This window comes from Ctenopharyngodon idella, chromosome 5 (assembly GCF_019924925.1).
Source record: "Ctenopharyngodon idella isolate HZGC_01 chromosome 5, HZGC01, whole genome shotgun sequence".
Classification (NCBI taxonomy): Eukaryota; Metazoa; Chordata; class Actinopteri; order Cypriniformes; family Xenocyprididae; genus Ctenopharyngodon; species Ctenopharyngodon idella.
The window spans coordinates 22,570,124-22,631,071 of NC_067224.1; the positions used below are offsets into that span (position 1 = coordinate 22,570,124).

General features: G+C 36.9%; 1 protein-coding gene across 1 annotated transcript; it reads right to left on the reverse strand.

Annotated features, from left to right (window-relative positions):
- Positions 1-8,277: 8,277 nt before the first annotated feature.
- Positions 8,278-47,020, reverse strand: efnb1 (ephrin-B1). The gene is made up of 5 exons (XM_051893958.1): positions 45,971-47,020; positions 30,508-30,785; positions 14,351-14,443; positions 13,888-14,031; positions 8,278-12,175 (listed from the first exon to the last, which is right to left on the reverse strand). Exons 1-5 carry the CDS (start codon positions 46,087-46,089, stop codon positions 11,790-11,792), a joined length of 1,020 nt encoding a protein of 339 aa, XP_051749918.1. The 5' UTR covers positions 46,090-47,020; the 3' UTR covers positions 8,278-11,789.
- Between the last annotated feature and the right edge of the window lie 13,928 nt (positions 47,021-60,948).

Below are 60,948 nucleotides of genomic sequence, written 5' to 3' on the forward strand. Positions count from 1 at the left end.
TCTACATGTTGTCACTTCTTCTTGTGTCTCTCCATCATTGTCCGACTCCGTTTTGAACATAAAAGGCTGAACAGTTTAATTTGCATTTAAATGGACACACACATCCTCATTGCTCATCCTCAAAAAGAGACAAATTTAACATACTGTAAAAAATTATCTGTGGGGTATTTTTGAGCTAAAACTTCACAGACACACTCTGGGGACATCAGAGACTTATTTTACATCTTGTAAAAGTGGCATTATATGACCCCTTTTAGAAAAGTATTGCGTGTTGATTGTGTGTTGGGTTGAAATGCCACGTGTTTCCCGTAGCGTAACTGTAGGGCTGAGCAGCGTGAGTACTGTCTGCTGTCTGAGGATATGGTAAAGATTAAATGTTAACAGTCAGATTAAAGAGGGCGAGCTGTGGTGGAACATGTACCGAGTCTAAATTACATGAAACAAAAGGATAAAAGGCTCAGTTCAGGATTTCTAAATAGATGCTTATAACATGTGAGACAGACAGCATCATCATCGTTCCCATGAGCAGGGGTTGTTTTACATAGCAGTGTATGAGAGCTTGTTCATGACAGCTATGCATTTTCACAACAGAGACTATTGTAAAAAAATAATTTCAATGTAACTGGTGACTGTAGACTGAATTTCCGTCAAACTCATCAGGGAGTCTCATCATGTTTTTTTTTTTTCTTCTTCTTTTTTTCCTTAGGTTAGGCATCTCAATCATTATTGGGGGTAATATTTTTCAAAAATGGTGTTGTGTAATTAAAATGACTTTTTCAAGCAATAAGTAAACTAACACTGTATTTGCTAAATTGACACTAATATCAGAGTTAGTAGTTTATAAATAAATCTGAAAATATTTTTATTAGTCCACTCTGAGATTTGTTTTGATTTTATAATATTATATTATTATATTATATATGATTATTATTATATTATTGTATTGTGTCGTTAATGCATTATGCTGCATTCAAAAGATTTGAACATTTAAAATGCCAAAAGCATTTTTAATTTAAAAAGGGTCAAGCATCAGGCATATTGCTCACACTCTGAAGAAGAATGAATCTCAGTTTGCTTATGGTAAGAAAAGTACTGTAATAACGTAATGTGATACAAAAATAACAAAAATAATGTATTGCTTTCTATACAAATTCACAATGTAATAGTATGTTCTCATTGCTTGCTTAAAGTCGGCATGAAATGAAAATTCACCTTATCTATTTTCTAAATGCATGTTATTGATCTTATAATGATTCATATATACATCGCTTTTTTTCTTACCTTGAAATTTATTTAAAACATAGCTTGATCTTCTGGTGAAACAACAGACTTCTCTCTGGTGACGTATGTCGCACTTCTCCAATCATTTAGTCCAGTTAAATTTGACCTTTTTCTTACAATCACCTGCAAGTTCACTTTTTTTCCTGTTCCATTCAGATTCACAATATGGAAGGATTTGTCTGTACTTCCATTAAATCATGACTTTAATACAATAACATTATTTTTAGGGACACTAGGGATTTTAAGATATTTTATAATATTTTCTTCAGCTCAATGTCTGTTTTGTATGATGATTTCAGGCACAGAGGACAGGACAGATGATTTGTACCTGCGTCAGACACTACAGCAACACATCAGCAAAGTTAGCATTAGCAGCTCTCTGGCTAATTTGCTTTATCCTAAACACAACTTTAATATGCTTGGCACATGCTAATGCTATTTATCTCCACAGATAGGGCTAGCACACATGTACCATTCATCATCTTAATTGTGATTAATATTCAAATATCCTGGAGTGCTAAATGAGCTCCTTGGTGCAGAGTTTTCTCTTAAAATAAATTTCACCAGTTTGCCAATTAATATAATGCATATATGAGGAGAATAAGAATAGAGGAAATGAATGAGGTTCGTAGTCCGCAAGGGACTAAAGTAGAACCTAGAAACAAAAGTAGAATTCACATCACAGATATAAGATATTTGTTTTGTTTTTTGCTTTTTGTTTCGTTTCGTTCATATCACATACCTCGAACATCACCACAGCCAATAGAGTTTGGCATTATTTTATGCATATTTTAATGTATCAAACAGATGTGTGATAATTAAATATGTTACTTTCCATTATGGGAAAACGTATTGACGGTGGTTGTTTTGGCAGAGTTACCAACAAATTCAATTTCATATATCATCATTACTTGTGCATATTCTTGGCAGATGCTTTCTAGACAAAACAACATCAAGAATTTCATCAGCCAGTAGGAACAGATGAAAATGGAAATACTAAACCATGATGTGCTGATGAAAACCAATATGATTATTGTGCTGCATGTGCATTAAGTGTCTGTTTTTTTTTCTTTTTGTCAATTCTTTGAATAGTTTGTTGTGGATAAAATCCCTCAACCAAGAAAGGTAGTGTTTTCCATCCCTCAGTGACATTCAGATATGTGCCTTTGTTATTTGTCGAGTTCAACAATGAAGAAATGACATACTTAACTGTATAAGTCTTGTTGTATATATCAAGTAAATAGTCAAAATTTGTTAGTTTGGCTGATGAGTTGTGTTTTGCCATCAGTTTGTTGTTTTCGCTTTCCTTTGATCTTTTGATGGGTGCGTGGAAAGAGAGAAAACGAGAGTTTGTTTTAGTCAGAGCAGATCCGTGTGACAGTCTTAAGCTCTTCCAGGAAAACAAGAAATGCGATCATCTCGTACACAAACACACAGAAATCAGGCAATGGCAAGCAATGCATATTTTAAGAATATAATATCAGGTTTTTATAAACAAGATCAGCCATTGTCCAAATGAAATCTGCTGAAACGGTGATTTCACTCTGCTGGGTTCACTTTGACACGCCTAGCTTGGCAGTCTGACTGTATCCACAGAGATCTGTGAGTGTGTGTGTGTGTGTGACACATTGACATAATGGCGAGCTGGTTTATACAGTCATATAAATAATCTTATCTAACTTCATACACACACCTCATCAAAACTCTAAACACTCATGGTCTCCCAAGATGATACCACGATGAGCTTATAAGTCTGGCTGTCAGCAGTGCCGCCTGGGTCTCGTATACAGCGAATAACAGCATTAACATAAATGGACTGATGATTGGTGAATTTCAGGGTGTTCTGCTGAGAATTCGGTCCTTTGGTGCAAATTTGTCAAAAGGTTTCCACAGAAAACAGGATGCAGTGGCGGTTCATGAACTCATCTGTTTAAGGGCACTATTTCAAAAATGAAATCTAAATGACTGCAGTTCATCGGCCTTTGTCCACTTCACAACATGACAATCACAATAAAAGGCCTGACCCGTAGAGCACCTCTCTCTGTGTGTGAGAGAGAGTAGAATGATTCATATGGGTCAAGATTCATATGGAACAGGGTTTGGTCGTGTTTCACATCCTGAATAAATCTTTGGTTTTTCCCAATAAGTTGCACAAATCTTGTTGATTTATAAGAACCGTTTTTTTCTTGCATGTTTTTAGGCCTCTCAGAATTTTTCCATTTGCCTAAAAAAATAAACAACTGAATCTTTAGTCCACAAAAAAACCTTCATTTATATATTCTTAATGTTTTGTAAAATCCTGCTGCAGTGCATTTGGAAAGTTTGTTCACCACCATTATGAAATGCAGTGAGCAGAACGTCAAGTCCGGCCAAGACTTTAGCCAGCAAGACTCCGAGAAAATTATAAGTCATTCTGTTTCAGTCTTTTATTTTTGGATTATAAATGATAATATTTATGTATATTTAAGCAGTTGTGCTTTTTAATTCCGCAACAAGTATAAATGCTTTAATTATCAGGCACACCTTATTTTAACCTCAACAAATCCTTTCTGGAATCCACTCAAAATATGAAAGCAGTGCAATCAGTTGCTGTTTGAATAAACAAACATAAACTCTCTCATTAGAGAGATGCTCTGGACTGTTCATGACCTCTCATCTGTTTTATATGCTGTTGGATAAGTTGAATGTGCCGACTGAGGGGCGAGCAGGCAATATGTGCTGTGGACGTGTGTGTGTGTGTGTGTGTGTGTGTGTGAGAGAGAGAGAGAGAGAGACTCAGTGAGCATGTGGTGTGGTATTTAGGTCACATTTCCAGCAGGCTGGTTTTCCAGTGTCAGACAGAATTTAAGAGCGAGGTTCTGCGAGTTCTGGACGAGTGTTTCAGCCTCAGAGTGAGGAAGTAAAGCAGGTTCCTCATCTTTGCTATCATGTCCGTGCGGCTTCATCATAAATACATTAAGATTTAATAGACAGTGGAGCAAGCTGCTCCCAGATGAACGTCTGTGACTACGGCCTCACTGTTCATAAAGTCGCCCTCTTTTAAAACTCAAAAAAGATGTTTCACACAGACACACACAAATATACAACTGCCTTTTTTTCTCTCTCTCTCTCACTGTTGTGCATAAGTGCATTTCAGTTTCTCAGAAACACACCCTTTAGACAATTAAAATGATTTACAGTTTAGGCATTAATGTTGGCGTGATACCAATAACATTTCAGAGACATGTTTATGCACTAGAAAGAAAGAGAAACATTTCGTTTTGTCTGCGTTTATAGGGGCTTTTATGCAGTCTTAAGCCACTTTTAATAAATTAGTTTTTTTATATTTTTCAACTTTGGTCTGTTTATTTATTTATTTATTTATTTTTATATATCCAAGGTACTAAAGGTGGAAAAATATCTTAAACTATAAGATAAAATAATTTAAACTTTTCACACACAAAATAAACCAGTCGAAAGAAAATTGCACTTGGGCCTTTTCTGCTTATACTTCTATAATCTTGGTACAAGTATTTTCACACATAAGTACTGACTTAATTAAAATTACATATACATGAAATATATATGTTAACATTTTTGTGCACTGGATTATATGCGCAGTCCGCAAAAATGACAGGCAAAACCAGGTATTTTGTAAAAAAAGAGAGAGAGATGAAAGAGAGAGAGAGAGCGGCTACTCTACTGACATAGACAAATGAGAGGACATGAATGAAACCACCCTGAAACTTCCCCCCTACAGATCACTGGGAATTAGAGTGAGTTAGGGGGCAGAAAGAGCAGTGAGACAGTGAGAGAAAGAGAATTCTCCTGCTGCTCCTGCTGAGATCCCTGTTAAAAGTGTCCTACACACAGAAGGGAGAAAGGAAGAGTGGAGGAAACAGTGATTTAGAGAAGGAAATTCTTGTTTCTACAGAGCTCGTTAAAAAATAATTAACAATTAAACCAAGTAAAATAGAGGAAGAGAATGAAATAACTGTATAATCCCTCGACCTCCATCTCTGTCTGTCTCTCACTCTCCAGGCATCAATCTCTCCTGCTCTGCTTTGCAAGGTAGCCGACATTATAGTTCAATATTTATGTTATTCCTTGACTGCGGCTCTCAGACACATATGAACCTTTCTCCCGAGTCCTGAGTGTATACAAGTCAACCTAGAGAGACCAACGGCAGATGAAAAACAACTCTGTATGTATGAGTCTGTTTACTTATGAGGGTTTAAGCCATAGATATTGGATATATTTGATAAAACCTCACTTTAGGGAGAGTAGAATTATATTCTCACTAATATATAATATATATACACTATATACACTAATACACACACACACACACACACACACACACACATATGTATTTGTGTGTGTGTGTGTTTCTATTTTAATATGTATTCTTGTGATGGCAAAGCTGCATTTTCAGTAGTATTACTCCAGTCTTTAGTGTCACATGATCCTTCAGAAATCACTCTAATACGCTGATTTGGTGCTCAAGGAACATTTCTTATTGTCATCAATGCTGAAAAAGTTGCACTGCTTCATATTTTTTAAGAAACCGTGATACTTTTTTTTTTTTTTGACGAATAGAAAGTACAACAGAACATGTATTTGAAATAGAAATCATAATAAATGTTTGTCTCAGTTTAATGCATCCTTTCTGAATAAAATTGTTGGTAACACTTCAGTATAGGTAACACATATATAATCTATTAACTACGACTTTTCCCTCAATAAACTCCTAGTTTACTGCTTATTAATAGTTAGTAAGGTAGTTGTTAAGTTTAGGTATTGGGTAGAATTAAGAATGTAGAATAAGGTCAAGCAAAATAAGGCATTAATATGTGCTTAATAAGTACTAATAAATAGCCAGTATTCTAGTAATATGCATGCTAATAAGCAACTAGTTAAAAGACCCTAAAATAAAGTGTTACCAAACTGTTGTACATTAAATAAGAGTTTATATAATACCTAATATAATATAAATATATAATGGGTGTGTGTGGAAAAAAATTGAGGCCTTATTATCCATTCACATTTGGCTAAAAATATTTTGAACATTTCAAATGGTCAACCAACCGAAGTAACCTCTCTTTTTTTAAAAGCCACTGAGCATCTTGAAATGCGAAATTATGATGATGCGGGAACTTGTCTGGAAACAGGAAGACACCATTTCTCAGGATAATAATCAAGTGTGATCTGATGGCAGCTGCAGGGAGCAGTTCAGTGTTCAAGTCTGATTGGATTACTGTCGAGACGAGAGATCTCAGCCTTGATTGTTCTCTTCCATCTAAGGCTGCATCATCCAACAGATGATAAAATAAAATCAATCTTTCACAGATTTACGTATATCTTCCCTTTTCTTTCTTCACTGTTTTCAAATCTTTCCACTGATGTCTAACTTCACCCATTGAACTCCCTCCTCCGGTTCTCTCTGTAGATTCTCTCTCTCCCTCCCTCTGGGGGCTGTAATAGTAGCAGATAGAAGCTTGCAGAGCCCACGGCATTTACCCAGAATGCACTTGGGGTGAGTGGGCAGTAAATCTAATATCAGTCTTGTGCAGATTGATCACCTGTCACATGACTAGTCTAATACTCTCTAAGTCTCTCCTTGTGTCTCTGTCTTACGCGCAAAACTTTAGTGATATATTAGTGAATAAAGTAAATTGTTTGTCATTCCTAAATACAATTATACAGTATCTCTGCTGACTGTTGCTGACCTAGTTTGTCATGTTTATCATTACAGCTGTAATGAACTACTTCACCCCAATAGTCAAAATAGCTGTATGGTGTAGTCTGTAGTTCTCAACCTAGGCTTATTGGAAATAAAGTGCTGCAGGGATGATGTATTTTTGTAGACCAAAACCCAGAAATGAGTTAGCATTTTAGCACTTCCAGTTCCATTGTCCCGAAGTCAAAGGGTTTTGGTTAAAAGCCTGAAATAAAGTCTGTGGTGAACACAATCTCGAGATATTTTCACATTTTATTCTATGACATAAAACACCAGTAATACCCAACTTGTGATTTTTTTTTGAAGCTTTTACATGTTTTGAAAAAGGCAGCTGCTAAATGGGACTACAGACGTTGTTGGAGACATTAAACATCATCACACCAAACAGGTAAACTCATCTACACATTAGTCCGCTTTCACAGCCTTGTTTTGTTTATAATCGCGTTCTTGCAAACTATTCCAACTCACACTTTCAGGGAATTATTTTTTTTTTAACAAAGGCTGAAAGAGTTTGCTGACTGCCGTGATACGTACAACAACCAGCATAATAAAACATGTCCAGATTCATGTTCATCTGTTCCTGAAACTGAATGTGCTTTTAGCGTGGCTAATTGGACATTTCACTTGAAACATGCAAGAAGCAATGTAATCTCAGCATGTCATCACAAGCACGTATTTCCAATGAGCCTAGGTTGGTATTTCTGCTCTTTGAATAAAGTTCACCATTGGCAAAAGTCTTCTGACAATCTCATAACCTTAAAATCCCTTTAAAAAGTCACAATTGTTTTGGTCAAACAAAACTAAATTTGCCTGATAAATCAGAAATATGGTTCAAAAGTTTTTATATAGCATAATGCTAACCTGGATCAAGATGGCAGACAACAGAAGAATCTTCCACAAATACCATTAAACATGAGACAGAATGCTTTCGCACTCCAGCCACTGACTGACTATAGACTCACTGAAACTTTAATGCGCTGAAGTCAAACAAGAGTGTTTGTGTGCGAGTCTTGAGTGGCCGGGGACAGATACCCAGAGGCATTATGAAATATTTGTGACACAGAGAACGTCACTCGCTGAGACAGCTTGTTATGTTTGAAAAAGCAGCACAGTTTGTGTTTGTGTGTATTCAAGATAGAAAAACTGACATATAGCATGAGTACATCGGACAGAAAGTGACTGCTGCAAACACTCATGCAAACACTTGAAATTCATTCATTCTCTCTCATTGTGTCTCTCACACAGACAAGCAGTCAGAAACACAAGAGACAAGCAGCTTCCATAGGAAAAAACTTTATTTATCCTTTTAAAACGCTTTCTGAGGGCTGAGACTTGGCTTTAGTGTCATATATCGGGGAACTCTGAGGACACTGTGTGAATTCTACCCAAAAAAAAAACAAAACAAAAAAACGCTGTTGCCACAGGGGCGTCAGCACTGCCAACACATACATCAAAACTTAAATCAATAATACTGAAATCTGCAACAAAATCTTAGTAAAAGAAAATTATAACAATAATAATGTAGTTCACTGAATAATAATAATAAAAAAATCAGCAACAGCAGGAGGAAACATTGTGCAGCACAAGCTTTTTTGTGAACATTTTTTGTGGGAGTCGCGGTTGGCCTAAGGCCTCAGCACTGCATTGACCCGCTCTATGAACAAGTAAATTTTGTGAAAGAGTGGATGAACTGTGTGTAATGGGGATGGATCTAGGCCAGAGAAAAGGTTTTCTCATTAGATTTGTCTCTCTCATAATATTGTGATAATCCTTACAGGGTTAAAAGTCACCACCAATCTGTCTCTTTGCCGCAGAGGATAGGGGGTTGGGTGTGTATGAGAGTGTGTGCGTATGTTTGCGTGAGTACTTGAGTTTTGAATAAGTTCACCTCAAATAAGTCAACTTCACTGGGAGAAATGTTATTAGCAGATGTCTGAAAGATCCACACAACATCACAGGGGTCTGACTGCAGCATTAGAGAGGAATCAAAGCCTCAAGTCTATTCTGATAAACAAGATGGCTGACTTTTCTTCACTCTATTGTTGTGGTACAGACAAACGTCAAAGGAAGTGTATGCCTTACAGCTGTTAAGAGTGCCGCGAACCAAATGTGTAAGCTAAGCTGCAAAAAGCCTGCAGCTAAAGACAGTCAGTCACTAAATAAGATCCCACTACAGCAGCACTGATCTGTAAAACTACACAAACTATTCACAGCTTTTGCTGTTAAATAATGTACAGAGATGCCAAAATTGGGATAACCTTTTAATTCACTGAAAGAAAAAAAAAAAATCCTTACTGTCTTTTTTTCCAGTAAAAATATTTAAATATTGACGACTGAATTCTTTTTTTTTTTTCTTCTTCTTTTAAGAATGAACCTCACTCAAATCTGTTATATTTCTCTGAAACAAAGAAAATCCATCTCTCTTTTTTTTTTTTAGAGATATTTAGGTATTTGTACTGGGATTTTTTTTTTTTTTTTGCAGTGTGATACTTCGACTAGTACTTTCACAAGCTGACTGGTGCGGTCAGTGCACCCCTGCATTTCAATTGTAAAAATAAAGCCATGAATTTCAAAAAGTGCTCTTCTAATGTCAATTGTATAGAACTGATCTGCCATAAACCACAGACAAACATACATAAATATTCAGTTTAGTTGCACAAGCTGTTGCTGGTTTAGTTTTGTTAATGTAGTTTGCTGGTGCTTGCCCTGTATCTAATGGTGTTTATATATACTGTATGTATATTGTGTGCTATAAGAATGACTGGTTGGTGGGTCAGTCAGTAAGTGTGTGTGTTTAAGCATTTCTTGAGTAATAACTCTCTCTCCTCTTTTCCTCCTCCTTGAACCATGTCATGGAATATTTGACCTGATTCCATCACAACATTTGTAAAATTGAAACAAAATAAAACAAAAATACCATCATTCCCTTGTGTAAAAGGGAGGATAAAGTGTGTGTGTGTGTGTATGTGAAGGGACTTACATGTCTTTTTGCTGCTTTAGGCTGACCTTTAAAAACCCGTTCTACAGGGACCTCTAAGTCTCCTTAATCAAAACCAACCGAAACGAAAAAACAATTTAAAATAAAAGAGAAAACCATGAGACAGGAAACATTTTACTTACAAAATGTCTTTTTTCCAAAAAAGAACTATTTACAAAAGCTTTTGCATTTTCAAAAATCCTAATTATATTTTAATTAACAGGGTCTATAATAAAATGGAACTTTATATTCAACATTTTTTCCCAACATACATTATTTACATAATCTCGGGCCTTAGAAACTAAATTAAGAGGAAACGACAACAAAAAACAACAGCAATAAATCTTAAACGAAATATAATTTCAAAAATCTATTTTACGAGAAAGCTACAGAGAAATATTGGGCTTCCTCTGATTGGCTGCGCTGGAGGCCAGATGCAAATGCTGCTAATTTTAAATTAGCATAGGCGTAAACACACCTGCCGCCACTGTTTACCGTTTATCATTTCACGTGCAGTCCATATAAAAATAGATCTAGCACTAGATTTTCCAGGATTCGTAGATGATTATGTTTTTTTTTTTTTTTCTGTACGTGTTTGTATGCAAACAGGGATAATTTATGTGCATATCTGAGAGGAAGGAGAGGTGAAGGCATAATTTCACATGTTCTGTATGTCGATGGATTTTTGGCTTCTGCATGGGACTCTACATACACACGGTCATACTGGTTAGAGTCCATGTCTACATCCAAACAGCGAGACATGAATTATACACACAAAAAAAGACATGTTAGTGAACTAAATTATGCAAAGATACGCATTAGCATGTTTTGTGACTGAAAGAGGTCATAGGCTCATGGTGTAGAGGCAAATCCCTAAAGATTATTTTTTTTTGACCTACTAACCTTTGGGAAACAGAATAAGAAAAAAAATAATAATGGCAAAATACAAATATTAGCACTTCACGCATCACTGACAACAGATAGCAAATATCTACTTGTGTTCGGCTGAGAGGAGAGAGGATTTCAACTGAAATGTTTCTTAACTGAACAAAGAGCAGACTGGGAGTTCTGGAAGGTCTGACACTGGTGTTTACATATTAAATTCCCTATTTCACTCACTCACTTTTCCACCAAGAGGCTGTTTGTTACTGACCGGTGAACACCAAAGTGTGTGTATGAGTGTGAGTGTGTGTTTTTGTTCAATTGCCTCTACAGCATGTAAAATGAATGAATGTCTGGAGAGACGCTAGGAAATGAGATGAGAGGACATACAGAGTGTGTGAAAAAGAGATCGGCATTCGTAACAGTGCTTAAGACATTTCTTTGAGCGAGACACTGTGAAAGCTGCAAGAATCGGGTTGATACTGATAAAAACAAAACACTGTCATGGAGTGTGAGAGGAAAAAGAGACAAAAACTAAGCGAAGAGATGTAAAGGTACAAAAAACACACACGAATGAGAGCTTCCTGCTTTGTGATGTCACTCTAGTGTCCCTCTGTGATTGGTTGTCGGCTGTTCTTCAGCAGTGAAGTCTGTGCCTGAGTGCCACGCAACTTGGGGTGGTTTTCTACCATTTCACGCACATCGAGAGCGGCCGGCACACACACATACACACAGTGTAGTGTTCGGAAAAGGGACGGAGGGAAGGAAATCTGAGAGGAATATCATCCATGTAGTCTTTTTCATTCCTCCTTTCCACTTCTCCCTCTCCATCCTCTCACACACGGAGCAGACGGGGTTAGGTAATGAAAAAAAGAGTCAGAATACCTTACAAAAACAAGTTCTTATTGCGGTTGCTTCGCTCTCGTTCTCTCAGACTTTGTAGTAGATATTGGCGGGGCTCTGGGGTGGCATTTCCTGCACTATGTAGACGGGGTGCCCATAGTCTCCACTCACTTTTTCATAGTGTGGACAGTAGTTATTCTCTGTTGTCCGCAGGGGGATGATGATGTCACTCGGTTCTGAGCCAGCCTGGGCCGCTCCTTTGGGCGTGGCTAGAGTGCTGAGTGACAGGGCAGTCCCGCCCCTGGGCTGCGAGTGCTTGCGGGTTCTCTTGCGAAGCTTGAGGAGCAAGACGATGAGGATGATGATGATGAGGAGGAAGATGACACAGCCGGCTCCGATTGCAGCAAAAAGAGCCGGTTTAGAGCCAAAAATCCCTTCTACTGAACCGGGACCGTTATCCTGGTTTCTCGTGCCTGAGAGGAAAAAAGAAAGACATTATGAATGGTGCACAGTCGTTTTTATTTTTCATTGTTGAGGATGATGTTAGCAACGCAAGCTCTGATTATCAGTGTTTAGAGTCGCTCTCTGTTGTCTGAGGTAAAGATAACCAACAATGGCTGTAGAAACAAACCTTTGTGTTTGTTAGCATTGGCAAAGAGCTCCTATTAAAGTAAATAAAACTGTTGCTGCGTTTATTGTTGCCCCGGTAGCTGTTCCGATGACTCCTGCAGCTAAATAGGCAGTACGAATACAAATTTTTGCTCGACAATAAAATCCATGTTGTCAAGTATATTTAACAGCAGTATGAAGCTAAACAACACACACCCAGACTGGAATAATCCTTCCAAATGGTAGTCCAGCATGTACAAAATTGTTAGCACTGCAAACTAGCCATAAAGAGTTTTAGCTGTGTATTTCAGTGGCTTACAAACAAAATTTAAGCAGAATACATAGTTTAATAGTAGGGATGGTTCACAATCTAGTCATCCTTATGCTGGGTAAACACCACAAGATAATTGGGCTGATTTTGGGCCGATTTCTTCCCTTCCGACAATCCTAGGTAATGTCCCGATTATCTTGATGGTTCTACAGATTATCTTATCAGATTTTCCTGTGGTGCAGGGAATTATCATGTAAAACGAAACAATATCCAATCAAAAAGCAAGCTGACAGAAGACGGAAGCATAACAAACACAGTCATGGCGCAGCACAAAGTAAAGACCATGTTCCCGCCATCTCCACAACTTTTTTTTTTTCCCGTGAATTCTCTGTCAAAATCATTTCAAACACTATCTCCGCAATTTCTTCCTGCCTATCGTCCGCCATGTTTATTCTGAAGTCTCTAGAGACATCACGGCACACCACACACTATAGGAGCAAAACGGTTAAATCTAAGATATTTTTTTTTTTGTCCTCATGTTTGTGGTCTCTTATAAGATTTTAAAAATCTTTTAGTGTGTACCCAGCATTAGCAAGGTTAAATATCTATACAACCATTCAAAAGTTTGGGGTCAGTATGATTTTTGTTTGTTTTTGAAAGAAGTCCTTTAATGCTTACCAAGGCTGCATTTATTTGTATTAATATACTGCCATGAAACCCTCTGGTTTATTTTGTTTGTCTAGCTGTTTTTGAAAATCTTATGTAAGCATGTCCGAATGGAATCAGGGGATCCTGAACCTAACTTAATTATACCAATTAGTCGACTAGTTGTTCAGATAACCCACAGACTATCCGATTTTGAGAAGATGTAATAGCAGTTAATGTCTGAGTGTCCTCTCAGAGCAGAAGAATCTGACCTCAAGAATCTGTGTGGTGTGTTCACTGCAGAGATGCAGCATGGGTCCCTCTGTTATTTCTTAATGATTCTGTCTCTCTGTTTCTCTCTTTCTTTCTCTCCTAATGAAGTTTAGACCTCCCGTAGGTTAATGGCTGCTAGGACGTGATAAAGACATGCTACATTAACTCCTGTCTCTCTCTCTTGCACACACACAGCTGCCTGAGGGAGGCAGTAGCTCTGCATTGCTGTATTTCATCTGCTGGTTTTCTTGGTAAAATTTACTGTGGTAGATCTTCACTGCTGAACTTAGATCAGTTTGTCTCTGAATATCCAATGTCATTTGTAGGAAAACACCATCATGTTCCCAAACCAGCTGGCGTAAACACAGATGATTTGTGTTTCCTCACCTCTGCCGGGCATTCTGGATCCGTTGCCATCTCCGTCTTGGCCTTGGTCTATCTTGCGGGAAGGGCTGGTTGTGGGGTCATTGATCTCATTGTCCTGGTCCCTGTCTGGGAGGTCTGTTAAATCTGGATCTGGTGCATTTGGATCTGAAACATACAATCACATACAGAACAAATTAAGAACAAAAAAAACATTCAAGGAAATCAATTTCAGTACAACATATGTTTGAATGTATTCCTTTAGATTTTGAAATTTCTGCTGATGAGACGGGTGCCTTAGAGTACAAATCCTAAAGACAGAAACTAACTTGCTTGGATCATGTTCAACTGCAACCTAATTGGCAGTTAATGAGTCAGCTGACTTAATCATTCACCAAATGGGGCTTAAATTACTTTACCTTTGGACATGCTGAAGATAAAGAAGGTGTGTGTGTGACTGTGTGAGTGTCTGTGTAAGTTGACTCACCTTGGCCCACTTTCATGATGATCTTCATGGATCTCGTGCTACAAACCCCACCTTCTCTGTTTTCCAACCCTTCCTGCGTTCCATTAGAAGTTGCTGGAGAGAAAGAGAGACAGAGAGGGGTTTTGTGATTGTTGGGGCGAATTAGGTTTAGATTTATAGGACTTTTGATTGGAGTTCTTGCTGCAAACCAAAGCAGGAAAAGGAAACCCTAATTTACCTCTATAAATCACACGCAAAACACAAGCACATGCAAACACACATATACACACAGTCTTTGGCTAAGGAAATGCTCATTCTGCCCTTAAATCAGACGTTGCAACCTAATATTACCTTAGAAACATCCAAAAACAAACTAACGTTTGTGTGTGTGTCTCAGAATATGGACAAGATGAAAAAAGCTCCAGTGTATTCTCCTGTTACTAGTCCCTATGATAGTAATCTGATCCCATGGGAATGCACAAACACACACACACACACACACACACACACACACACACACACAGCTATGCAGTAAGAAAAGCCATGTGTATGAATTTTCTCTTTTTCTTGCGTAGGCCCAGAAGCCTCAACGATTCCTTGTGAGTTCGAATGATCGAAGCCTAAAATATGCCACAGTGTACTTAAGGGCCCTTTTGCGTCTCTGCTCTGTGTCTGAGAAAGAGATAAGTTTGAGAAAGTGAGTTCGCTTTAAAACGGAGACACACGCATTTATACAAAATGCACAAACACACACTCCCATTATGTAGTTAAATAAACCGATATTGTCACAGCAGGTGATCCACCATCATTCAATTTAACCCCCAATTACACTCACACACAAGTTCACGTGCACACACATACACATTATTAGCTTCCATTAGTTTGTGCTCATTAAGAGGTGTGAGTGAGAAGTGCTGAGAGTGCATGTGTGTATGTGTTAGCACTAATGAGGAACTACAAACCAGGTAAGATAAGAAAATATTCACTAAAATGCACAGCCATCACACAGACTATGATGAGTCCTCACTGGTTTTGTCACTTTCAAATTAGGAATGTTTTTTCCTGAACTGTCAAAAATGTTTTTACAGTTCAAACAAACAAGACAATCATTTTAATTTGGAAGCATTTCCTGTTTTATTGCTAAACTTAATCAAAGAATAATATAAAAAGAAAAGGTTCGTCCCATTTCACACATTCATGCATTTTGTAGTAATAGTGTACTGTATATTCGCACCGAATAACAGAGTAAGGCGTAGTGCACTACGAGTATTTTATGTACTTGTTCAGCTAAACATTCTAAAGCTAACAGCAATATATCATGTGCGTTTAAGTTTTAATTTCCTTTAAATGGAACAGCAAATCAGGTCGAAAATGCAAAAAAGAAAAGAAAGTTGAGATAATTTAAAATATAGTTGCCACTTACGACAGTCAAAAATGACAAAATACATCTGAGCAAACCGTAATATCCGTTTTAAAAAACAAATAACTCTTATGAACCAGTTCGCTTTAATAAGTCTGTCATAAAAGATCTTGCTTGAGTCAGCAGAATGAATCAGAATCACTAGCTCTGAGTGAATCTTTGAGAGTCATTACGGATATTGCAGTGGACTCCCTCACTGAACTGTAAATCATTTTTTCAGTTATGTCTGATTTGAAATGAACCATGAACCATTACTTGTAATTAAAGATACATATTGACAAAAGAGTTTTGTAGATGACATGTTTTTCCAAACAGACATAAATATTCTAACAAAACAGAATGGAACACATACAATCGGGTGACTGCATTACTGACAGATTCTGTGATTTGTCGCTTAAAAAACCCAAAAAACATCAGTCAGTTGGCTCTTTTAATTATGTAATTCCCTAAAAATGTTTGACTCCCTTGTAATTTATTTGTTTTGTTTTTTTAGTCTGGAACCCAAGAATACTGACTTTCTAAAATCCTTTCCATTTCAACACTACCATCACTTTTTTTTTTTCTTCTTAGTAGTATTGGCTTTATGAAAGTTTAGAGCAGCAGTATGGATCCTTGTTAGGAAAGATCTGCGAGAGTCTCCAGTGAGGGAGAAAGGCCAGGGCACCGTGATTGTGAATGGTCCTTTGTGGGCGTGTATGGGGGAGGGGTGATGTGTGTGGTTGCTAGGAGCTGCTATGATGTCATGCAGATTGAGATGTATGGCAGTAGGCAGAGTGCCAGTCTCCTTACGGTAGCGCCATGCCAACCTGTCACCGTGCCAACCACGGAATAGCATCACACGGTGCTGCTCTACACACAAACACACACACCATCCTGACTCCAGCACACTCTCACTCCAGGCTAAAACATAACAGACATTCCAGACAGGCAGGGTAATCCCACCCTGTGTACTGTTAGCAATGGGATGGATTGGCTATGAAGCATTTTTGCGGCCACATTCTGTTGTCACTACATCACTGCTGGATTTTAACTGGTCAGAACATTTTGGTCTTAATAGTTTCCTGCCTCTGTGCACTAAAAAAACGAAATGTCTGCATGGATGGAGTTAGACTCTTCATTTCTAGTCAGACTCATGTCGAACTGAATTCCAAGAAGTGCAAAATTATTACTGAGAACACAGCAGGTAATTCTAAAAAGAATATACCGTAAACACAACACACAAATACACAAATCCCCAATGACCATGCTGGGAGATTAACGTGATTTAGATTTAAAACAAGGTGTAAACACACATTAAAAAAATGTGAAGGGGCTGGGGATTTACCATCTGCCTCTGTGTTTGTGTATATGTGTGTGTGTGTGTGTGTGTGAGAGAGAGAGAGAATGAAATATTCAGTCTTGTCACAATAAATATAGTGTTGGCCCAGTTAGCATCTCTTATTGACTGACATATAGCGTGGGTGTGCTTTCTGTGTGTGTATCAGTGTTTGTTTGTAGCTGTATGCTCATTCTTCTGCCACCATGGAGCCATCTCATGCCTGCCTCATCTTTTCTCAAACACACACACACAATCCCTGAAGTAGAAAAACAGTATTATTAAAGCATTTTCATCTCATAGTTTTGCAGTGAGTTATTAAAAATAGTGATAGACCAATATATCCGCATCCGCCACGCTGTTTAAATGGCTGATATATGGGCCATTTTGAGTGAAATTTTGTGTACATAGTGCAACTGAATGACAGGAAATAATATATATATATATGGGTCAATGATGTGACGCCTACATTTTCTGTCCGGTTGCATTTGTTTCAGTTAAAATTAGGTTTAAATGCATAAAAAGATACCATATATATGTAGTACCTCTCCTGTGCATGTACTTACTTTAACTTTTCAAAAAAACATTAGTTATTTGCAAATTTCTGTTATTTAAAGTGTCGAAATATCATGTGGTGCGAACGTCCGACCATAACTTCTGTTTTGGAAATGTCTTTGAAATTACTCTAAATTTATTCAAATTCATTTTCTGCACTATTTGGCATGATGTCCAACGTGTTTTGTAATACTGTACAAAATTGCAAAGCATTCGTATTTCTATTTCTATCATAATATACAAACAAACTGTCCGATGATGTCCATTTTACGAAATATCATGTGGTGCGACCATAAAAAAACACCACTTTGGGATTTTCATGTTGAAATCCATTCAAAGACAGGAAGTTGCATCATATGCCAATTTGCGAAGGACCCATGGAAGCAGCGAACAGGTGTGTAACTCTGTCTTAAATTTGGAAAAAAATAACCTTTTTAACGGCTGGTATGTAGTTCCCACATTTGGATATCATATGGTATGACCTCAAAAAAACTATTAATATTAAGTTATTTCTGCAAATATATACTTTTATTACAAAGTTCATAGTGACCTTTTGTGGGAAGCTAGCTTGTCTTGTTTAAATTCTGTGCCTGTAAATTTTGACTGAATTTGAAAATATCATGTGGTGCGACCACTGCAGAGTGTTTTCCATGATAGGTATATGTCCTAGATTGCCAGTTTCTCTGCTTTTATATTCAATTGATAATTTATTTACATAAAGTACTTTATTTTAGTATCATTTTGGAATAGATTTTTATGCAATTTGGGTCATTTTTCATTTTATAAAAATATTTCAGACAGTTTATGTTTGTATTGTACAATATGAGAAAAATGTAAAACAAAATTGTTTAGAGCATGTAATTTGGTTTGTAGTTTAGTTTGGTAATAATTATGCATTTATTAGTCATTTATTGTTTATTTATTTATAACTATTTCAATCTATTTTACCAGATGCCACTGCCAAGCGTGTTAATTCTGACACTGCAGCAAGAATGGAGTTACACCTTGCTAGGAGCAGAGTGAAATGTTAGTAATATCTGTTTTCTATGTGAATAAATAGTAAACTGAAATTTACTCCTGTGATCAAAGCTGAATTTTCAGCATCATTACTTCAGTCTTCAGTGTCACATGATTCTTCAGAAATCATTCTAATATGCTGATATGCTGCTCAAGAAACATTTCTGATTATTATCAATGTTCATATTTTTGTGGAAACTGTGATATATTTTATTTGCTAGGATTCTTTGATGAATAGAAAGTTCAAAACAACAGCATTTATTTGAAATAGAATCTTGTGTAAAATTATAAATGTCTTTACTGTCACTTTTGATCAATTTAAGCCTATTGTGTCCTTGATGAATTAAAGAATTAATTAATTTCAACTTAAATGAAAGTCAACTTAAATGAAATGGTGCACCTATGTTTGCGATGTGATTTTTTTTTAATATAAAAAATGTTTATAAAATTTGTGTTCATGAAAATTCTGTGAAATTTTAATAAAATCTGGTTTAAATCAATTTTTTTTTTTATAAAACTGACTGTTTATTGATCTCTTTAAATAGATTTTTAAAGAAATTTAAGGTCTTCATGTCATGTGGTGTGACCAATAATAACAATAACTATTAAATTAAAAATAAAATATCTAATTTCTGTGGCTGTAATATGAATCACTGATACAGTATGCTTAAGTGAATGGTATTTTTAAAACATTTTTATTGGTTTTACGTGATTTACAGGAAAAATAAGTCTGTTAACTACATTAAGAAGGCAACTCTGAAGTTATAGAACAAAAATATAAGGTCATTCTTTACAGAATCTCAAACGAACTGCAAATACTTTGTTTCTAAAGACTTTAATTACTAAGAACTTGTAAAAAAAAATGTTAAGCATGTTAAGGAAATGAATTAATTTTAAGATAAATCACAGTCGCACCATATGACATTTAAGGCTATGGCCAATTCATCTAGATAAAAAAAAAACTAAAATCACTTAATTTAAAATTTTAATATGAATTTATGTGTACACTACATTCTTAATGTTTGAACAATTGCAATAGATATTATTATTTTTTGTATTTTAAAATTGGCTTGTCGAAAATCCTTATACGTCACTGACTCATATATTAAAAATAATGGACAGAACATATATATATAACTATAAATAAAATAGAATAAGATAGATAGCATCAGTAACAAGCAACTAGAGCAAAAATTCAAATGGTAAGAGGAAACGAGAAGGAAGAAATAATAATAATAATAGTTGTTGTTGTAATAATGTTATTATTATTATTATTATTATTATTATTATTATTATTTATTTTTTTATTATCATTAAGACTTTTAAATCATAGTATGGAATTTCATCATTATGATGATTATCATTACTCATAATATTAATAATAAAAAATAATTCCAAACAGTGGCTTACGATATTTGGAAAATCATAGTCAATCTCCCTATTTTCCAAAATATTGAAGTTTCTAAAGAGAGGTCTGAAGAATAGTTCAGTTTCAAAGAAAGCGTTGAATATTCAGCTGCATGTCTCGGGTTTTTGTAGCATATTTTCGAATATGATCATCCAGCTGTTAAATCAACACAACAGCCCCTGATTGAGCTGAACTTCTCCCATCATGTCTCACAGAACGAGAGAGTCCAAACCTCAATGAGCACACTTAAAATGTTCATAACCACTGCTGAGTCAGGCTTTCAAAACGAATATTTTTAAGCTGTAACATTTTACGTTTCAGTCGGCAGAGCCCAGTGCTGTTTCCCTCGAGTCTCTGATTGATGAGTAACTGAAACAAAGAGCAGAAGGAAAAGACGCCTCGCTGAGTGAGTTAGCCGCAGTAGCCAACAGCTCCGGGCTGAACCTTCGGGGAAAAGACCACTGCGCTCAACAGAAAGATCTGAAAAACAGCTTTGTGCGAGGCAGACAGTATATAATGTAGCTGCTAAAGGTTTTCAATCTTTTGGTGGGTGAGCATGTGTGTTTGTCTGTGAGATTTGGGTCAGTGTTCATTCTAATGCAGTCGACATAACACAGAGAGCCAGTGACAGGTCACTCCAACACACACTCACACACACAAACACACACATGTACACAACTCATCAGATCAGACACAGCTAGATTAGATCTTCTTTTGCTTCCAAAAGCTCATCCAATCAGATCGCTGCACTGCTCCAGCAGTCGCATAACGGCCGACCTTTAAATCCGCAGGACGAGCAGCTCATTGGGAGCGTGTGTGTGTGTGTGTGTGTGTTGTGGAAGAAAATTAAAATGCAATAACCATCCAACCTCACCGACTTCCCTGTGCTTCTATATCCACGTACAGACAGAAGTGCTCAATGTGAATACAAAAAAACCCCCCATAAATTTCTCATCTCTGCCAACAGGTTCAGGGAGAGTGTGTTTGTTTGAGTGGGCACATCATAATGGTGTGTGTGTGTGTGTTTTAGGGGTCACTGTTTGTTATCTTCAACAAAGCCTATATTGTTCCAGTAGAAAATCCTTCAAAATGAACCAACACACTCATGAGGTTTGAGGAAGGGAGGAATGAAACAAGAGGAGGCTCGGCCTGCTGTTCCCCCTCTCTCTCTCTCTCTCTCTGCATGGATCACTGGACTGATGGAATTCAACACTTCTATCATGTAACCACTCCTTTCTTTCAGTTTGTTTCTTTTTTCTTTCTTTCTTCCTGCTTGTTTTTTTTTTTTTTGTTTATTTGATCCCTTCTTTCTGTTTATTTCTTTCTTTCTTCACATTTCTGTTTCCTCGTCCTCTTTCTTCATTTTTCCCCTTCCAGTTCTTTATTTCTTTATTTATTCTTTATTCTTCTTTATTTCCTCCCTCTTTGTTTGTTTGTTTCTTTCTGTTAATATATTCCTTTCTTCCTTCATGTTTCTTTCTGTTTCCTTCCTTCTTTCCTGTTTCTTTCCATTTCCTTTCTTCCTGTTTCTTTCTTTGTTTCCTTCCTTCTTTCTTCCTTCATTCCTGCTTCTTTCTTTCTTTGTTTCCTTCCTTTCTTTCCTTCCTTCTTCCTTTCTGTTTCCTTCCATCCTGTTACTTTCTTTGTTTTCTTTCTGTTTCCTTCTTTGTTTCCTTCCTTCCTGTTTCCTTCTTTGTTTCCTTCCTTCTTTCTTTCCTTCCTTCCTTCTTTCCGTTTCCTTTCTTCCTGTTTTCGTCTTTATTTCTTTCCTTCATGTTTCTTTCTTTGTTTCCTTCCTGCTTCTTTCTTTCTTTCTTTCTTTCCTTCTTTCCTTTCTTCCTCATGTTTCTTTGTTTCTTTCCTTCCTGCTCGTTTCTTTCTTTCTGTCCATGACTTCCTCCCTTACTTCCTGTTTCTTTCTTTACATTTCTTTGTTAGTAACTTGCCTCTTTCTTTCTCTTTCTTTCTTTTTCTTTCTTTCTTTCTTTCTTTCTTACGTAAACACTGCCACCCATTCACTCAAATTACCTGTAAGTGAAGAAAATGACCAGCACATTCTGTTACTGATCGAAGATGGCTATCTGTGTTCTTGCAAATTAGACCATTTCAAAACACCAGCACAAACCATTATGCCTATTAAATTCAGACTATATTAAAAGCATTTCTGGGTAAAGCATTTTGTGATTAATGAAGCATAGGGGAAAGCAAGATTGTATGTGTGTGTTCTCAACAGCAGTAATCCAGATCTCCCAGAATTCAACAAGTACAGGAGCACGTTTCATTCAGATCCTGACCTTGAAGACCTGCTTGCCCTTGTCATATTTTAACCTGAGTGTGTTAGAGAGAGAACAGAGGCTGTGCACAATGGGAATGTAATTAAACGTCAATTAGTCTCTGTTCTGATTTGGCTCACACACTCGATCTGTGTCTAACACACACCCAGACAAACACTCATTATGTGCATTAACTCCATGGGTAGTGTGACCCATCATGCATCACTGACCTTCATCGCCCACTGGGACATCCGCATGGGCATCACTACAGCAACAGTGACCATTACTACAGCAACCACATCTATACACGCACTGATCATAAGACAGAGTGATATCACACACACACAGCAGAAATCTTGCTCGGTTTGGTGCACCTGGTGCTCGATGTCCCATAAGACAAAGAAAGATGAACTCCCTGTCTTGTATTGCTTTCTTTCTCAGTATCTTTCCTTTTCGCTCTCATTCGCTTCTGCCTCAAAGGGGAGAAAAAGTTGTTTAGCTGACTATGTCTTTTTGTACTAGTACTTGCCAAAGAGGTCAGATATACCACAAGCACAGAACTGAATATTCAGCCACTGTTTGTCTGCAAGGCACCACAGATTCAGACAGTGTGTTTGTGTGTTACTCTTGTTTATGAAGTATTCAGAATAAATGTTTACAATAAGTGCTCACTGTAATTTAAAAAGCAGTTTATTATTTAGTTGACCTCACATTTGCACATCAACAATGCCTATTTAGAGTTTTGAAACTTGGCCCTCTCAGTCATGGTGAGGTAACACAGAGGAAGCAGGATAGATACTATTATTCCAAACACCAGAATACCTAATGATAAGAGTAAAATGTGGGAAAGTCTGCCAAACCTTGTGCTGTTCCTGGTGGTGTATAGCACCCGCCACTCTGCAGAATAGAAGATCTTTCCTACAGAAGATCCCAACATTAGAAACAGGCACCTGAGGTTAAAGGGTTAGTTCACCCAAAAATGAAAATTCTGTCATTTATTACTCACGCTCATGCCATTCCAGACCCGTAAGACATTCGTTAATCTTCGCATATTGAGATATTTTTGTTTAAATCCGATGGCTCCGTGAGGCCTACATAGGGAGCAATGACATTTCCTCTCTTAAGATCCATTAATGTACTAAAAACATATTTAAATCAGTTCATGTGAGTACAGTGGTTCAATATTAATATTATAAGCGATGAGAATATTTTTGGTGCACCAAAAAAAACAAAATAACAAATTATTTAGTGATGGCCGATTTCAAAACACTGCTTCAGGAAGCTTCGGAGCATAATGAATCAGCGTGTCGAATCCACAGTTCGGAGCGCCAAAGTCACGTGATTTCAGCAGTTTGGCGGTTTGACACGCGATCCGAATCATGATTCGACACACTGATTCATAACGCTCCGAATCTTCCTGAAGCAGTGTTTTGAAATCGGCCATCACTAAATAAGTCGTTATTTTGTTTTTTTTGGCGCACCAAAATATTCTCGTCGCTTTATAATATTAATATTGAACCACTGTACTCACATGAACTGATTTAAATATGTTTTTAGTACCTTTATGGATCTTGAGAGAGGAAATGTCATTGCTCCCTATGTAGGCCTCACGGAGCCATCGGATTTAAACAAAAATATCTTAATTTGCGTTCCGAAGATCAGCGAAGGTCTTATGGGTGTAAAACGGCACGAGGGTGAGTAATTAATGACAGAATTTTCATTTTTGGGTGAACTAACCCTTTAAGTTTGTCAAGATGCCTTTAAAAAATTTAAAGTTATAAATATATATATATATATATATATATATATATATATATATATATATATGCTTTGCAACCCACTCGAGTCTTAATGACACAGCAACAAAAAAAAGACTCCATTTTAAATATTAATACAAATTAAATTTTATTATATTAAAACTTTAAAAACATACAAAAAAAATGTAAGTGGACCTCAGGAGAATAAGTAATAAACACATAAATGTATGATGTGGCCCCAACCATCCAAGGTGTTACTAAAATAAAAATAAAAAAATTGCTTTAAGGCAACACTGCAACAATTGAAGCAAATGAACTAAAGATGTCTTTTTTAATATTTAATATATTTGTTAAATGATATTTGTTAGTATTTTTTGTGAAATTGAGTGAATATCCAATTTGTGCCTGTCAGAATACTAAAAATACACAGCAAAGATCAATCCTTTTAAACTATTTTACTATGGTAAAGTGTAACAATCTAGCATAACTTTATGTTTAACATTAAAACTTACAACATACTTTAGACTTCTGCTTGCAATAGCGGGTTAAACATTTCGGAGAGCAGAATATATCAGGCTGGGTGGATATTGGATTGTTATTCAATAGCCCTTTGCAATAGGAGCCATATTCTTCTCACATTACAAATGCGGCTAAAACCAACCGATTGCTCTTAGTTTTTGTGCATGTTAAAGGGGTAGTTTAAATTAGGCATCTAACACACACATACACATACAGCTCGATGTGATATTTGACCTCTCTCACCCCAGAGCGACCACAGCGAAATGAAGCCACTCATTTTCATACTTCAGCTGTGGCCTGAGAGACGGTTATGGTGAGAGGTTACACAAAGACCCACACACACAACACACACACTCATCATTCTGGTGCAGCGGTTTGGTCAGAATTACTTCAAAGCTGGACTGTCTGAAATCAGAATCATATGTTGCTGACACAGCCTTAACACAAAAATACACACAGAACCGAACACATACTTGCTCTCTCTCACACACACACTCTCGACAGCCACACGAAAGAGAAGCTGACCCTAAACAACCCTTAATTTAGCACTTTTTAACTCCCTTAATCCTGAAAACATTGCATAAACCATTAGAGCCTTTTTAGCAGCCACACATTCCTCCTCATCTGGTCATTACGTGCATTTCATGCAGTGATAATCGCAAAATCTTGTGACTGCTCACCATTTTTTCACTTTCCATCCCTCACTTTTTTCTCTTTCTCTTTCCATCATGTTTAGCGCTCCCATGACTGTATGACGGTACTGTTTCCATTGTCATGCTTTTCGAATCAACTTCTTAAACACATACATACTGTACACACAGACACAGATTTTTTGACAATTTGATATCTTTCAGCAAGATCTGTTTATGGAGGTAAAATTTTGATGAATGAGCAAATGGTTGGTGTGGTTTGGTTTCTAAATCAATAAAAAAAATTTTGCAGGGTCAGAGCTGGTCTCTGTCAAAGTAAATATCATGATCAGAGTTGCTAAAATGCAGACATCCTTTAGAAATGCTTCTAAAGTTAATGTCTGAATCACAAGAGTTCAAATCACTCTCATCCAACAGGTTCGGAATTGAATTCAGGTTCTAAAGCTGCCCTCAAACAATGACCCAGGATCCATTTCAATCCTGGGTGACATGATCAGCCCAGTGTCTTTCTGGAAGACATACTGGAATTAAACTGTACTGGAATAAAATAAAAGACAGTGAATTCTCAGAATCTCTCTTCACAATTAGAAACAGACACAGAATCTGACCAAACACAGACTTACTGACCCCAGCCCAGACATAGAAAAATACCCAAACAATAAAAACTCGCATAGCTTAACGCATGACTGACAGCAGTGTCAAAAGGACTGCATATTTTTGTATTTATGACTAAATGATTTTGATTACAAAAGAACCTAAGAAATAAAAAATATATATTTTATTTAATTGGTTAAAATTTTATCACCCGAATGAGCACGCCACTACAAAAATGTTTTTCATCTGTATTATCTTGTTTTCCAATAAAAATCTAAACAGCCTGAAACCAAAAGTATTTAAATTATACCGGCTTGTTAATATTTGTTGTGAAATTAAGTGACTAACCAACTTGTTCATGTCTCCTAAAATAATTTAAAAAAAGAGCAAAGAACAATGCTAATAAACAGTTTTATTTACTACGGTAAACATTACTCTAACAGACATTACATGACAGAATCTGAAAATAAAAATACTTGAATACTAGAGATTTGAGAAGCAATTTAATCTTGAATTATATTTTTCTTACCCCAATGACTAATTGTTTTTAAATGTTTTAAACATAAACCTCACTTTTCAACCTTAAGCTTAAACAAATTTTGTTAGATTTATTTTAAAAATGCCAATGTGGTAATGGAAAAAAATGAATGTAAAGTCTTATAACTTTACACCCTTTTGCAAACTTTATGTTTTTAAAGGATGTTTAGATAATTTTACTGGAAAACAAGACAAAAATAATGATTAAAAAACATTTTTAGAGAACAACACAAAACTGACTGGAGTGCTTAAGCTAAACGTTGCGGCACAGCCTGACAGGATAAAGTTAACACGTACGACTCGGAGACTGAGACAGAGATACGCGAGCGCAGACCCGGCCTGCTTCAAAGAACCTCTGCAGACAGACTGGAGACGATTTGACAAATAGTTACATGGATAAAGGAAAGGAGCAAGGAGATTTCAAGACGCCGGGTTGGCCTCTGGAGCCAGTGCTCTGAACCTCTGTAGGGACTACACTGTCTACATATCGACTTGAGAATCCTGGACGTGTGTAGCCTTCTAGATGAGACGATCATTCGAAATAAATTAAATCTCTAAATTTAGATTTATACTATAACATGTCCTGAAAGATTTAAATTAAGATGAAATGGAGGGTGCAGCTGAACTATAAAGAGAGAATCAAAGAGCTCGACAGTTCTTCCTAAAATGGATTAAAGGGGCCGTTTTAGGGTACGACGCGGGTGGGATGACGATATGGTGAGTGTTGAGCTCTGCAGGAAAAGGAAACATAGTCAGCATCATAGAAATCAACATACTGAGGGTACAGGAAAGGCACAGAGGCTGAGAGAAAGAAACTCGACACCAAGCCGAAACAGTATAATATAGTGACAGGAGAAACAGCAGATTCTCGTGGATGGATAAAAAGCACCTGGAGTGACGCTGTAGCAACTGAAAAAGCCTGACAGACACGTTCAAGGCGGGTGGGCACAGTGACGCCTAATGATTTGTCAGTATTAATGAGGTCTGCAGCTGCATCTATTTGCTCAGACACTATCACAAGCTAAATGCTAACTATTCTTTATCAAACCAAATAACTTTTCATTAACATAGCACTAACAAAAATATTATAAATGTAATAATTAAACACACCATAAACTTTAACCACAAGTAATGCAAGAAAGACGGGTGGAGATGTCCACAGTAAATTCTTTTTTACTGAGGAATTTTGAGAGCATAATTAGTTCAATATGCTTTTCTTGACTTAGTGTGTATTTTAAAAAGGATTCCAGTTTGAGTGGTCAGTTTAGTTGTCTGAAAACATCTTGCTTACATTTAACGCACAAATGGGGAGTTTTATATTAAACTGCATCTATACTTATGCCAAAATACAATCAGTTCAGGAACTCACTGTATGTAAACAATGTAAATGTGACACACCAATAGCACACATTGTAGAAGAGGCTTTTGCTGAGAATCGAATGGATGCGTGTGAAACTGTCACGCTCTAAAGTCTCTCGCTGAGTTATTAACTCGAATGACCAGTGAAAACAAGATGACCAGACAGCAAAAACCACTGAACCCAGAACACAAACACATTTCAGCAAAATGATTTTAACTAGACTCATCCTGTTTACCAGAGCAAGATAAAGGAGCTGGTTGCTAGGGAGTCTCTGTGTGTGTGTGTGTGTGTGTGTGTGTGTGTGTGTGTGTGTGTGTGTGTGTGTGTGTGTGTGTGTGAGAGAGAGAGAGAGAGAGAATTTTACTGGATCTAATAGCAGCCCTGCTGCTTTCTGGGGGTGTAGTTGTGGTGATGGGTCAGTAGAGGTGAAGTGGATTATGGGACATGTCTGGGCATCATGGCCAAGAGACCAAAAACTCAGTGAGGCAAGACAACCAATGAGACATGCCTGACTGAAAGTGTCTCTCCCTCCCACCATCCTTGGGGAAAGAGTTAAAAAAAGAAAGCGGGGTAAAGAGAAAAGGAGTGTGTTACATTTACCATGCTGTTCCCTGCTGTTTTCATCTTGTATGCTAAGGGTTTAGCATGCATTTATGCTGAACGTGTTAGAAATCTTTAATTCTGAATGAATCATTAATCAGCGCTTCAGTACAACTGTCTCACAAAAGCTTAACTGTGGCATTACAGATTTACACAAACATACTACCATTACTATGGAAGTCTGTTCCTGCCTTTCTGACTTTATTTGTCGTAATTGTGGCTTTATTTCTCATAATTGTGACTTTATTACCCACAATTGCGACTTGTTGTAAACTGTATCCTGTAAAACTGTAAACTGCATTTTAAACTATTTCAAATACCCGTTTTATTTTTTACTCTTAGGCAGAAACTGGCTTCCATATATTATACACACACACACACACACACACACACTTTCCATTGACTTCTACTGTTTTTATATTGCGCTAATGATATTTTCTCTTCCTTAACTCTACCCCAAACCATCACATAGTCTGGTCCACACAATGTGATTTCCAGTTTAACTATTCTTTTGGGGACATTTGGAACCCATAAAGTAGGTAAAAACCTGACCCAAACACACTTTTAGCAAGCTATAGCTATGTTTCCATCCACCTATTTTTAATGCGCATTTTGGGATTTTGCATAAAAAAAATAAAAATTAAAAACACGCTGGATGGAAATGCCAAGATGCGCATTAATTTCAAAGATGTGCATAAAAAAAACGTGTGCTCAATTGGGTCGGATAAATTTTCAGATAAAAAAACATGGGCATCAAAAAAAGTCATGTGACTTTGCGATGGGACGGCATAACTGGACTAACCAGCGGACTAATTGTTGCACAGAATCTGAAATGCCTGAGCAGTCTGTCCTCAAAGTGGTTCAGTATTACCTCTCAGAACTGTCTTACACGACTGTGTTCCCAAATCCGCCTTCGAAACCAAGATAACATTACCGCGTTTATTGTGTTTTGTCCACGCACTCTAAGGCGCAAGTAATTTATTATAGGCAGTGTTGGACGCATTACAAGTAACGCAAGTTACGTAATCAGATTACTTTTTCCAAGTAACTAGTAAAATAACGCATTACTTTTATATTTACAACAAAAGTTACTTTTTCAAATAAGTAACGCAAGTTATTTTGTTTTCCCATTATTTGACACTTCTTCTGTCCCCATGTTGAGAGAAATCAAGGGTAAGCGCTGTGTGCTCTGTGTGTAAACATGATGGTTATTACATATACTCATCTCACTTGCACAAAAACAGATTCAGTATTCCTTAGAATTAATAAAAAACAGTGAAATGCAAACTCAGAATATTTTGCAAACCTGCAATAATTAATGTTAAGTAATAGAAATTTACTAATCTCACTTTATTAAGCAATGTATTTGCTGCTGACCTTTGATGATCCAATTCAACAATACTAAAAATGACTTAAGAAAAACATCTTTTCTTTGTTTTTATTGCTTTAAGTAAAAGTGTTGAACTTTCATCTCCTGCGTCCTATTCTTCTGTGATCCAGAATTGCAGTACAGCTGAGATATTTGTTTGCATTTATTTTTTGCATTTAGTTTATTTGCATTTCCTTCAGCCTAAGGCTTATTCATTTCACTTTTGGTGTGAAAGGGCCTTTACATTTGCCAATAAAAAGAACAAACAAACCGATGAGATGAGAAAAAGTAATGCAACGCATTACTTTCCATAAAAAGTAACCTTCCCCAACACTGATTATAGGCTATATAAAAATTATTATATAAAATGGCTTCTCCTGTTGCAGCAACTTAGCGGCAGTTTATCAGGAAGTGACGATTTTGTTCTCTTCGACTCACTGAATGGAAACGCTGCTTAATTCACAAATGTTTTATACAAAGTTTCAATTTTGAGCACAAGTTAAATTTGCAACTTTGGATGGAAACACAGCTTATAAAATGGGACTTCTCATTAACCTCTATTATATTTCAAATAACCCCTTTTTAATTACAATAGATTAATGCTTGTAAACTTCAAAGATTTTTAGAAGTGAATCAATACTTTCAATATATACGTAAATCAATATGTTTAGGGGTACAACAGCTTTGCCATGGGGCAGTAGCTTTAAGGTTCTAATGTGCAACTTTTAGGGGTATTTCTGTATGAATCATTTTAGCAAAAATATAGGTAGGTTAGACAAATACAGAAAAGCTGGAGTTACTTACAGGTGATGTAATAGTTTGTGAAGCGTTTGAATTCCAGTCCCATGTAGTTTGGACTGAACTCTTGGAACTTGATGGTGAATTTGATGTCTTTCTCTGGTTTGTTGCAGGTCACCAGAACATTGGGGTCCAGTATGGTGCTGCAGGACTCTGCCTGCTCTTTCCTCACCAGGTAGAGTTTATAAAACTCATACGGTCTCCCAATGTCCCCTTTGGGGCAGATAATGTCTAGTTTGTCACCGATCTCAGGGTAGATCACCAAGCCCTTCCCAGACACAAACCTGCAACACAAAGCATACCAAGTTACAATAAAATCACAAACACATTTAAACAATCCTCTCTGAGACTAACTCTCCGTAGAATCTGCATCTCTGTGGACCTTACAATCATGAGAGGAAAAACTTGGGTTCAAATAGCCCTCCAGACTGCCAAGATCCTCCACAAAATGCTCCAGAGGGACTATCACCATTCCTTTTTTTCCTTTTAATAACATATTTCAAAATATCAAACAATTCCAAATATGAAAGAAAGAGAGCAACAGAAAAGCAGAGTCAGAAATGAGCTGGATAGAGATGGAGCTGAATCTGCTGACTATGATTTACTGGACAGGGAAAGAGAAGCATCTCACTTCATTTATTAGAGTTTATAATTTATTGTTCATGTGCTGATTAACACTGCTCACACATTTAGGGAATATATGATTCATTCTCAGTAACGCTGACTTGTGTGTATGTGTGTGTGTGTACAGTCTGTACACCCATCAGTATGTGTCTGTAATGAGAGATGATTGCAACACATTTTACTGCTAACCGCACACAAGAACAAATGCAAACACACACAGACATGCCCTAAAACTCCATACACATACGCACAGACAAAAACACATACACAGAAATCCCCTAAAACTACAAAAGCATATGCAAAAGACACGCAAAAAGACATGCACACATACTAAATAATGGCATTTAAACAGAAAACTTTAAATAAAAACATGAAGAGAACTTGTGTTTCCCTGATATATGGTCCTGATAAAACTCAAATATTGTCTCTGTATAATGTAATTCTGCTGGTTATTTTTGCTCTCATGCTCTCTTCGCTGCAGGCTGTTCGCTGGTTTAACACACATAAGAGCGCACAAAACATCTTCACAGACGGATTAACAACAAAAACCTTTTACTGGGGCACAGACTTCCGTCTATTTCACAAAGCATGCTGTATGTGCGTTCACATGTGTGTGTCTGAGGTGTGTACAGGATTGGGAAATCCAATTATGACCGAGTGATTACAGCCATTGAGAAGCACAATTATGTTCTCAATGAGAAGAAGGGAAACAATGAGAACAGATAGACTTGTATAAACAAGAATATATACACATACGCACTGTAGTTATGATAGCTTACAGTTCTGTCATTGAAAAGAGTAGAGAGGAAATGCATCAATAGCTAAAAAATGTAAATTAAAAACAAATAGTATGTGGCATGGAAATTCAAATTTCAGAATACCAATTAAAATGTCTTCATGTATCGACCATATCAATTATCGACCAATGTTAGAGATTTTTTTAATGTATCGGTAAAGGTTGACATTGGATATATAAACACTACCGTTCAGTCAGTAAGATTAATAATATTTTATATTTCTATTCAGCAAGGATGCATTAAACTGATCAAATGTGACATATTTATACTGTTAGAAAATATTTCTATTTCAAATAAATGCTAGTTTTGAATTTTCTATTCATCAAAAGAACCCTGAAAGAAATGTATCACTGTTTCCACAAAAATATTAAGCAGCACAACTTTTTTCAACATTGATAATAATAAGAAATGTTTCTTGAGCACCAAATCAGCATATTAGTATGATTTCTGAAGGATCATGTGAGTAATGATGCTGAAAGTTCAGCTTTGCCATTACAGGAATAAATTACATTTTAAAATATATTACAATAGAAAACAGTTAAATTGTAATATTTCACAAATTTATTGTTTTTACTGTATTTTTGATCAAATATATGCAGCCTTGGTGACCATAAGAGACTTCTTTCAAAAACATTTCAAATCTCCAAAAAAAAAAAAAAAAAAAAATATAATGATCCCCAAACCTTTGAAAGTATATTGAAAATAAAACAATGAATACGAATTTAAATATATAATATGCAATAACTTAATATAATAATAAATAATGTTTAAGTAATGTAAATGTTTATCTGACATATTAAATAGTGGCATACATATACAATATCATATTTATCATATTGTGAGGAAGTAGGCGAGTAGGCAGTTCATAAAAGTAGATATCTGAGGCGTTGATATGCAGAACTGAGAATATCTGTGTGCACATGAGAGAATAAGAGATTTGCATGACTGAAGGAGTTTTGCAGGGTTAAACTCTTTGTGTGACATTTGCCTCCTCTGTCTGCGGCCTCTTCTCTGTTCCTGTCTATCCCTTTCTTTTATCCCTCTGTTTCTAGATCTCTCTTTTCATCCCTCTCTTTTTTCCCCATCAATGAAGATGTCAAACTCGTGCCCTTCCTCTGACGGCCAGCTATGACTGAACAAATCAGAAACAGAAAGAGAAAGCGAGCGAGGAGGAGGAGGAATCTGACCTCCTCAACTCTGAAGAAAAGACTTCATCACTTCCTGTCAAATCAGCAGCTGCTGCAGACGGAGAATTTCAGAAGCAGGACCTAAGAGGGATTGTTTGCGAATGTATGTGTGTTGGAAGCTCAAAGAAGTTCAATAATAGGCAGTTCACTCCCTAAAACACACAGTGCTGCTTCTGAGAAGATCTCACCAGCAAATTTATAATCATTTAGGTAACCCTTCCTGTTCCTAGAGGAAGTTAAAAAGTTTGTGTCCCTCTGTGTTTGTGAATGCACCATGCATTTGTGTTGTGTGCATCAAATAGGTCAGACAATCAGTGTTTTTTTTTTTTTTTATAATTAATGCTTGTTTACTTTAGTAACACTATTAATCTTTAAAATAAAAATATTATATATTAATATACATAATTAATTATAGTATTAATAATTATTAAACTTACATTGATCTTTTCAGGTTTATATAATGTAATAATTCTCATGAATTATTATACATGAAAGTTACTCATGTATTTTTTTTACTCTGTATAATTAAAATATAAAAACTATAATATATATTAAAAAATATTTAGGAAAAAACCAATAACAAAAATCTAGAAGGACATTAATAATAAACAAATGCCATTTCTTGCTTAAAATTGAATTAAATCAGTAGCACATTAGAGAGTGGGGGAGATGTCTTAATTCAAATTGTAAATGTAATTATCCACACACACACACACACACACACACACACAACACACAACACACACACTTCAGTTTCTGTGCACTGTGTGAAACAGAGTTAGACCCACAAGCTCACACACACACACACACACACACACACACACACACACACTCAATAAGAGGCCTCCTCGCTTTTTAAACAAGTGAACACGGGATTAGACCAGGACTGAATGGCACCAATTAAATACTGAATACAGCAGCCATGCAAATCAGCCTCATTCAAGAGGGAGGGAGAGAGAGAGAGAGAGAGAGAGACATAGACACAGACACCTCTTAACACACAAGCGCCTACATTCTGAGAAGGGGCTATAATCACATGTCTTGGCATTAAGTCTAACCTCCACAATGGACCAACAACGGCAACTTATATATACGCAACACACACACCTCTTATTTTACAATTTAAAGTCTGGAAAGTTCAGTTTTATTTTTGGTGTGTAACATATCCAACGGGAAAATATAGTCACCTATCTCTCATTAAGCAGACACACACACACACACACACACACACTCAATGTGGAGACGCCGGGTGTATGTATAGAGTGTGGTGGTCATGTGATTGTCCATTCTCAAGGCAGAGCTCCTACAAGTGGCTCTTTGTCTGCGAGAGAGAGAAAGAGAGAGAGAGAGAGAGAGCGACAGCTTACACATATCCCACTCACAATAACAACTGCACACAAACTCACACACTCAAAAAACACACAGAGCCTTGGGCATCTTGTTGAGAATGAGAGAAATGAGTGAATGGAGTCTAAGAGAGATGAGGAATCTCCATAGCAGAGCCCCCCCATCCTCATTAATTCTCTCTCTCTTTCTTTCTCTCTCTCACACACACCATACACACACTTTGGATCAACTTTTTGCATTTTGTAGAGTAAAATTGTTTACTTGAATTAAATATTGTTTTTACAAATAAGCACATCTCTGGATGTTTCCAAATTGAGATTGTAAGTTGACCTCTGATGAGAAATAAGCCCTCAAAGTATAGATATGTATACACACATACAAACACACACTATGCGTATCATTCACACATGCATATCATTGACATCTATTGTTTTTAAACATAGCTAAATATAATTACTACAGATTAAGCCAAAACCTACCACCAAAAAAGTTTATTTTAGTTTCTGATTTAATTTAATACAATATTTATATAATTTATGAATCTGTTTCTTACTTTAACGCAGCTAAAAGTTTAAGTGAAGGTTCATATCCTGCATGAAATCCTAATCTAAATATATAGGCTAATCCTTTCATATCCTATCTGATAGAAACACAGAATGCAAGCAATGGGGATTTCTGGGCACTAAGGTTTTTATCAGTCAGCCTTGGAGGAAAATGATGACTCCCCATCACACAATCAGACAGAAGTACATTCTTTCAGTTGATTCGTTTCCTGCTCTCCTCCTCAATGTCTTTAGCTGCTGTTTTTCACCCATATTACTTTCACCAGTTCAAAGAGGCTAGAGGCTAGAGGTCAAGCTAAAGTTCCCAACTGAACCATCAAGATCTGCAAATACATCAAGTGAACAGACAGAATTCACAAGAACTTTTCCACTTTACTGTTCACCAGTGCCATAATATTTCCATTCGCCCTGATCCTTACGTAGGACTGGTGCTGATGGCACAGGTGGAAATCACCAGGCATCCCACAAAAGAATAACAAAACTATTTTTAGTTTGCAATGCAGTACATTCTGCATTTTTTTAGTTGTGATGACAATACACTTACAAAAAAATTGACAGTTCAGATTTTTGTGGACTGCTGTACAAGTTTCTAGTGACATTTGATAGTTTCACATCAAGATTCCAGGAAGACATCTATATGACAGGTCTTCCCGTAGTGCAAGAAGATATCTTACATCTGTTCAGCCCTGAAACAATGACTTTAGCCATTGCAGGATTTTCTTACCTCCAAAAAAACAACAATTTAACCAGCTTTACAGAACCTGTTCATTTTGTTACAAATGCCTAATGATGATGATGATGATAGCAATATTGCAAAACTATACTGTATTACTCAATGGGTAAATAACCACAAGAAACAGCACTACAGATTTTACAATAACATTTTTACAGTTTACATTATATAAAAATTATCACTGTTTCAGGCAGCATCATATAAATGTGGATGTTTTGTGAACATTTGTATTATTTTTATCAATTTTAAGCCATCCTCCTGATTTTCTAAACAAATGATATAGTCTGACATATAATTTAAATATTTTTTCTTCTTTTTTCTCCCTCAAATAACTAGCAAGCTAGCTACTCTTTGTTTGTAGCAAACTTTTTTTCAGAAAGGCAGCTTGACTGCAGTTTAACTAAACTGCATTCTCCAGTTTCAAAGTATCTTCCAATACTGCTATTGCTTTATTTTTAAAATATCGGAATAACAAAATGTTATTTATAAAAGCACAAGCATATTAATTTAATTAATAACAGCATTCATAACCAAATTTAAGAGTCTTTGTCTGAGCTCAAAATGCATTGGCAGGGTGGTATCAGTTGCTATGGCAGACAGTATATATATTTAGTGTGCAAAAAGAAAAAACGCAGAAATGCTCATATTTACTCGGTCTCTCCTCTCTCTGTCAAAGTCTGTCTCACTCTCGTCTCGTCTTCTTTCTCTCTCTCTCTCACACACACACACACACAAATTTTTGCTCTCCCACTCACTGTCAGGAGTATTGTGTTTGTCTGAGTGTGAGATGAAAGGTATGAATTCCTCCAGAGCTCCTCCAGGATACCACCGTTAAACGCACGCGCACACACACACACACACACACACACACACACACACACACACACAGAGTATAATATCTGTACTATTAATGTGTATGTAGGGGTGTGTGTACAAGTCACAGGTCACAGTAATGCAGAAACAGTTTCAGTGTGTATGTGTGTTTTTTTTCTCACAGAATCTCACATTACAGAGCAATTAAAGCAACTGCAAACACACACACACACACACACACACACACAGGTTATACTTGTTCGACAGCTCACTCTAAAATGCCTGGGAGAAAACAGCAAAAGAAATCACACACACACACACAAGGAAAAAATGTCATTTTAGTAATAGCGACGTCAACCCATTTGTAGTCTTCTGTGATCGCTTCACTGATTGATATTTACACGTATGAGAAATATAATAGGAGAGATAGAGAGACTCTTGGGAACCAAAACCAACAAGAGAACAATGATAAGTTGTCATTAGACACTAACAAACTCCATCATCACACTTTAGTGTTTCAGCATGTCTGTCATGGTAATGTGAACTAGAATGAGTGTATGTCTTCAGCTTCACTAAAGTATACACAACACATGTTGGTTTCACTATATTTAACGTTTACCTAATGTAAATTAAGAAAAAAATAATTTAATAACACTGTTCTCTACAATTCTTTAAAAAAATTTCAAAATATTTTCCCATTGGTTGTTAGTGTTTTATTTTCATTCAAGACTTTGGGGTGGGTAAGATTTTTGAAGAAGTCTCTTATGCTTACAATGGCTGCATTTATTTGACCAGATATACAGTAAAAACTGTAATATTGTGAAATATTTTGCCTATGATGGCAAAGCTGGATTTTCAGCAGTCATTACTCCAGTGTTTCTTCAGAAATCATTAGGTGTGTCCCAGTTTGCATACTTATGCACTATTCTATGCCATTTTGTAGTATAAATAGTTTGGGTACTGTGTTCACAATGAAAATTCCCAAAATAAAAAGTACACTTTAAATACCCAGATGATGCACTTAATTAATGGAAAAAATGAAGCGTGGAATGTTGGAAACTTCATGAACTCAACTGTCGCAGCTTTAATTACGTAGTGAAGGGGGAGGGGGGGGATCAGACTCCAGTGTTCAATGACAAAATAACTAAAAATTCGTACATTACAAGGATTGAGTACATAGTGTACAAGTGCATAGTGTGTCATTTGGGACACAACTATGCAAATTTGCTGCTTTGGTCCTCAAGAAAATGTTATTATCATGTTGAATATTTTTGTGGAAACTGTGATACATTTTTTCAGGATTTTTTGATGAATAGAAGGTTCAAAAGAACAGAATTTTTCTTTAACTGTCACTTTTGATCAAATTAATGCATCCTTGCTGAATACAAGTTATTTAATTTCTTAAAAAAAAAAAATCTTACAGACTCAACTTTTAAACAGTAGTATATTTAGACAAAACAGAATAGAATTTTAATATTGTCCATTCATCAATTATCGATCATAACATGAAAATATGTATCAGTTTAGCTCCCTTGACCAAAATTATAATATTGGCACATCCCTTGTGGTGATATTAGCTAAACCCCAAAAATCCAAACATCACACAAACTTGTCGACATCAGCAGATTCAAATTAAAACACAATTTATGAACCTTTCATATAGTGAAGTCCACTTTTCAACAGGTTTCACTGCATTTGTGAGGACATTTTCAAAATTTGGGCTGATTAACAAAGTCCCTTTCTCTCTCTCTCTCATGTTTTATGAATTAGCCGTGTGTGTGTGTATGTGAGTCAAGTGTGTTTTCAGCATTGTTTTATAATTAGATTTTCCATTTGTTCTGTCCAGCTGCAGGCAGAGATCACTGTCTCACCAATAATGGCTCTAAACTCCTTCTCCCCTCCATTTTAAATAATAATGAGCCTTTAAAATGGCTGATTCAGACGTATCCCTAAAAGAAGCTTTCCGCAGCTCCTGGACCAGTAAACAGCTTTCAGCCTGATCTATCTGTGGGCGTCCTGAGCCTGATATTTGGGTGTTTTCAACCAAACCTAAGATGAGTGAGGAGAGTTTGATCCCCCGTGTGCGTTCAGGAGTAAGTCTTCTAATGGCAGGTAACCCTAAGCAGCTTAAAACCGCTGCGTGAGAGATCTGTTCTCAGGTCAGCTGGAGCTAATAAAGGTTATTGTGATTTGAAACTGCATGCAGAGAGCGCTGAGCTCAGATCAGCTGGAGATGAAAGCAGGCTGGAGACTTCAGCTTCTCTGATGCTTTATAGCGGCATTTAGCTGACTGAAAGCGTGACCATTTCTCCGGACACACACGCACACACGCCGGCAAGGAATGATGGGTTTAGTGAGTGTGATGGTCTGAGCTGTCGACTGGAAAGTGGATAAAAAGGATGGAGGAGCTTTGAACTCTAAAAGGGTGTGACTGATGGCCCGCTGTGTGTGTGCGTTGTGTTTGTGTGTACTATACGTAGCAGAATTTAAGCAGGTTTGGAGTTGCTAGACTTGCAATGCCTCTCTTTGTTTACAGTACGAGTATAAATGTGTTAAGGGTAGATATATACCCATAATCCACCAAAGGGTACTGTCTCACATAGTCAAAAGAGAAAGCAAACATGAGAGTGTGAATGTGCACACAGAGAACTGAAGGAACACACAGATCACAAACCTCTCCTTACAGAACGCTAATCGTTTTCCACCTCACGCCCTTGTGTTGTGTGTGTGACAGGCTATGCGAATATCCAGTCACTTTGCAGGAAAGGTTGCAGCTGTTCTACAAAGGGAAGCCTGAGTGTGTTGTTACTGAGAGACACATTATGGTCAGATCTTTCATGAGATGGTTTAATCGTGATGATACAGTGCGCTATTCCCTCTTTAAAAAGAATGACAGAGAAACTGGTGTTTAACGTCTCTGGTTTGTTTGACGTTTATGAGTCTAGGTATTTGCATAATGGGTGATCAGAAGGAGAGAGGAAACAGTTCACTTCAGACGGACAGGAATCTGGCCCAACTGTAATGATATATACGAGCACCCACCCCAAACCACAGCACTGTAGTGACTTTTATTCAGCAGCCTAAATGTGACTCTTGTCACGTTCTCACGGCAGTTCAGAGGTGAGGGTCAAACTTTAGGTATAACATCGAAGTGGGTTTAACTACAATATTAAATATTTTATTATATATTACATAAAAATCTTAAGAGATGGATGAATGTACAGCTACAATAATTGAATCCAAAAATCACCAAAAAAAAAAAAATCACTGCATTTGACTCGCACTATATTCCACGCGACAGCTTTGTGTCGGGAACAAAGACAAATTATTGGCTCTCAAATCTCATTCAAAAAGATACATTCAAACTTGGTGTGTCTTGAGGCAGGAAATTTTGAATGTTTAAATGTGTAAAAGATATTTGAGTGTTTAGGAGGAGGGGAGGTTTTTCAGTGAAAGCCGACTTAAATTTCAGTCTGTTCCTCATACAAAATTATTACATTTTTTCAGAAGGCTTGGAATACAGCAAAAGAGTAAAAAGGACTACTTTTATTATACTTTTGTTGTTCTTTTGCCATTACTGAAGCCTGAGGGTAAAAATCAGTGTCTGCTTTTATTGCAGCTTGGTCATTCTGGAAAAAAAAAAAAAACACTTTGTGTGCCACAGAAGACGAAAAGTTTGGAGGACAAGAAGGTGAGTAAATGATGTCTGAATTCTCATTGTAACCCTAGAAGTTAAGGCCTTGGGTAACGTAATGAAATCCTCTGAAACGAGTTAAAATACACAATAGCGTCGTTTTGGTGGTACAGGGTAAAAGACAGGACAAAGGAGGAAGTATAGTGGGACTGTTTACAAAAGGTTTAGGTTGTTTACAAAAAAGTAATGTGGCGGTACAATATGGCGATGTTATCAGATGGTATTCTCCTATGAAACTCCGATATATATCATGATTAACATGTTCATGAACCTAAGAAACCACCATAAAGGGATAGTTCACCCAAAACTGAAAATTCTGTCATTATTTACTCTAACTCATGTTGTTACAGTTTTGCTTACCGTTTGGTTGCTGACTTCTACTGTATGGATTAAAAAAAAAAAAAAAAGACATTTCTCAAAATATCTTTTACGTTCCACAGACGAAAAAAAGTCATAGGTTTGGAATGACATGAGGGTGAGAAAATGCTGACAAAATTCATTTTGGGGTGAGCTATTGCTTTAAAAAAATTAGCAGACATCTAAACACAGTATCTAAACAAAGACTTCTGGCACAGACTTCTACTGTTTATAAATAAAGCTAATTATGATTACAACAGACTGACCATAACCCAAACCCTATTAGAAAACTTTTAGCCTTTTTTTCAGTTACAAAACAAAACAAATTTACTTTTGCTTTATTTATGAATGATTTTGACCTCTAAGGAAGTCCTAGACCCCAGTGGGAGGTTTTGTCAAATTTAGCTAACTTCTGGGGACAATTTTGTCCCCAAAGTATATCTAAGTAAACCCACCCCCCGCCCCCCAGCAGCTGCCACTGCTTCTCTTCCGTCGTGTGCTCCAACAGACCCTACAACTACAAACATTACAGTCCTTAAAACAACACGGGCGCTAGGCTCGGAGCGCGTCTGTGCGTGTGAGAGCCGTTTGAGGAGGCTGTGAGAGCCCAGCGGTCATGCTTGGTCAGGGACAGACAATGTGCGTTTGTTACTTAAGCACTGTTGTTAATGAAGCCCTCCCCATGCACACACACACATGGATGTACAATAAAAATTAGGTTTCATGCCAACCCCTCTCGCTTTCTCTCTCTGTTATATAACGACTATAGAAATACGGTTTTAAGTTGCAAACTGAATCCCCGTTAAAATGTACATGGTTATAGCCGTCACATTGTTAGACTCTCAGGATATGACATTAACAGAACGAAACTCGCACACACACACATACACATAAACATCCACAACACCGTGAAATGCTATCAACGTTGGAACAAAAGCCACTTCACACACACTTCAGAGAGGAACAGGTCTGTTGTGGAAATGCCGGCTGAGACAGAGGGAAGTGTGTGCGCGAGTCTGCGTGAGTCCTCTCTTGCTGTTCAACATATTGAAACTCTGACAGAGTTAATCTCCTCACTGTCAACTCCTATTATAACACCACTGATCATGACATACACACACACTAACTCATGCATACACAAACACACGCACACATTCAAGTGTACACACTCGTAAATTCACACGGACACATGATTGAAAGTAGCACGACTCGGAGAATAATTATTACTGCTGTGTATGACTGAATATATGCCCAAACATGTCCTAAATGATCCCGAACAGTCACACACGAATCCGTTTCTTTGATCGCAGTTGAGACCAACATGATTCTTGAGCAGGTCAAAGGTCATTTAATGTCTTTTCATGTCATAATAATCAGTTTTTCAGACCCCCAAAAAAATTGCTTTCAGAAATTTCTACATTTTAAACGCGGCTAAGCAGTTAGAGAGTGTGTTCGCAACAGGTTGGAATCGTTCACAGGGACGCAGGTTTGAGTCTGGCCAACATCATATGCTTTCTTGCTTCATTCTCTTTTATTCTGTAATTATTTCTTGAAAATCCAAGACCAACTGCTAGAAAATGGTTTCATCATTTAATAAAACTCATGTCATTTCCAAACTTTTGTCTGCGTGGCACATATAAGATATTTTTAAGAATGTTTCAATTGTTTTTGTCCATGCAATTTAAGCCAATGGGGTCCAGAACAACATTGTTTTGTTGTGGAAAAGAAAATCACAATTTTCAGGCAATTTTTTTTTTTTTTTTTTTAATTTTTAAAGAGTGTTCATGAGCTAAACAGGATGTTTAACTGCTGCTTTAGTCAGTTATATGTGCACATAGAAGTTGCTGATTAAGACTAATTGTGCACCACAGAGTGTTGGGTAAATGAACGAACTTGTACGCTTGAATACACACTCTCACACACATAAGTAAGGTACTTCAGTAGCATTTTTGAGCTAATGAGAGACAGATTTCCAATTAGCTCCTCATCTCCTCCCTTAGCACTGGAATATAGCCAAAACACACAGGCACATTCATACATATATCATGGATTCCCTCTTACTTTGTTCTTAAAACATCCAAAAGCCAAAAGAAATGTAGTTAATTTGCAGTCGTTTATCAGAAAATTGTTTCTAAACAGCTAGAGTGTTTTCTTGATAAGCGAGTGGCTGCCAAGAACTTGAATGTAAAATTATATTAATTTGTAACTAGAAGAACTTGATGATGTAACTGGGAAGTAAAGAGAGTCCTCATTTTGTTGTTTATGTGTGTTTGATTGGGTGTATAGTGTGTGACACATTAAAGGAATAAGATATAACCTGAAATCTCTGCCTCAATGTGATAATTGTCCCAATGATTAGCTACTTTATTCTCTCTGTCTGTCGCTCTCTCTATTCCCAGCAGAATCTACTTCTCTTTTCTTCCCTCAAGGCAGAGGAAGGGAGGGGAGGGGTGTCGCTTTTACATTTTTCTCAGTCCAAATTATAGCTGTGAACCATGCAGATAGGAACAGAATTATACATCTGAAACCAGCAGTAAGTCTGTGCGTGAGCGAGTATGTGTAGTTGTGTCTAGAAGTAATTAAATTTACATAATTGTGTCAACAGAATAAATCAGTGAAGCTCTTGTTCCACCAAATGTTTCTTCCAGAGAAAACGCAGCGGTAGCTTCAGCATTCAGTAAACTTTGCGTTTTGCTGATATAAATATAAGAGTGCTGAGGGGTGGAGAACGCAGCCAGAGTTTTTCTAATTTTACAGTCCTTCAATTATATTTCGCATTCAGTCTTAGAGAAGTCCGACCTAAAACACAAATGGCACATTATTATGGGTAAGAGAGCCGTGTGTGTGTGTGTGTGTGAGTGTGTGTGTATGATGGCCTTACTGCTGAGAGTCTGGTAAGAGGTTTAAAGGGTGACTTGGACTTAGTGGTTGTGGACGCTCCCATATGTCCGCTGCAGAGAGTGTGTTTGCCTGAGGCCCATATGTCTTTATGAGAGTGCTTAGGATAATCTTTGCGTTCAACGACCAATTCAGCCTGTGTATTGAGTTATTGTGCTGTGTTTTAATGAGATGTGGGATTGAGATATGCAGACACGTCTCTCGTAAAACTCGTAAAAACAATCACTAACAAAAGTTTCTGATATTCTTTTTTCTCGACTTCACACACTCTTTCAAAGTCGATTCTTCTCAATGTACTTTGAGGTTCTCTGAACCTGTAACTAAAAACACCCATGCTCATGCACAGGTGCATACATACACACACATACACACATTCTGTAAGTAAATAAACATTAAGTACTTAAAACAACATGCAGCAACTGTGATAAAACAGACCAGGCCAGTTTGAGCATCTGCTGTGCCGTGGAGCTCAAAGCTGCTTCAACGAGTTACACAGAGAGGCTCCAGCAACTGATCTGAAATTCTCTCGCAAGACAAAAAGCTCAAATGTTGCTGATTTTTTACGTCTCTGTAATGGGTTTAGCTCCTATGTACAATAATAAAATTAAAGTAAAAAAAAAAAAAAAAAAAAACATTAGAAACATTAATTTTCTATAATCTTAGTCTTGAGGGCCTATGTGCTTTTGCATGTAGAAAAATTTATTATTTTTCAACATATAAAAAAAAAAATACCAAAATTTAAAAAGTAATAGGCTAAATATAAAATATATATGTAATGTCTGAATTAAGGAACGCCATTAATTTTAGTAAAACTTCATTAAGTAGCCTATAGCTTTAAAAAAAGTTATTTAAAACTTTATACAGTGCTTAACAGATATAGTTATAGTTGATTCATAAATGGTCCACAATGTGGACCAAACATTTCTAACTGTTTAGATGTGAATTAACTAAAGATCTGTTAAGCATTATATAATGTAGTAATGTTTAACAATATTAATTTAAAGTTTTATAAAATGTTACCAATTTCTAAGCAGTAAACTGTTTAGTTTTCGCATTTTCCTTCCTTTTCGCATGAGAACATTAAAAATGAAAAAACAAAAACATAAATTTATGTTCATTCGTAATTTACGGTCACAGTGCGGTTTTAGTTTTAAAAGCACAATTTATGTTTTCGCGTCGACCCTCGGGTTCTCACATGCTAAAGTTTTCAAGTTTTTTGCTCATCTTTTACAAGCCCAACCGAGCGACTCCTTAATTAAAATATTCCCCTCGAGATGAAAAACACATGTGCACTATTCCTGTCCCCCCTGTTTACGCTCATAACTCAGCGGCTGTGTCTCAAACCCTTTTGAGCTGCCTACCAAGACGAGCCTATGGTGCCCAATATGCTGTCTAGATGCCCAAAAACTGCTGGCAGGGTAGGCAACCAATTAGGTTTTGAGATACAACCAGTATTCCACACTACACACAAAGGCTAAAAACAAGGACAAACCATCATGTTAGTCAACTAACAAAAAAAAAATATCGTTTTAGTTACGATATGGATTTAAAAAAAAAAAAAAACTAACGTTACTTAACTTTTTTTGCAAATGCAAAACTCAAACAAAAAGCTTTCTTTATTATTCTGTTGAGTCAGGCTTCAGTGGCGTCTCGAGCCATTATTCAGGTTAAGTAAACATGTTGGACGCTCCCTAGAACGTTTTATGAGCTGCAATCAGAGAGACTTTATGAGCGTCTAGGAAACCCCTGCTTAAAAACCTATTAACTCTCTCGACACAACTCTGATTTGAGCAATATGACAGGCGTAAAGAGCCACCGGGCCGCCGGGATTTGGGCAGGCCGGTGGCGGAGAGTCAGCTCGCCTCGCCTCTCCAGGGAAAAGAAGAAAAGATGGACACGCCGATAGAGAGAGGAGAGAGAGAGAGAGAGAGAGAGAGTTTCGTGCTAAAAAACAACAAGGAACAGTAGCAGGTCTATTTCTAATTTTTAAAAGTACTGTACGGAGAAATGAGGCCCGCGTCAAGGCCACATGTTAAATTTGTGTATCCGAATTCGTAGTTTAAAAAGAACAAGAGATTCTTTAAAAAAAAACTACGACATTTCGCATAAACATTTAACGAAGTTGTACTAGTGTGAAATTATTGTCGAATCCCCGCTCAACAAGGGATTTTGCGAGTTGATGAGATGCGGCGGTGGAGTATGACAGCTGTGTGTTATATCCCGGGAGAGCGCGCGCGCTTGCACGGTCACTTCAGGCTCGAGCTCAACGTGAGCTTTCATGTCATCGTGCCGGAGAGCGAGCCGTGACAAGAGTAACGGAGCTTTTCAGATCGGATTGCTCAAACTGTATGTCTATTTCATGATCAATACAAGTCGAACTGGTACTATCACTAAAATTTGAGACTATGATGCATTTCTCTTTCTAAGGGATTTTAAACACGCGCTCGTGCACTTACTTGGGATTTTGTGAATTCCACACGACAGACTCCAGTGATTTGGCTGCGGGTAACGCATATCTGCACATGGCTGTCAGAATCCAGAGGTAATATTTCCACGAGCCGTCACTTCCAGCCATCTTACAGGGTTCTCTGAGAGAGACACAAGCTAGCAAGAAGATAAGATCCTTTCGATCGACTGTACTCCGGGTTACCGAACCACATGCAAAAGAGTAGGTTAGGCGTCCAAGCGGAGGGGCTCCATGGCTCAACTTCCAAATCCAATTTTTCTAGCGTTGCCTGGAGGGGGAAAGGTGTCGCACAACGTTGCACAGGCGGATTCTGGGCCAACGTTTCTCTATTACCAAAATCGCTGCTACCTTGCACTTAGGTAGACGGCAGCGCGTGACTGTTTTATTGTACTCATCTATTAGTGAGCTAGTAGCCTTACAAAAGGTCAAATCACGCCAGATAGGGGGTGAGTGACATGAACACAGGTATAAGGACCATCAATCCCGTGTTGGGGTTCGGGTGCGTGAACAAATCCGGTCCTGATCATGTGTCAGATTTAAAACTAGACTCCTTTCGTTTTTGATCCCAGATCATAGAGATAAGCTTTGGATATGCAACAGTTTTTGTCCGAAATTTACCGACCTAAATCCATGTTCAAAGTGTCCAGGAACAAAGCTTAACTGTCAGTCGCAGGACTGCCAAAAATATCTGTCCAATTCCATTTGGATTCTCTTTCAAAAAATGCACGAAAAGTAAACTCCCGAGTTTTGCGGCTTCTTATTTTGTATAATCTGGCGGTTCAGTGCATGCTGATAGACGGGATCTCAGCTACTGTCCGCTGCTGGCTCGTGTGCCAAAAAGAGCACACAGTTTCGTCTCAATGATATAAACAGATGGGGAAACTCCAGCAGTTCGGCGCTTTACTCGCTTCCTCGGCGAGTTAATGACGCGTCTTTTAGCCTTGGATCTTGTTTAGAGTTGTTCGGCGCTCGACCGTGGATCCGGTGCTTCCACAGTCAGTCCCGCACACCGTTCACAGCGCAGTGACTCGCGATCCATCACCTCCACTCCCACCGAGCTGCTAAACCCCGCCCCGTTCAAAAACGGACCAATCAAAGCGCACGTTTAGGACGACGTCGCAACATGGTGTCCCTCTGTGTACAGCGAGTTTCGGAGAAGTTCATCTGCAAGACTGATGTTTTTTTTTTTTTTAAATGTATAGTTAGTCTAGTCATTCTTTTAAAGATAAGACGTTTTTGAAAAAGTAGTTGAGTTTAAGATACCCACTGTCATCTTTTTTTTTTTTTTTTTTTTTTGTGCAGATTTACTATGCCGCAAATGAATGTTTTCTTTAGACATTGTATAGAGAGACAGTCTGCTTGTTACTATGGTTACTCCTCCGTACGTTTTTCTTATGTTGCCTTTTCGTTTCCCCTCTTCCCCTCTCAGTTTATAATTTTCGCATCACAATTGAACTTCTGGAGTCATTTGAATACGTAAGTCTGTTTTACATTCACAACACATTACGGCTTACAGCTGAAAACACGGGTCTTCACCGTATAAGCGTTTAATAACAGATTTAGGATCATTATCCCAAAGACATTCAAGAGAGTGACACTAATGATATTTGATGGTCAAACAAAGATAACGCTAATCCTTTCTGTAGTCAATACCGCCCCCTATCGGCTATAAAAAATCATTTTAATATTTCTAACTGTAAATGATTTCCTTTTTTTTTGGACTTTTTAGTTTTTATTTTGTTGTTGTTTCAGTAGAACACTACCATATAGTTAGAATATACTGTACAACAAATTAAAATATGAAGTGAGTCAAAGTTAAGCTTGTTTATTTCTTAATCATTTAAGTTGCCCAGGGCTGCTGGCAAAACTGTGTAATTACAGGTCTATGGCTAATTTGTGTGTCCTCCTCCCTGAGTAAGATGTGATTCTGAGTGACATATGGTGTCCTGTCAATCTACTATACAACCGGTCTGTGTGTGTGTGTGTGTGTGTGTGTGTGTGTGTGTGTGTGTGTGTGGTTTTTCAGAGAGCCATATGTCTTGAGAAGGGTTAGTCCTCTGGCTTGTTTAGATAACATGAGTGTGCTGTAGCTTTTACTCTTTGAGCTCTTGTGTGTGTGTGAAATGTCAGTTTATTCATTACCCACATTTAGATCAGGTCTGAAAGACCAGCCACACATTTAGAAATGATATATGCAGTCATGTGATCCGTTTAAGGCTGAACGTCATCAGCTCTGGCAGAAAGAGGAGTTTGTTTTCTTAGATAGATAACTTTTACAGTAGTTAGCAGAGGCATGTTTTTGGTGTTTTCTGTGTAATCCTTTCTGTAGTTTTGTGTGTAATAATGTTTCCATGTCCTTTTGCTTAAGTACAAACATCTGACCTTTTCTTATTTCACCAGTACACAGAGCTAAATATAGTTCTCCACCTTAATCTGACTATTATTAAGACCTTTCAGCCAGTCATACGCCCTCTTTTTCCTCTCATTTTGCTTTAATGTGCTCTTTGTGTATCTGAGATGATCTGACGTTTAGTACTGCCTAAACTGAAATATTCGTAGCAACAAGCTCAGAGAGAGCAAAACCACACACACACCCAAGAAGAAATTACTGTCATGCATTTGTCAGCAGCTATTCACTAATATGTCCACACTGCGGTCTGAACACAGTTACTAATAACCCTAAAGAACACGTGGACACACAGACCCACACATAAGCACTTTGGACTTTGCATACAAAGTTTATAAGCACATACATACATGCGTATATATTATATATAGTATAAAATAAAATATTTATTGATTTATATAAAAAAAATACAAATGTATAATATATAAAATATATAAAAATGTAATTTATTTTTCTGATGGCATGGCAATGGATATTTTCAGCATCCATTATTCCAGTCTTCAGTGTCACATGATCCTTCAGAAATCATTCTAATATGATGATTTGGTGCTCAAGGAACATTTCTTATTATTATTATATAGTTGAAAACAGTGTTGCTGCTGAATTATTTTGTGGAAACCATGTTACATTTTTTTTTTTTTTTCAGGATTCTTTGATGATTAGAAAATTCAAAAGAACAGCATTTATTTGAAATATAAATCTTTTGTAACATAAAATACTGTCTTTTCATTCAAGTCAATGCGTCCTTGCTGAATATAGGTATTAATATATTTCAATAAATCTTGCAGACACCAAACGTTTGTGTGTGTGTGTGTGTGTGTGTGTGTATATATTATATAATATATATATATATATATATATATCATGATCATTTAGATGACATTATATTGCGTTTAAGATCACGTAGCAGATTTGTAGTTTTTAATTTGAATTTTTATCATTATAATGTTCATTTCAATGTTTACTAATAGATTCAGCTTTCAAACACAGTGTGTGTAGTACACACATACAGTCAATCTGTAAACCCTGTTTTCCTGTGCACACATGCTTGAGTGTTAAAGTCTGAGCATTTGGCAGCAAAAAGTTTGGAGCAAAAAGTTTGGATAAAGTCAATTGGGTGGTGATGGTGATGGTGGCTTAATGTGACTCTGCCCTTATGAACTCTTCCATTTCCTTCTTATATTACTAATTGATATCATTGTTTGTTAAGCTAAGTTAGCATTCATGTCTGCATGTGTATAAAGGTGCATGTGTTTGTACATGTTCATGTGGGCGAAGGCCTTACATTGTGTAATGTTGAATTTGGTTTTGGTCCAAAATACAGTAGATTAACTAAACAATGTTTTGGAATAGTCTCACTGGGGAAGGTGAGTGTATGTGTGTGATGACGAGGAGGTGGAATGACTGTAATGGAGGAACTCAGGAGGGTGTTGATGGAATATTCAAGCAGATAATAGACCAATTTCACACAAACCCCCCGCTCCAGCACACACACTTCTCTCTCTTATTCTCTCTCTATCCTACACTAGTCAGTAGGGAATCATGAATGACAATCCAACACTGCCCCACCCAGAAAGCCCCCGATAGACCCAGTTCAACACACTGAGAACACAGCATTACAACAAAAACATTTGCTCGGCTGAAAAGAGACACACACCTACACATGCATATACAGGCTAGTTAAAAAAGCATTGGCAAAACTAGACACCTACACGTGCTCATGGACCTGCATGCGGTGTGCCAGTCCTCCATGAGTATGTGTATCTGGGAACACTGCCATAGGCAGATGATCTGGTTGTCACGGTGAGCAGTGGGTTCAGAAAACTTCTGTGTGTCAGTATGCTTGAATAAGTGTGTGCGTGCGTGTCTGAACCGGTAAACTTGGCGTGAAATTGTGGTGGCGACTGTGACGGATCTTCATTTCCACTCTGACAGTGGTGCTCACACACACACATTACTACCTTTGTTCTTAGACAACAGGTTGGAGAAAGAGAAAAATGTGTGTGTGCATCTGTGTGTGTGTGTGTGTGTGTGTGTGTGTGTGTGTGTGTGTGTGTGTGTGTGTGTGCTTGCATGTATCAAGTACTAAATAAAAGTCGTGTTAAGTGCCCTTAATGATTGTTTAAAAAACCCATTATGTTCAGCAAATGGATCCAGTATTGATTTCATGTCATTGTACGAGTGTCCGTGTCTCAAGTTTGATCATCTTTCCTGACTCTTAAATAATGTATTTCTAATGGACTCTACGCTGCACTTACATACTCCATTTAAACATGACAGGATTCCGATCAATCACCGATCAATAACCTTTAACCTCGGCTTGCAGGTTGCTCTAAACCACAGATCTGCATTCAGTTCAGATACAGAGTCGGCTGGGTAATAGTTTTACGTCTCAACAGGGAGATTTTTGTTGCATTGTGTCATGGCTAAACCTACGCAGATCTTCCAGTCTTTCATTCCTCAGTTTTAGCATAATTAGCTTTATTTGTGGTTTCTTTTGAAATGTTGTCGGCAAAGTAATCTGTCAAGGTTTTGGTGTATGAGGGGATATGTTAAGTCATATTTATGCCATTAAAAATATTTACACAGAGAAAAAAAAAAAAAAAAGATCATAAGGTGAATAAGAGAAAGGTTAAGGGATTGAATCTGGTTATAACAAGTTAAATTAACAGTCACTGTATAGTTTCAGTATAGGTGGCATAAAAACAGTGCCAATTTAATTAAATTAGTGTTCTATCATTTTTGTTTAGAATTGTTAACATTAAACTTAAAACAAAAGTAATACATTATGCTAAACGTTTTTATAATTTACAATCTTTTCATACTTAAGTATAATACATAATCTCAGTCAGGTTTAATAGACTTAAACATTGTTTTAAATGGTTTTTACAATGTCATTTGATAATCAATCAAGAATGCAGTGTGTGACGAGGAAAAAGGCTATTATTATATTTTAATTTCAGTTGTATTCTGTTGGTCTACTGCATGTTTCATTGTTTACACAAGCTGTTTCCACAGATATGTACTTTTCTGTCCAGAGAAATACAAGAATAAGAAGGATTAACATGTGTTTCATGCTTAATGATAGTGCATGATGAAATGCTCTTCACTGATCATTAAAAATCTATTAGTTTATAGCTTCTCAAACCACGGCAGACTGACTGCTCAGTTCATGAATAAACAAATGAACACACACACACAGAGAGAGAGAGAGAGAGAGAGAGAGAGAGAGAGAGAGAGAGAGAACAGAAAGCGGAACACTGCTCTCAACACACAATTATCCAGAATTCCTTTGTAATTTAATATTTTTTTTCTCTCTCTCACTCTCTCTCTGTCTCTCTCTCTCTCTCTAGCTTCCTATATCTCTAGAGGAATTTGGGAAAATCTAGTGTGTGTCATTTTGTTTCCGTTTTTAAAGATGGTCACATATCAGCCAGCAGGTATTAGCTTAGACATCTGATGTAATTATTCTGTAACTGTGTGTTTGAGTGAATCTGGTTGTATACAGCCCAATACGTTGGCACTGAGATGTCTGGTTACAGATATCAGTCAGAATTATCTCCTCTTTTCTTTCTCTCTGTTCTGTTTCTGTAGTGTTGCCTGCAGCTATAGTGATAGATAAGATATTATCATGAAAGAAACTGATGTGATTGCGAATGGCTGTTTTGAGGGAGCAATGTGAATTACATCACCCTCTCTTTTCACATTACAGATAACTGTGATGTTTTATGTGCTACGCAATGGTTTCACACTGGAGACGATTTCACAGCGTGTGTAAAAGAACATTTTTCAGTGTGCACGTGTGCGTTTGTGTATATATTTTAATGAGAGTGTGATTTTGAGTGCGTGTCTGTACAAATGAGCATGTGTGTGTCTTCTGTAACTTGAGCTCTAACGACTGTCCTGTTTCTTTAGCACCTGTCATTCATTTCTAACCCCACCATGCCGGCCGTGAACTCCTCAAATGGTTTTTTGTGTGTGCGCGCACATAACGATATAAGATGACAGTGAACAAAACTCCTATATTCATAAGAATGGACTAACATCACTCACTCAACATTTGCACACACAGTCGTGTTTTGAAATTCCACCGCTTACCGAAAGATTTGGTGGGGTTAAAAATAAACCCTGCATCTCCCTTTCAGCAAAACTATGTTTTCTAATGTCTGCAATAATATTGAGAATTTAAACATTACGACAAGTACAAAAATACCTTATTTAGAACTGTCTAGACTCTCTGACTACAGATATGGTGTCCGAGGATTGCGTGAAATGAAATTTCTGTAAAACACAACTCCCAAAAACTTGCTCTGAATTTTTTGTAAGTGCTCTAAAATCGTATTGTGTCTGAGGTTTCTGTTCTAACGAGACTGAAATACAATACAAGCCAATTATGTTCACAAGCTTAAAGGTGCCAAGCAAGCAAAGGACCCTGTCGTTCATTAACCCCACTCTGTTCGTGGTGTGTGTGAGCCTCTATGTGTTCATTAGTGGGTGCAGTAAAGCGTGTCTAAGTGGCACAGTGTGTAAGTAAATGGAGCTGAACTGCCTCTCAGCTGTGGATTTAGGTGCGTGCGTGTGTGAGAGAGAGCGTATGTTTTTTTGTTGTTTTTTTTTTTTTGTGAGAAAGGGGGGAAAAGTAGTTCGCCTTTTCAAATTGAGCTGCTTTGTCGGTATAGTTTTGCTAGTGAGATGTGAGCTTACCCGGCGAAGAAGCTCCTGAACCACATTTACACATTTTTAACACAAGTTCGTCTCTAAACAACAGTTTTTAGGAAGCAAATAAATGCAGAATGTGCATATTTCAGACTGTTCATGTGTGTTTTTCTCTTGTTCTCCAGAAGTGAGGGGACAGATGTCACAGATTGAGCCGGCCCCCCTCCCACTGCCCCGCCTCTTCCCCTCCCTATCAAAGGCCTGGGAGTGCCGGAATACACATCAATCATTCTGAGTGACAGGTAGGAGTGTGTGTGACATTGTGGGAACATGTATAGTGTGTGTTCAAACACAAGAATTCCTCTGTCCAGATAAAGGCACTTTATCTGCTGCTGTCTGCCTGGTCAGACATTATTTACTACTGCCCATCCCCGCACACACTCCCTCTTTTAAAGAGGGCAAAATTGCCCTTCTCTCTCCCTCATTCTTTTTTAAAGTACCATCCCTTTCTCTTTCTTCCTTACCTGAGTATCTGCCAATCTTGTTTTTTTTTTTTGGGGGGGTCTACGTTAAAATGCGTGTTTGCTTTTTCATCAGAGTACCATGAACGCATGTATATTGCTTTGTTTTGACTTCATCAATGCTTCATGAATTAGCAAATGATGAAATTACTAATTGGACTCAGATGGACTCATATTTATAATTTTATGAAGTTCAGAAATCTTATTATAGATTTTTTTTTTTTTTTGTGAGTACTTTTATCTGAAAAGCCATGTATTTGCCACTTGCCAAAATGAAGCAATTTTTAACATTTTCAGTGTAATTTTACAGCCTTATACAGATTAAAAACTATTACATATGAATGTCATGTAAAAATATTATGAGCGAGAGTCACTTTGGAGTTGTGATAGTCTTTAAATAAAGTGCCCAGTGACTGCGGGGCGAGGTTAACAGATTGCTTCATGCAACTACTGATGTTAACAATCTATTTTTAAGTCATGCCAGTTAGCAAAGAGACAATATGAAAATGTCATTTCTCATAGATGTCATAAAATGTCAGTTTTTTTGGCATTATAGCTTTCATCTGCCTATTTAAGGTATGCTGGATTGTGTGTTTGACCTGAAAAGGGCAAATCTAAGGTCATATGGATATTTATATCCATCCAATCAATGGTAACGGAAAGTTAAAGGAAAGCAGCGATCTGACTGCTTTCCTTCCTGTGAAGGAGCCATTATGGGAGCCAGATTTCTTTTAGAGGGATTTATTATAATAAATTTGTTATTTTTAGCTTAGTGTTTATTTTTATAGTTGTTTCACAGATATATTGTACTTTTGTAGAGTTACATATACACTACTATTCAAAAGTTTGGGGTCATACAAATTTTTTTATGTTTTTAAAAGAAGTCTCTTATGCTCACCAAGGCTGAATTTATTTGATAAAAACACATAAAACAGTAATATTGTCAAAGCTGAATTTTCAGCAGTCATTACTCAAGTCTTTAGTGTCACATGATCTTTCAGAAAGCATTCTAATAAGCTGGTGCTTAAGAAACATTTCTTATTATTATGAATTTTGAAAATAGTTTTATGTAAAACAGTTTTCAGGATTCTTTTTTTTATATTTTGCCATGTTATGTCTTCACAGTCACTTTTGATATATTTAATGCTTCCTTTCAGAATAAAAGTATTCATTTCTTTCAGAAAGAAAAAATAACTGACCCCAAACTTATGATGTAATGTTGGGTTGCAGTTGATCATTGAATGTAGAGTCAAGTTTGTAATGTATAGTTAATAGATAATGTAGTTATACTCATGGTTAATGGTTAATGTAGTCTTATGTTTGTAATGTACAACAGTCAGCTGTCTTGTTAAAATGTGACCACCTGAGTTTCATTTACCTCCTCCCTCTAAATGCGAGTTTATCATCTTTTACTCTTTGATTTTGTAATGTAATTATTAAATCAGAGTAATGAATGTTGGGCGGTGCATGTAGGAGGATAGATTGAGGTTTGAATTATTGTACTTAGAATATACTTCTGTTGAGGTCAAACACACAGTGTCACGCCTCAGTGCTCACCAAGGACACAGAGAGGGAGGGTGGGAGGAGGAGGATGTGGAAAGGTGGATCACTGAAATAGGAGGAGGAACACTGGAGAAAAGGGAGTAAGAGGGTATGATATGAACCCACTCGTGACCTGTGGTATCTCACTGAACATCACTGACAACTACAGTTGGATTAATCACCGGCCCTCTCTCTTTCTGTCTCTGTCTGGACAGATGTATTACTGATGTGGACCGTAACTCATATTAAAAGCTTTGTTTTTGGCCCGCTAAGAAGCTTTAGTTAGTAGGTTTAGTTACTCAAAGGGCTGAGATGTGATTATTGCAAATCAGACTCTCACTGATGAACACTATGCATACTATTCTATATGGTAGACAAAATTACGATTAGAGCATCCCAGATCTCGGTACAGTTTTGTCGCTAATTTTTCCCCCAACAATTTTGCGCTAAAGAAGAGAAACAGTATGCACACATTCTTTTTTTTTTTTTTTTTTGCCCAGAAATATGGCAGGTAATGAGGATGAAAGGCACCATAAACCAAGAGTTAAATGAATAAACCTAAAAGTGAAGTAATAATGAATTTTAAGGTTGTGAATTTAGCTACATGCTAACACAGACATGTAAACATAAACAGTAGGTGACAAAAAGGTCATTATTATAATGCGTAAACCATGTACTTTCGTGTATCTTTCCTAGTAAAGAATGTACCTTATTGGGAAGTAGAATCCTGTGAATTGGCATTCAACCTCTGACTGGCTCATCTATGTGTGTGTGTGTGTGTGAGAGAGAGAGAGAGAGAAAGAGAGAGAGAGAGAGAGAGAGAGAGAGAGAGAGAATGAAGTGAATAGTTAGGAAGCCTAATGATGTCGCAATGCTAAGCTGTTTCTCTCATTACTCTGACTGACATTTGAATGCTAATCCTGAATTAGCTGGTAAACTATCTAAGTGTTTGAGTGATGACTTCATCAAACTTCACTCCATCTGTGTGTGCCTGACAGTGATAGATAAGAACTGTGGTTGCATTGTTGTGTTTTCTTAATTGAGAAAACATCTGGGTTTTTCTTCTTCTTCTTCTTCTTCTTCTTGTACTCATCAGAGTAGTGGTGGGATGTGGGGTGGTGTTAATTTTTCTTCTTTTTTTTCAGCTTAGATTCAGCTTAGATGTGTGTGTAGTGCAGCTTTCCACACAACTGTTTTCGACACTGAACAGAAATGTTCCTTGAGCAGCAAATCAGCATATTAGAATGATTTCTGAAGGATCATGTGACACTGAAGACTGGAGTAATTGTTGCTGAAAATTTGCCATCATATGAATAAATTACATTCAAAAATGTATATTACAATAGAAAACATTTATAACAAAATTTACAATTTGAAACGGGGGTACAACAAAAAAAAAAACATTTATAACAAAACACTTATACAATAGAAAACATTTATAACATTTATAAACATGTAATAATATTTCACAATATTGCTGTTTTACTTATCAGCATAAGAGACTTGTTTGACCCCAAACTTAATATATTCCCACAAGACCTGATGAAAATTACAGGATTACATATAAGGATTAGTTCAGCTCTGGATAAGGATTTTTAGCTGTTTAATTTTAGAGCTGAGTATAAGTAGAACAGTGTATTTTTACTTTTCCGGGCCTTAAAAATCGCGACCTAAAAGTTGTCCACGACTGTGGGAAACATGAGGTTAAAAAGTTTTTATGAAAATGGACACATTTGTCCAGCATGCATGCTGAAACAAAAGCGCAGCATAGCTAATGTCAAGTAGCCAAAACAGAGAAATATAAAACATCCTGAGGTCTGTATGCTGCCTTTTTGAGTATATGTGTGTGTGTATAATTGTGTCTGCGTAGGTGAGTGTGTGTTTGTAAGAGCTATTATGCTTTCTGTTATTAAAGTCTTGTAGAGGAAGGACAATATCCAGACATCCAAATGTAGCCTTGAAGGTCAGGGAAAAGGTTAGCATGCCTGAAAAAAGACCCCAAAATTCTTGTGTCTATGTGTGTGTTTGCAGGTGTGGATATCTGTGTGTTTGTTCAGGTGTGGGAGTGTGTGGATGAGCATAGATGCGTTTGAGTAGACTTACAGTAGTCTAAAGTTTAAATCTCATACGATACGGTTTAATCGTGCTCACTCTTAAGTGTTTACCGCTAATTGAGTGCAGCGGATTCTGGCATGGCTGTTGTCACTTGGCCGTTCAGTGGAAACGTATGACCTCCATTATGTCATTATGCCATTATGTCATTATAAACTGATTTAAAATCAGAACACAAATGCACATTGGAAAAAAACATACCAAGGTCATCTCACAGCTGCAACGTGATGAACCTCAAAAATATCCCGCAATTTCAGTCCGTATATCGCTCTCAGCCGGGCAAGTGTGTGTATTGCACATGCTGCAAGAGATGTGGGAATAATTACATTAATGTCAAGCTTCTGGAAATATATCCAAGCTGAATGTGTAATTTTAGTTTGCCTTGTAATGTAATTTACATGGTTAACTGCAAACATTCCAGATGTGTATGTGTGTGTGTAGACAGGCAAGTGACAGGTTATCTCTGTTTACAGCTATCTTTATCAAAACACATTCCTCCGTTTCACGCACACACATACACCCTGCTGTGTCAAAGACAACAGCTCTATACAAACTGCACCTGTCTGACTCGTCTTACTCAGAGTAGGGTCTCACCTGTCCGTGACCTGACTACTAAATCATACATACATGCACACATGTACACATTCTTAGCGCACTAAATCAACACAACTTTATAAATATGCAGCCGTTACTCACACACAAGATTACACACAAAGTGAAACATGAGTTTAAACCCTTACAACCTTCTTCTTGGCCCACGTTCCCCCACAGATACTGACATGCACATGGGCACTTAGGACAGGGTGATTCTGACAGGTGACCATAAACAATGACTATTTGTGGCTTTGTAGCATAACAGACATATCTCTTCCCTGCTCTCAGGGAGTTTTTTCTTGCCACTGTCACTCTTTCTAAACTGATTTTAGACTATTGGTATTGTAAAAATGGAAAACAAGTACATCAGAATTGAGCTGAAGCAACTGAATAATGAAGCATTTTTATAAACAAATGTTTAGTTTTATAAGGGTAGCATCACTCTTAGCGACTTATGCTGTAACGCCAAAACAACATTCCCATGAAAATCAGTTCTCACCTCCAGATTATCTGGTGTTTTAATGATGCAAAGTGCAGAAATGTGTTCAACTGTGATTTTTTTTTAATCTTTGTCCTATAAATGGACAAATTTATTTTTGTCATTATTTCTTAAGTCATGATAATTCCCAACACAGTGTCATTCTCAGTTTTCAGGGGATCATATTTACTGTCTTTTTTGTAAACAAGAACCTCAGTTGCAAAATTGTTTGTTGTAGTGGAAATTACACAAGCTGAAGTTATTAAAATCATCCACTTACACTACAGCTTAAAAGTTTAGAATCGGTAGAGAAAGAAGTCTCTTCTCACCAAGGCTGCGATACAGTAAAACCAGTATGTTTGTGAAATATTACTACAATTTAAAAATAACTGTTTTCTATTTGAATGTATTTTAAAAATGTAATTTATTCCTGTGATGGCAATTAATAATTTTCAGTAGTCATTATTCCAGTCTTCAGTGTCACATGATCCTTCAGAAATCATACTAATATGATGATTTGCTGCTCAAGAAACGTTTCTTATTATATTACCGATGTTAAAACTATTTTTGTTAAAATTGTGATACTTTTTTTTTCAGGATCCTTTGATGAATAAAAAGTTGAAATAGAATGTTTTGTAATATTATAAATACCAGTTTAATGCATTGTTGCTAAATAAAAGTATTAATTTCTTAAAATAAAAAACTTATTTACCCCAAACTTCTGAACAGTAGTGTAGAAATCATATACAATACATATTAAGATGGTTTATGATTATTTTATTCGTAGTTCAGATAGCATTATAGTTTTAAACTGAATTTTTGTAGTAGATTTTCATGATAAGAAAACAACCAAATCTAATTTAAATTTGAAAATTAGCTTCTTTTCTATCCCATGGCCAGTGTTGCCAGATCTCACTAGAAAAAGCTAGTGAACTAGTCTGACAAAACAAGCCCAAAATAAGCTACTAGCCACACTAAAAGAAGACCAAATAAGCAGCTTCTGGACCCAGCAAAAATACTGAAATGCACACTCGCGCACACACAGAGAGAGAGAGAGAGAATGCCGGCCACCTCACTCACAGTGCTCATTCAAAGACAGGCAAACACCAGCTACATTCGATAACAAGAATAACGTTTTGATGCAGATAAAAGTTCACAGAGAGTTTCCAATGAGAGTGTTGAATTTGCACAGTTCCAGTTCTAGTTGTAATGAGAATCAGCAATAATTTTCTAACTTTTCTGTAAATATCCTGTTTAATAAAGGCCTCAACTTGACATGGTCTCTGAAAACTGACTTCATTATCATGCACACAGCCCCTGACAAAACATCCATCAATTAAACAAGCCCATCCCCCACCCCTCCTCTGGTCCCACCCCCCCACTGAGAGCTCCCAGCATGCTCTCTGAGAAGCATTCTTCCTTTTCTTTCCTTATGTTATCAATGTTCTCTTCTTCTATTTGTTTCTTTAGCTTTTGCAATTGGCCGGTTCCATTTTTCAGAGGGAGCAGCGAGCTCTGATGTTTCATATTTTATGAGCGGTTTCAGATTCAGTTAAATCCCAGCAGACCCTCTCTCTGTGTCTGTCTTCAGTTTATTAAGACATTGAGGAGGGAGTGACAGTGATTAGAGCTTGTGTTCTATAGACAGAGACGCTGTAATGGGACAGTATTTCATAGCCCCATACTGAATAGAGACAGTTTGTTTCTCATTTCCTGTACCACTTCAGCTCTCAAGCCCAATTTCAGCTGTCATTTAGAAGAGGTACTTTCTCATCTCCTTATTTATCTGCACAAGCGTCTGTCATGAGACATTATAGTCCATCATAGCGATGTCACATTCATCTTATGATTTATCCATGTTGTATTTAATAATGCACTAAAAGTTTCTCTCCTGAATCTGTGACAGTATCTTAATCTTATTCCTCTGGAGAGTTCATTTAATGCTGCGAAGTCACGCATACACTTACACACAAATGAAGACACACAGATTCTCTTCCAGAAATTTGAATAGCAGGATTATTACGAAAACCTGGCAGGAGATGAGAGAACAACCTGGCTGTGTGTGTTTAGGGGTGATGATGGGGGTGGGGGAGTGATATCAGCGAGGAGGAGACCCAAAATCACGCAGCATGACTCTCCTCTCCAGAGGGGAAGAGAAACAGACTGATATACACCTCGTCGGTCTGGGGTCATTGTGTGAGTTTAGGTTAGCTTTCATCGCTGGAATGATAAACTGTCTGCAATATTCCATTTGTTCTGGAGGAAAGAGAGAGAGAGGAGAGCACAACTTTGATCTATCTGCAGTAGATCAGTTTGGGAACCGTTTCATTATTCTGCATTTAATCTAATGCACACACACCTTTCTTTCTTTCTTTCTTTCTTTCTTTCTTTCTTATTTACTTGCTTATTTATTTTCTTTTCACAATTAATTTAATGATTTATTATTGGTTCTATTATTTTATGTAATTATTTGTTTTTTATTTATTTTATTTTTTCTCTTATTTGTGTATTATCTTCTTTCTTTCTTTTTTGCTTATTTATGTACTTATTTATACTTGCTTATTATTTACTTGCTTATTTATTTTCTTTTTTCACAATTTATTTAGTGATTTATTATTGGTTCTATTATTGTTATATATTTATTTTTATATAAGTTT

Excerpts from the sequence above, each read along its gene's own strand:
- efnb1 (XM_051893958.1), bottom strand. The coding sequence starts at position 46,089 with ATGGCTGGAAGTGACGGCTCGTGGAAATATTACCTCTGGATTCTGACA. Across the intron at positions 14,444-30,507 it reads CACAAACTATTACATCACCT|CAACTTCTAATGGAACGCAG; the intron begins GTAAGTAACTCC and ends CTTTCTCTCCAG. Across the intron at positions 14,032-14,350 it reads CATCATGAAAGTGGGCCAAG|ATCCAAATGCACCAGATCCA; the intron begins GTGAGTCAACTT and ends TGTATGTTTCAG.